The sequence below is a fragment of the Triticum urartu genome, chromosome 1A (assembly GCF_056163025.1).
Source record: "Triticum urartu cultivar PI428250 chromosome 1A, HENAU_Tu73, whole genome shotgun sequence".
Taxonomy (NCBI): domain Eukaryota; kingdom Viridiplantae; phylum Streptophyta; class Magnoliopsida; order Poales; family Poaceae; genus Triticum; species Triticum urartu.
The window spans coordinates 542,079,193-542,141,809 of record NC_141873.1 but is presented as its reverse complement, the minus strand read 5'-3'; the positions used below and the strand labels follow the sequence as shown (position 1 = coordinate 542,141,809).

The following is a 62,617-nucleotide window of genomic DNA, read 5'->3' as shown; positions in this document are numbered from 1 at the left end:
ACTTATTGACTTGCCAAATAGAATATAGTTTATTTGGTAAGTCCATAAAAGATGAGACACTCTGCCTGGCAGGAAAAGGAACGTTGTTCATTTTTAATTTAAATAATCACTCATTGACTTGTCAAATACTCCCTCCATTAGTTTCAAAAAAAAAATACTCCCTCCATTTCTAAATACTCATTTTGCTTTGTAGTGAAATCTCTAAAAGGTCTTATATTTAAGAACGGAGGAAGTAGAATATAGTTTATTTGGTAAGTAAATAAAAGATGAGACAATTAAGAAGGTTTTCGAGGAATGATCATCAGGAAAAATATGGAATGTTGGACGAAACACTCCGCCTGGCAGGAAAAGGAACACTCTTCTTTTCTTTTCTTTTTTAAAATAGGACAATGCATGTGTGTTGCAATGTGATATAAATAGTCTAGTATATTAGCTTGTGATTTGCATGTTCATATTAATGTGATTGTGTAAACAAATGTTTATCAAATCCCGCCCGTGATTTACCTTATGTTTTCATGAGACGTTTGGTTAGTAAATTAAAGTGAAATTGGTTTAGAAGGTAAGTAAATCAAGGTGATTGATTATTATTTGTGAAAGATTGGACGAAAAGGTGGTGGGAAGAAATGTGAAACTGGAATTTTACATTCTTTTTAAGTAGTAGAGATAGAGATTTTAAAAATAGGACAATGTTCATGTGCTGCAACGGGATATAAATATTCTAGCACGTTAGCTTGTGATTTACACACCCATATTAATGTGATTGTGTAAATAAAGGTTTATCAAATCCTGCCTTTGATTTACCTTAGGTTTTGATGTGAAGTTTGGTAAATAAATTAAAGTGGAATTGGTTCAGAAGATAAGTAAATCAAGGTGGTTGATTATCATATGGGGAAGGTTGAATGAATAGGTGGTGGGAAGAAAGGAGAAACAGGAACTTTACGTTATTTTTAAGTAGTAGAGATAGAGATAGAGATTTAAAAGAATAGGACAATGTCCATGTGTTGCAAACGGATATAAATATTCTAGCGCGTTAGCTTGTGATATACCCACCCATATTAATGTGATTGTGTAAATAAAGGTTTATCAATCATGTCCGTGATTTACCTTATGTTTTGATTAGAATTTTGGTAAGTAAATTAAAATGAAATTGGTTCAAAAGATAAGTAAATTAAGATGATTGATTATCATATGGGGAAGCTTGAACGAAGAGGTGGTGGAAAGAAAGGAGAAACAGGAACCTTACGTTCTCTTTGTTGGAAATATTAGCACTTTTCTGATTAGACTAATCCACGAGTAAACAATAAGCATGGCATAAAACGTGTGCATCTCATAGCTATACCTAAGCATACTAGCACATATAGAACATAGAAGCGAACCATCTATGAGCAGGACATATACAACTAGTACAAGTACGAGTAAACGAGGGATGAACAGATCATACCCTCCAGTTGGCCAGGCCAACGCGGCTGCCGCAGCAGCAGCCTCGGCGGCGTTCGTGGCCTTCTTCTTAGCGGCGGCGGCGGCGGTCATGGTGTCGATGCAGAGGTAGTAGTGGAAGAAGAGGCAGCGGAGCTAGGGACGGATCGGGAGCAGTCGCGTCGAGACGCTTCCCAAAAACCTTATGCCGTTCTCCCGGGCAGGATCTCGAACGACAGGGTTCCAGAGGCACCTACTCTCCCGACCAGCTGTGCACACGGTCGTCAGGATGGGGTCGCCGGATACACAACACAGAGTGAGGAACAATAGATGACGGCTAGGTTACGCGAGAGGGAGTGAGTGAACCGAACTAGGTCACTCCACTGGCCAGAGCCTTCTTAGGCGGAGGCCCACGACCGAGTCGACGCACTCGGGTCGCACACCCGCTCGGCTCGGCTCATTCCCGCAACCCGCGTCGCGTCGAGGCGAGGCGGGCGGCGACGGAGGAGAAGGAGCGCGCGTGTACCACTCCTCTTTCCAAGCTCCCAATGGCAAGTGGTAGAGCAGCCCTTATAAAGGGGTCTCAGCTCTCCTCAACTAGCAAGGTGGGACTAAACTTCTCACCACCTGCCATCTCATACATGGGCCTCAAGATTAATCAGGGATTAGTGTCTGATATGGGCCTAAGCCCATCCATAATCCAACAATCCCCCACCAGATCTCGAGGCATATAAGTTTGTCAACTATTCCAAACAATGTTTGATATACCAGAATTTTCAGTGGAGACTGTTAAGTTGAACTTCCACCTAGAGCAACAAGATTCGACTTCTTCACAACTTAACAATGGACTATGCCTTGAATTGTCAGTTTGGCGTGCAGAAGTTTCGCCTATTGTCAGCTGATACGTGGCTGCCGAAGGCTAAACCCCACGGGTGGCGCTTATTAGTCATACTCCGTACCTTCTCATGAGCTTACTAGAGATTACCCTATCTCATAGACTGTGACCAGCAGACTAGGACCGCCTTGTGGCTCACAGCGATAAACGTGTTCTGGGTTGGTAGTGTATCCCCCACAGAAACGATTGCTCCTGAATAGGAGAAGACGTTTAGGGAGGCAATCACAATATTTTTGGGAGCAGTTTTGAGTGTGATTGGAGATAAGTTGGTTGACGTATATATTTATATGGAGTTGTCAAAAACTTGTTTAGGAGGAGGGCGCCATTGACGCTTTCCATGAGTGGCTGGCCGTGCATGGCCTTCTCCCTGACAACCACGATGACTGATCATGCTAAGGTAAGATCATGTCAGGAAACTATTTCCCGTTTTCCTTTTATTTTTTGCCTTTACTATGAAGCATCTGTGAAGCCCGTGTTTCACTTCCTGTGCTGTAACATGCGATCTAATCTAACCACTTGCTTGATTGTTGTGGTTGTAGCCTACTTGCTTGCTTGCTTGTTGGTACTGGCTCGATTTGCAGGCTTCAATGGCAGACGGAAGAGAAAGACGGTAATCAGTTTTGGACGCTTCATTCATGATGCACGGTAACCAATTCTTTCATAAGTGCGCCGGAGCGAATAATATTCAAATGAGAACACGATACTTTCTTGCTATATCCATGCATGGTAAAGGTATGTCCTATTTCTACTAAATAAGAATTTTGCATTCTGTTGTATCAAAATGTATACTTTAAAATGTCTCTTTTTTGGCGGGAAGTATACTTTAAAATGTCAGTTCTCTTCTCGGAAAAAGAGAGAGTTATCTGCTAATTACCAGATATGAATCATGTAGTTCTTACACAAAATTTACCAGAAGAAAGTTGACTTTACTTGGTTGATTTTTCTTGTCTATTGTAATCGATCCTGTATTCAGCGATTGATATACTAATATTTTATGCTCGTTCAGAGTAGTAATGCAGAGCTAGATATTTTTGGTTGACCTGCCAAAGCAATTGTATACCAGTCATAGTTATACTCATGTGACCTTTACCCCTAAACTAAATATTTTCTTCTGTGCATAATAGGGAGCTTTATTGTTCACTGAAGCTTGCTTTTGTTTGAGAGCATGATAAAAGAGCTTGCTATGGTACGGTCCGAAGAAGTGCTTGACTGACTTGGAAGTCTACATGGATAAACAATTTATTCATTTATAATTCAGCTTTACTTTTATATTGTTTTCACGAACAAAAATGTGTTGGTCTTTCATGTTCTTATTTTGTTAAACACGCTATTTTTTGGGAGGTGGTGGTGCTGAGGGGAGGGGGGAGCAATGCATATGTACGGGGCAAGTTTGGATTATTTCAAAGTGTTTCATCCTTTTCTTTGATAATTGTTCTGAGCAAGTGGCTACTGAGGTTAAAAGAATTCTGGATATAACAAAAGAAGTTTTTGAACCAAAGTATTTGGGTCTTCCTGTGCCGGAAGGAAGGATGCATAAAGGGAGATTTGAAACTCTCCAAGATAGCCTTAGGAAGAGGCTGGTAGATTGGAGTGAGCAGTACATGTCTACAGGTAACAAGGAATTTTTAATAAAATCGGTTGCCCAGGCTATTCCCACCTATGTTATGAGTGTTTTCAAATTACCTGCTCCGGTATGTGATGATTTGACACATATGATGAGACAATATTGATGGGCAATTGATAAAGGGAGGAGGAAGATGGCCTGACTCAGTTGGGATAAAATGCGTCTTCCAAAGTCCAATGGAGGCATGGGGTTCAGAGATATGCGTGCGTTTAACCAGGCCATGTTACCTAAACAGGCATGGAGGTTGATTGACAATCCAGACTGTTTATGTGCTCGCCTGCTCCGGGCAAAATATTATCCTAATGGAAATCTATTGGGCACGGTTTTTTCAGAAAATTCGTCAGCGGTTTGGAAAGGTATTGAGTATGGACTACAATTGGTGAAAAAAAAAATATTTGGAGGATAGGCGATGGGTCTCAGGTGCACACGTGGCAGGATCCTTGGATCCCAAGAGGATATGACCAAAGGCCGATTACCCCTAAGAAAACTGTCGATTTAACCGAGTTGCAGACTTCCTGCAAGATCATGGTGGATGGAATTTTAAGCGTTTACTTTTGGGACGTGGACGTGCAACAGATTCTGAAGATATGGACGTCACTGCGGAATCGTGTGGACTTTCTTGCATGGTTCCCGGAGAAATCTGGTCGTTTTACTGTGAAAAGCGCCTATAAATTGGCAACGAAGGAACATGATGAACAATTAGCGGGAGGAGCATCAAGTACAAACCCAGAGGATGAGCGTTCTCTCTAGAACATGGTGTGGCGTGCAAAGGTTCCGTTGAAGATGCGTATTACCGCATGGAAAGCAGCCTCTGGTGCACTAGCGACTGAACAAAATAAGGTATACCATCACCTCTCATCGTTTGGTGATTGTTGGGTATGCGGCCGTGACAACGAGGATACGTATCATTCGCTTATTACATGCACTCAGGCGAGAAGTGTGTGGCAGGCCATGCGTTCGTTATGGCCTCTACCTGCTGACGAGGTGCTAGTGGATAGTGGGAAAGAATGGCTTCTACATGTTCTAGCAAAGTGCAATGATCAATCACGGGACTTGGTAATTCTTCTCATCTGGAGGATATGGCAATTAAGAAATTATGTGGTGCATAGCAAGGATGTACCATCGATTGAGATTACCAAGGAGTTTCTGGATAGCTATTATAAATCTCTTGGTCTCACGAAGAAATATAGTATGGATGAGATTATACAAGGTAAAATGCTACTACAAGAGGAGACACCACGTGCATCATGTGATGCCTCCTGCCCCTCGGCCACCGCCGCCATCAGGATGGACAGCTTTGTCAGTCGATGGTTCCTTCTCCGGGCAGAATGGTAGCGCAGGAGTTGGTATGATCCTACGTCGAGAGGATGGATAGGTTATATTTTCTGCATACCAAGTTATTTTTCACTGCAATGAGGCACTTGAGGCGGAGATACATGCTTATGCAAGGTATGGCCCTTGCTGCACAACATACGGATCGTTCAGTGATGGTACAAGCAGATTCCTTAGAGGTTCTCTCAATACTCGTAGGTGATAATTGGTCTCGTTCAGCTTATGGACACTTAGTTGCTGAAATCAAGGCGACGATGATTGGTAAGGAGTTTATTCCTCAGAAAATCAGTAGAGCTCAAAATAGGGTAGCAGATTGTATGGCAAATTATAGCCATGCCGAGTCGTGTATTGCGGTGTGGATGAGCAGATGTTGTGAGGATATATTGCCACTCGATTGTAACCCTTTGATTCATAAATAAAACTCCTTAGTTGCGAAAAAAAACACAATAGACACATACTGACATACTCCCTCCATTCCTAAATATAAGTCTTTGCATAGATTTTACTATGGACCACATACGGATGTATATAGATGCATTTTAGAGTGTAGTTCATTCATTTTACTTCGTATGTGGTCCATAGTGGAATGTTTTCAAAGACTTATATTTAGGAACGAAGGGAGTACATGGCAAGTTGGGGTTATTTTCATGGTCATCACTAACACATATCCTTGATATAGGTAAGCTTGGATTCTTTCTAAAACTTCCCTATTTCGAAAATGAAAACCACCCGTAGTGCTTCTCCTTGACAGGTAAGCCCGGACTATTTCTGAAAACAGTTGTCTACTAACATATGACATGCACTCCATCTTTGGTCGCATGCCCTGATGCCCATAAGTCAAAGGTGGCAACTGTTGCATGTGTATGACACCATGATCTCCTCGGCAAGGATTTGAGAAGGGTGAGACAACACAAAAGTGGTTACACATGTTTTGCGCGTGTACACTTACATGATGGATCCAAGGAAGTGAGAGAGAGTGGAACATAGTTTTTTTACATGCAGAAAAATACAGTGGTTACTAGAATATGCATACTTCGGTTGCAATCCACGGGCACTGACCTAGAGATGGTGTGTTTCGATTGTACTACCTTGGCTGGCTGGGCTTATATCACCAGGCTCCTGAGATCTTAGCTGGGCTTTTTTTGGGGCTGGTCCGATTGGCGTCGGCGATCGCTAGGTCTAGGAAGAAAAGAGCTGAGATTGGGAATTCCCTATACGCCGCTTATTGCGGCAACTAGTCGCGGCTTCGCACAGAGCGCAGCTCACACGTTGCACTAACCACCACGACTGCCGCCTGCACTTGAACGAATAACAACGCGACACTAAAAGAGGTTTGCAAGCGAGGGATGATGTGGGCCAGCCCGCCGACCGATTTTACCATCCCGGTTTTGGGAACCTTCCAGAGGTTTCTGAAACCGGTTTCTTTTGGTTTTGGAAACTTTCTAGGATGTTCCTAAACCGGTTTTTTGTTGTTTCAATTTCTTTTCTTTCTTTTTTGTTTCTTTTTTATCTTTTCTCTCATTTTCCTGTTTCTTTTTCTTTCCTTTTTAATTTCGTTTTTATTTCAAACAATATTCATGTTTCTTGAAAATTCTTCACATATTTATAAAAAAGTTTGCATTTACAAAATTTGTGAGTTTAAAAAATTCTATTTTTCAAAAAATGGTTGGGTTTCCAACAAAAATTCACGTTTTCAAATTTCTTCCCTACTTTCAAAAATTGTTCGCGTTTTAAAAAACCTTTCCTTTTTTCGTGTTTCTGTTTCTTTACTTCATTTTTTCTTTTTCTTTGCAATTCCTTGTTATTCCCTTTCTTGTTCTTGAGAATTTCAAAAAAAATTCACAAATTCAAAAAATGTCCAGAAGTTCAAAAATGTTCCTGTTATTATTGTTTGTTCACAAATTCAAAAAAAAATTCTCCATTTTTATAAAAATGTTCACAGATTTTAGAAAAATGTTCACCTTTCATATATTGTTCATAATACCAAAAAAATGTTTGTGTTTTGAAATTTTCTTCTAGAGTTTGAAAAAATATTCCTCATTAAAAATTCATTCACAATTTAAGAAAAATGTCCGTGTCTTCCAATTTTGTTCTGTAGTTTCAAAAAATGTTTCCATCTCCAAATTTGTTCGCAATTTTCGAAAATGTGTCTGTTTCTAATTTTGTTTGGGAGTTCCAAAAAATGTTCGCTAATTTATACAAATGTTTACATTCTCCAATTTGTTCCGGAGTTTCCATTTTTTTTGAAAATAGTCACGTATCCAAAATTTGTTTTGAAATTTGAAAAAAATTCATCTTCTTTTTTCTTTTTCTCTTCTTATTTTCTCGTGTTCCCTTTTCGTTTTTAAGGATATTCACAGTTTTAGAAAGTGTTCGTGATTTCATAAAAACTGTCCATGTTTTTCAAAAAATGTTCAAATTTTAGAAAATGTTTTCAGTTTTTTAAATTTTGTTCTGAGTTTGAAAAATGTTCTTTTTTCAAAAAATGTTCACGGATTCCAAAGATATTTGCGTTTCCAAATTTTTGTTCAGAGTTTCAAAAAATGTTCCCTTTAACGAAAATTTGTTCGCATATTAAAAAATGTTGATGATTTTCAAAAAAGCGTCAGTTTATCAAAACTTTGTTCACATATGTAAAAAAATGTTTGAGCTTTTTAGTTTTTCTTCTCAAATTTGAAAAGTGTTCGCATTAAAAAAACACTTTTCTCAAAATAATGTTCGCGTTAGAAACTTGACAAAATGTTCGGATCTGCGTTACCTTTAGCTTCGCGTGCCATAGTAAAACAAGAAAGCTTGTCTAGCCTATTGGCTAGGCTCGTGCGTAAGTAACAGGAGGTACCTGGTTCGATCCCTCCCTCGATTCTTAGTCCTTCTTGGATTTTTCGCTGTGTTCCGCTAATGGGTCGGCGCAGCTGGAGTCGCCCATGTGTGTTCGCTCGGCAATTCGCCGCAATGAGCGGCGCATAGGAGCTCCCCTGAGATTGATCAATGCTTTAATCGCTAGCTATGCGCATAAAAGAGAAACCTTTCCCATTTTAAATCTCAACCGTTAATGTTTATGGTTAATGTAAAATTACCGGATATGAAGGGGCAACAAAAGCGAAATCTTTCGTCATTTAATATTAGGTAGTAGAAATGGGTTAAGTAAGTGTTGTTAGTCCAATAAAATAATTACCATGGACAATTTGGGCATCCATAAGGAGTTGATATTATTTTTACCAACACCCAAGGATTTTATTACATATTGTACGCATTTTTGTTTCATTGTGAAGTTTTGCCAAATTAATTGTGATGACATGGCACCATTAACAGGGTATCACTGTAGCATAATACTAGGGGTGTTACAAATCTCCTCCACTACAAGAAATCTCGTCCCGGCACTTAAGAGGTATAGTAAGGGGGAAATAATTGGCTACAAAATTCTAACGAATCTTCTTGGTCTTAGTTGCTCTTCTCGAAGATGTCAATCCATTGTGTTGATGTCTTCATTTCGCTGCATCAGGGCATCATGATGTAGTCGTCACCCTTTCTTCAAAATCTCCATCGTATTTACAAATAGGATAAGAGGGGAAAACTTTATAGAGATGGATCTCTGGAAGGATTGGCATCCGGTAATTATTTCAGGGAATGAAGGTAAGGTATTTCTTGAATTGGAACTTAGGAACTATATCGAGAGCAACGTAATAAGGTGAAAGAATTTCCAAACGGATAGGCAATAATTTAATGCCCAATCTAGGGTGTGAATGGGGTTCAGAGCAATGAGAATAAGTACTGTGTCTGATACCAGAATAGACCATCTCTAGGAAGGTCCTCATGAATTACATACGAAGCCAAGTGTGAGGAATAACTTTGGAAAGAGGGATGTACAGGAGAGTCAGGTTTAGATCCCGTGGAACTGTGGTTAGTGTGGATTAAGAGTAGGAAGAGCGGTGACATCTTGCACGGTCACGATAGCATGGCATGTTAGAGGATAGCTTGTCAGCTATATTGGCAACAATGTCGGTACCAAGAGCGGGGGACGAAGAGAATCATTTTCCTGCTCGTTAAGATGAGGCGGACCAATAGGCAAAGTTCTCGTCCACCTGTGTTACCGAAATGTCATCAACAATAGTATCAGGGTCTTCCTGACAGAGTTGAGGTTTTTACATAAGCGGGGAAATATTACTGCTTAGATCATATAGATCATAAGAAAGGTTAAACAAATCAACGGAAATGAAAATGTGATTAATAGATTAATCAAACCAAGGGAAAGAAAAATGTGTTTAAACACAAGTATTATGAGTATATCCTTCACAAGAACAAGCAGAGCATAATATACATAACAAAGCAGCAAATAGATAACCATTTAGGTAAAGGGGCGAGGAAATTCATGATGTTACCCATACAATGGTGTTTGGATAATTGATCAAGAAACATTTAGCTTTCGCTTCCAATGTTCTGGTTGGTATTCGAAATCCCACAGTCATGCTTCGAGGTAGCAATGATATGGCTTTTAAAGTAAGGGTTGGGTCTGAAGATCATAAGAATACACCAGGAACAATTTCAAGCATAGCAAAGAATCCAAGGTATAACCAGGACATGACCAAGTTTGTGCCAGCAGGAGGTCAAGGATGTTGTTGACGATAACACAAATCATTGAGGGGGCAAGGATGGATTTCTCATCATGAATTCAATTGACCTCTCAGGAGAAGTCAAAATGTTGACGGTGATCACGACACATTTTTTCAACAGGTTTCAAGAGGGTGCAATCGAACAGCGTCAACATCAAGCAAAAGGAACGGTGAAGCAAAAGGTTATCAAAACCATAGATAAGATGCAATCTCAGAATCGGAGTTGCTTTTCAAGACAACAAAATGATGTTGAAAACTCGACCTAAGCCTTGCTCACAGTCTGAAGAATTCGTGCACCAAAGGAGGATGAGGTAGCATGGTCAAGGGTGGCATGATAAGGATGTAACCGATAGTCTAGGAATGACAAGATTGAGTTTAAATTTCCCAGCAACAAATTACTAGGGGTATTGAATTGCAGTGCGGATTCGATTCACTACTCGGTGTTCTCGGTTGACGACAACCTAGAACCCGTGGAGTGACTATGGCAGGGAAAAGGTATCACTTCATCAAAAATTCATAAGATGTAGTAAAATGGCATGATATCCTCGAGATACCAAGGGGGTAATACTCGAAGGTAGAACATAATAGAAGTTGAACTGGGTTGTTGTCTTGCGACAGCAGATACTTTAACCTTGTCAAAAAATAGATGAGGCACGGGAATGGAGTTACCAATATGAGGTCGGCATGGTCAAAACCACAACTTCATGGAATCAAGTTAAAGATACTGCTACTTCTTGAGCTTGTGTTGGTTTTTCTTGAAGAGGAAAGTGTAGTGCGGCAAAGTAGAGATAAGTATTTCCCTCAGTTTGAGAACCAAGGTAACAATCCAGTACGAGAAACACACAAGTCACCAGTTGCACCTACACAAACAAACAAATACTTGCAACCAACGCGATAAAGGGTTGTCAACCCCTTCACGATTACTTGCAAGGTTGAGATTTGATAGAGATAGGTATAAAAGATAAATAAAAGTGCAAAATAAAGTAAAGATAAATAAATTACGGCAAGGTATTTTTGGATTTTTGGTTTTGTAGGTCTGAAAATATTATGATAAAAATAGACCCGGGGCCCATAGTTTTCACTAGAGGCTTCTATCTTGAAAGAAAGCATACGGTGGGTAAACAAATTACTATTGAGCAATTGATAAAAAACCATGAAGTCATGGCGATATCTAAGGCAATGATCATGAATATATGCATCACGTCCGTGACAAGTAGACCGACTCCTGCCTGCATCTACTACTATTACTCCACACATCGACAGCTATCCAGCATGCATCTAGTGTATTAAGTTAACAAGAACGGAGTAACGTGTTAAGCAAGATGACATGATGTAGATGGATAGATCCAATCAATATGATATAAACCTCATCTTTTTATCCTTAATGACAACAATACAAATACGTGCCTCGCTACCCCTTCTGTCACTGGGTGAGGACATCGCAAGATTGAACCCAAAACAAAGCACCTCTCTCATTACAAGATAGATCAATCTAGTTGGCCAAACCAAATCAATAGGCCGGAGAGAAATACAAAGATATCTTAATCATGCATAAAAGAGTTTAGAGGCAGAGGCAGGTGACGAACGTTGCTCAGAGTTCATTTTGCCAGGTTGGTATGTGTGACTTATACTATATTTTTTATGATATAAATGTGACACGTATTACCATGATAAGAATAACATGGAGTCTTTCTCGTAATGGAGCCAGTTTTTTGTTGGTCCGCGCCTTTCCTCTGATCCAACATAAATATACTCATACCACACGATCTAAACTTATGACTGCCAAGTGTTTGGGTTTATTCCTCGCAAAAAAGTGGTCGTGTTTATGTGCCAGCCACGCTCCCAGTCAACTCCTCCATTCATGCATTGGCTCTTAACTTCACTTGAGCGACAGCAAAACAAACTGTTGCACCTAGACGGAACTCATGTCCTGCCATAAATTCTAAACGTTGATGCATCTTTTATTGAGGATCTGCATAGACGATCATGTGGGGCAATAGTTAGAGACCACAAAGGTAATTTCATTGTTGCTTCTACTTCTCGCATTGAGCATGTCGCATATGTCGTCTCTGCAGAAGTGGCGGCATTACTTGAAGGTTTAAAGTTACTTCAAAGTATGGGGTGCAATAATGTCTTGGTAAGGATGGATAATTCTGTTGTGGTCGATGCTATACATCTGAATGAGAGACATTCTATGATGGCGGCTTCAGTTTTAGATTATTGCAGAGAGTTATTACGAGAGTTCGGGAAGGTTACTATTGAGCACAATAATAGAGAATCAAATGTAATTGCTCATGAGCTAGCTGAGTGGGGGCGTACAAACACCCCTTCTTTATGGGTGGATGCACCTCCGGTTACTATTGCTAAATTTTAGCAGATGATGTAATTATTATTTAAGGTTAATAAAGCTAGCCATGAAGGTCTTACCGTAAAAAAAAACTCCTGTAGCGTGCGTTTTGAAAATTAATTTGTATGGCTTTTGCTATTTTCTAAACAGGCATTATCTTCACGAACAATACAAAAATGGTCCAACAAATCAAAAATAGTTCACAAATTCACAAAAAACTTCAAAATTTTGGCAATTGTTCAACAACTTTACAAAAACTTCGCAGATTTGAAAATGTTTGTGAATTTTAGAAGTTATTCCAAAATTTAAATAATGTTCATGAATTTCTAAAAAACCTGAATTTAAAATTTTGAAATTTACTTAATGAACGAGAATTGAAAAACGTTCACTAAGTTTGAAAACTTTTCGGTAAACAAGAATTGAGAAATGTTCACTGAAAATTATTCACGAATATGATTTTTTTTCATGAATTTGAAAAGATGTTGGCTTATAGCGATCACACCCCTCCTGAATCGGTCACAGCGCCAGCCACGCTCACGATCAACTCTTGTAGCACACGTTTTGAAAATTAATTTGTATATGACTTTTGCGTTTTTCTCACCAATCATTTTCTTCACGAATAATAAAAAGAAAGGTTCCGCAAATCAAAAATAGTTCAGAAATTCACCGGAATCTTCAAAAACTAGCAATTGCCCAACAATTTTAGAGAAAACAAAATAACAGATTTTAAAGATGTTTGTAGATTTTAAAATTTGTTCCAAAATTTAAAAATGGTTCATGAATTTATTTATTTTTGAAAATTCTTTAGTGAAAGAGAGTTATAAAATATTCAATGAAAAATATTCGTGAAATTGAAAATTGTTCGGTGAACGAGAATTGAGAAATGTTCGGTGAAAACATTCATGAATATGAAAATTGTTAATGAACTTGAAAAGATGTTGGCAATTTCAAAAAAATTGTATGAATTTGAAAATCGTTCATGTCTTAAAATACATTCGTGAATCTGAAAATTTGTTTGGTGAATAAGATTTTAAAAAATGTTCAGGATATTGGAAAATTGATCATGACTTTAAAAATATGCCGTGAACTGAGAAAATATGCATCCGTTGAAAAAAACTTAGGTATTTGGAAAAAAATATTCATGAATTTTTTTGTATATTTTGAAAATGAAAAGAAATTAAAAAAATAGAAACTGAAGAAAAATATGGAAAACTATGCAAAAAGAAAAACCTCTGGAACCTTACCAAAACCGGACCAAAGTAAACCGGTTCCTGGTTCTAGACATGAATGGTTGCAGTCTGCCGAAAAAGAGAACTTGTGTAATGAAAATACGATTGTTGTTCTTATTGGGCCGCAGCCGATGTCGGACCGCCTGTAGGCGAGCGGAAGGCGATACATACTACTCCATTTCGATTCCCTAAAAAAAACGAGTCCATTTCGCTGAATTTTGTACTTGTGCCGCTGGGCTGAGACAGTCAACTTTATGTGCTGAGGTCAAATAAATTTTTTATTACTTCCTACCTAACAGTGTTTGCTGAAGTTACGAATTACGATCGGCCTTTTCAACTGAGCTTCGTCCGGCAGTGCCTAATCGGCGCTTCAGGCGCCATTACTAAACCTGCCGCTTGCGTGGACTGGCCAAACAAGCGCACGGATGACTCGCTCACGCATGCAATCGATTTCGTTCATTCGCCGTTTTTTTTCCGCTCCATTAACTGTTTGTCGATCAACTTTTGACCAATTTAACCAGTTTGACCATTGACTTAAAACAACATGGATCTAAAAAAGTTGATAAATTTGAAAATACTTTATGTAATTCAAAATTTCGTAATTTGAGAAAAGTTAACGAGTACGAAAAATGTCTGCAGATTTTAAAACGTTTCAATAAAACGAGGGATTGGCGCCTGGTCCCCTCGACGACGATGCGCCAGGTCGTGGGCTCGTGGACCGTTGCAAAACGGGGTACCGAGCTGTTGTTTTCGCAGTTGGTTTGCTCGGTCGCCCCGGTTTCGGCCACCAAATGCAAGTCAGCCCTCTCCGGCCAGCCTCAGCGCTGGTTTTTTACTCTTTCCCAGCTACCGGTTGACCTGTAGGCTGTAGCCCCCTGATCACGTCACAACGTTTTCCAGATACCACACGGGCCCAATTTTGAAACCAGCGGACTCGCGCGCAGAGCCGCAGGGAGACACCCCTGTTTCAGCCGCCTTCTTCTTTCCCCCCTTGCACTCCAAGCCACCCTTAATTACTCGCCGACTAGGAAGAGAGAAGGGGGAAGGAAAGAGAGGGAGAGGGAGAGGGAAAGAGGGGCCGCGCCCCCCTCCCCTAGTCCAATTCGGACTCCTCATGGGAGGGGGCGCGCCATCTCCTGGGCTGCTGCCCTCTCTCTCCCCTCAGGCCCACTAAGGCCCAATACTTCCCCGGGGGTTTCGATAACCCTTCCGGCACTCCGGTTTTCTCCAAAATCATCCGAAACACTTCCGGTGTCCGAATATAGCCGTCCAATATATCGATCTTTATGTCTCGACCATTTCGAGACTCCTCGTCATGTCCGTGATCATATCCGGGACTCCGAACAACCTTCGGTACATCAAAATATATAAACTCATAATGAAACTGCCATCGTAACGTTAAGTGTGCGGACCCTACGGGTTCGAGAACAATGTAGACATGATCGAGACACGTCTCCGGTCAATAACCAATAGCGGAACCTGGATGCTCATATTGGCTAATACATATTCTACGAAGATCTTTATCGGTCAGACCGCACAACAACATACGTTGTTCCCTTTGTCATCGGTATGTTACTTGCCCGAGATTCGATCATCGGTATCTCAATACCTAGTTCAATCTCGTTATCGGCAAGTCTCTTTACTCGTTCCGTAATACATCATCTCGCAACTAACTCATTAGTTGCATTGCTTGCAAGGCTTAAGTGATGTGCATTACCGAGAGGGCCCAGAGATACCTCTCCGACAATCGGAATGACAAATCCTAATCTCGAAATACGCCAACCCAACATGTACCTTTGGAGACACCTGTAGAGCACCTTTATAATCACCCAGTTATGTTGTGACGTTTGGTAGCACACAAAGTGTTCCTCCGGCAAACGGGAGTTGCATAATCTCATAGTCACAGGAACATGTATAAGTCATGAAGAAAGCAATAGCAACATACTAAACGATCGGGTGCTAAGCTAATGGAATGGGTCATGTCAATCACATCATTCTCCTAATGATGTGATCTCGTTAATCAAATGACAACACAAGTATTATGTTTCCGGTTAATACAATTCTAGCATGAATAATAAACATTTATCATGATATAAGGAAATAAATAATAACTTTATTATTGCCTCTAGGGCATATTTCCTTCACCGCCTTCCTTTCCTCCTTGATGTCCGAGCGCCTCACGCATTCCTCCTCCTCCTTTGCTAAGATCTCCTCGAACCTCTCCGTCAGCTTGTCCGCCACACCTTCTCGCTTCGCCCTCTCCTCCTCCCACTTTTTGCCCCTAAATTTCTTCTAACCTTCTTTGGCGGTTCTTGGGTTGGGTCGGTAGGGTCACCGGTCTTGGCAATGAAAAGGTTCCACTTCGGTTGCCCATTCATCTTCAACCAACAATGCATGACGGTGAAGGACTTCTTCAACTTCTTGCACACCACACAAGCACGAGTAAGCTTTAAAGTGAAACAATTCATATCCGTCTAGTCAGCAACAAAATAATACATGTCCGGATAGTGATCAACAAAATTAAACCATATCCGGCTAGTGATCAACTTACTTGCTCAGTGATTTGTGCACCACTAGGCCACCACGCGATCAGATGCTTCAAGTGCCCGCAATACTTGCAGACGGCCTCTTGGATGGTGTACCATCGATGGTTGACGGACTTCCACTCACAGTTGCGGATCAAAGCGTCGGAGTAGGGCGCGAAATGCTTGTGCTCATGGAACCATATGTGAATGTTCCTCCAAAAGGTAGTGCCCTTTTCTCCGTGCCAAGGACAGGATCGAGGCTAGTGGCAACCATGCATCGGACAACAACTCGTCCTCCCACATGTTGAAGTTTTCTCTTCTACCCTTCTTCTTTGGATCGCTGGCTATATCATCCGGATCATCGTCGAAGCATCCTCCTCCCCCTCCTATCCCCTTCGAATGATGCTCTTCGGGGGCCCAATGCTGCTGTTGTTGTGTGCCATCGCCGGTCTGGCTGTAGGAGTGCTGCATGGCCGTCTGGGTGTAGGATTGCTGCTGCTGGTACTGGTAGTAGGGATGGCAATGGGTAGGGTATGGGCGGGTACGACCTTTTTCTGCCCGAACCCATACCCATATCTTTTTTCTATACCCACCCATTTCAATATCCATGGGCATAAATTGGTACCCATGCCCATACCCATCGGGTATATTATACCCAATGGGTATCCGTTGGGTACAATATATAACATTGGCATGATAAAGGTAAGACAACAAAAGGGCCTAAAACTAAAGTTAGGTACTCGACCATCCCAATTTGGTTTGCACTTACATCAAAATTTCAAAATTATGATTGACAGACAAATATCTTAATCTCCATTGCAAACTAACTTTGAAAAAAATCAAGTTTGGAAACTTGCAATGCTAATTACTGTAGGTTTACCCAGGTATTATTGGGTTTAATTTATTTATTATTTTTTCTGGGTATCCAATGGGTTATCCATGGGTATAATTTCATACCCATATCCTACCCATGCATTTTGCGGGTATGGATACCCATTACCCACGGGTATGAAGTGGTGGAAACTATCACCCATGCCCACTGTTTTCGGGTAGGGTACCTGCGGGTACCCATACCCATGGGCAAAACTGCCATCCCTAGCTGGTAGTTGTCAGTCTGGGTGGGATCTGAGTCTTCCATCTGCATGTCCTCATAGCCTCCTCCTCCTCCCTCGCCTCCATCATGGATGATATCCAGCATCTTCCTGTCCGCATTGTACGCTGGCTCCCCCGCTCTCGGCATTGCAGCAAATAGCGTGCGGGCAGCCATCTGCTCTCCGCCCTTCGTCCTCGCCCAGACGAGCGACGACGAAGAATACTCAGAGAGGACTGGTGCCGCATTAACATCGACAATGTAAGGAACCGTACAGGTGTGGGTTGCGAGCTTCTTGGCGGCGTAGTAGTACAGAGCCTTGTAAGGCTCCAGCCACGGCGTCGTCTGTACCATAGGCACGCCCGTCTGGTGGCGTCCACCATAGCCTCGCCGACCGCCTCGTCCACCACGCCCTCCATGCCCATCGCCACCACCAGGCCCACCGGCGGCCAACCGCTTCTTTAGCTTCTCCTTTGTGGCATTCGCTTTGACGCGGCGATTTTGCGGCATCTCCGAGCTGATCTTCCGAGCGAGCATGATACTCGAATCCTAAGGCACCTCCGCCGGCTCCATCTCCGACAGGTTCTTTGATGGTTCCATGCATCGGCGGTGGGGGGAAGGAGAGGGCGGGAGAAAAGAGCGGCAGGGAGTGAAAGAAGAGATTGGGGGATTTTGGCGCAGAAACAGTGTGGGATGCCACAAAAGCGCGGGTTCAACCTTCCTTTTGGGTGGGCCAGGGGGCTGAGAGCGATGTTTCGCATGTCCGGACTCCCGCAAACCTCGCCCACATTTGTCCCCAGTTTGCGGGAGAAATCGTGTTCGGACCTCCCAACGGACCGATATAGGACTTCGTTGGATGGCTTCCTCGGTCCGAATAGCGCCATCCGGACGGTTGCAGGAGATTTGCAGGTTGGTGTTGGAGATGCCCTAATAGCGATCACACCCGTCCCGTATCGCGCACAACACGATCGCTTGCGTCGGATACAACGACAGATATAGGCCGACCCATCATAATAGGGCCAGTCGCGCTCGCGATGAACTTCTGTAGCGCGTGTTTTGAAAATTTTGTATGGCTTTTGCATTTTTCACATCAGGCATTTTCTTCACGCACAAGGATAAATAAAAAATAGTCCCGCAAATAAAAAAACAGTTCATAAATTCACAAAAAGTCTTCAAAAATTTGGCAATTTTTCAACAAGTTTCCAAAAGCTTCACAGATTTAAAAAATGTTGTGAATTTTAAAAACTATTCCAATTTTTTAAGTGTGAATTTGTAAAAAAATTGAAAATTATTTAGTGAACGGGAATCGAAAAATGTTTGCGAATTCGAAAATTGTTCAGTGAGCAAGAGAAATGTTCGGTGAAAATATTCACGAATGAATATGAAAGTTATTCATGAATTTGAAAATATGTTGGTGAATTCGAAAATTGTGCATGAATTTGAAAATCATTCACGTGTTTCCATAAACATTCATGAATTTGAAAATTTGTTCAGTGAACAAGATTTTAAAAATACTTAGGATTTTGGAAATCTGTTCATGAATTAAAAAATGTCTTGAATTCAAAAATATTCATGCATTCACAAAAATTACGTATTTGAAAAAATATTTGTGAATTGAAAAAATGTTTGTGTATTTTGAAAACCAAAAAATAAAAAATATAGAAGAAAAAAAACCAGAAAACCAACTCAAGAAAACCCTCTAGAACCTTACAAAAAACGAACGGAAGGTTCCGACTGGTTCCCGAAACCAAGGCAAATCGGTTCCTGGTTCTAGACATGAACGGTTGCAGTTTGCCTAAAAAAAGATCTTGTGTAATGAAAAAACGATTGTTATTCTTATTGGGCCGCAGCTGATGTCGGACCGCCTGTAGGCGAGCGCAAGGCGATACATATCATTTCGCTGAATTTTGTACTTGTGCACTGGGTTGAGATTCAAGATGGCAATGGCCCCGAAACCCGCGTCCCTGCGGGTTTTTACCCTATTAGGGGACGGGATGAGCGACTTTCTATCCCTGCGGGCCTGCTTGTGGGTACATTATTAAACCCGACATGTTTCGCGGGTTTAAACCCGTTTGAGTATTACCCGAACCCAAAATCCGATAAAACCTGTCAAAATACATTATTCAGTACGCACCGATCCATATTGACTTAAGTGGCCCAAAGCCACAATGCCCGAGGAGCCGAGCCCCACAGTATCGAGGCCCTGGAGTACAAACCAACCCCTCACTCGGTCGCTGCAGTGTTGCTCGCTCTTTAGTACTCTCTCTCTCCCGCACAACACGACACCTAAACCTAAACCTAGGTCATCCAGCCGTCGCCTGCTGCTGTAATATGCTCCTATTTTTTTTTTTGAAATGTTGTTGTTTTCATTGACTGCTCGTGGGGACGGGTTCCCCGTGGTTTTGAAAACCCGATGGGTTTAGGGTACGGGCAAAAATTTAACCCCGCGCACATTGATGGGGACGGGGACAGGTTTGCGATTTTTTCGTGGGGATGGGTTTGGGCAAGCAAAACCCGATGGGTTTCGTCCCCGTTGCCAGCTTGAGTTGAGATAGTCAATTTTATGGCAGAGGTCAAAGAATTTTTTTTATTACTCCCACCTTACAGTGTTTGTTGAAGTTACGATCGGCCTTTATAATTGAGCGTCGTCCGGCAGTGCCTAATCGGCGCTTCACGCGCCATTACTAAACCTGGTGCTGCAGCCGCTTGCGTGGACTGGCCCAACAAGCCCACGAATCACTCGCTCGCGCATGCAACCAATTTACCCAAAAAAAAGTTTCCCCGCTTTGTATTCCAAAACAAACCATCATTATACACATCACAATGCTGTGGCGAGTAGCACATCAAGCCTAAAAGGAAAAGAAGAAAAAACAAATGCCAACAGCGGCAGCTCGACAAAGCGCGGAAGACCCGCGACCGCTACGCCCTCAGGAAGAACCACCACAGCCCGAAGCTCCGATCTACTGCGTACTAAGCAGCACCTTCAAAAAGGAATGCGACGCCGACGACGCTGTTGGCCGGACGAATCCTAGGGTTTCCCCCAGTACGCGGAGAGAGGTGGGGGATGGTAACTACCGACACCCTCCAAGAAGGGATAGTGGCACCCGCCGGTGTCACCGCATCGGAGCCGGACGGACCGGCAAGGATTTCTCCCGCACATCAAACCCCACCGCCCAACCGGAGCCGACCAGCCAAACCACCGCCCAACACCATGCGCCATCATGGTTGCGCCGCCACCCACGCCGTCTCACTGCGAGCACCAACACGAGGCCAGGAAGACAGGAGAGAAGAGCCAAGCGATGGGAGCAGCAACACCAAGGTTGACGGGAGGGAACCACCTGCACCGCCGTCGTGCGAGAGGCCCGCGCCTTCGGCACCGTCGCGGTAGCCGTCCGAACACGGTAGTGTGGCATACCAGGCCACCCCTGGCCCGACCAGGCCCGAAACGGGCCTGCTAAACCCCGCCAGGCACGCTGTAGCAGGCTGGCATCGGCGCCGCCAGCACCCCGCCGTTCGTCGCTGCTCCCCTGCCTCCCGGGAGTCACGCTGCAGACCTGCCCCGATGCCGGCCCGCCCAGGCCCAGATGGGGCCCGAACGGCCCAGATCTGGGTCGAGCACCGTCGCCAGGTCGCGCCGCTGCGCCACCCAGCCGCCCAGCCACCCGCCCACGCCGCATCGGGGAGCCTCGCCGCCAGCCAGACCGCCGCCGCCTAGGTGCGCCCTCGGTGCAGCTCCGCCCCACGCCATAAAGCCACCGGGAGGAAAAGGTCAGGGGGCCGCGGGCGCCAGCGACGGCTGCGGGGAGGAAGGGGGGGCTGGAGGAGGAAGAGGTCGCCGCGACCACGTCGCCCCGTCACGGTCGCGAGAGGAGAGGAGAGACAAACAGAGTTTTTGTTCGCATGCAACCAATTTCGTTCGCTCGCTTGCTCACGCAACCGGTTTTTGTTCGCTCCATTAACTATTGGTGGTCAACTGTTAACCAATTTGACCAATCGACTTTTGAAAAAAATCATGAATCTAGAAAAAGTTCATGAATTTGAAAATAGTTTATGAAATTGAAAAGGTTCATAATTTGAGAAAGGTTAATGAGTACGAAAATGTCTACGGATTTAAAAATGTTAGTGAACTTGATTTTTTTTGCAAATTTGAAAAAAGTTTGTGAATGAATTTAAAAAGTTACACTAATCTGAAAAGTGTTCACAAATTTGAATCAAGTTCAAGAATTTCGAAAAGAAGGTTCACGAATTTGAAAAAAAAAGTTATTTTGAAAAAGTTGCAAATTTAAAAAAAAAGGCAATTTAACAAATGTTCAGCAAAACGAGGGACGCCTGGTCCCGTTGACGATGCGCCAGGCCGTGGACCGTTGCAAAACGAGGACGCTGCTGTTTTGGCAGTTGATTTTCTCGGTCGCCCTGGCTTTGATCACCAATGCAAAGTCAGCCCTCTCCGGCCACAGCGCTGGTTTTTTACTCCCTCTCGCTTACCGTCGACCTGTAGCCCCTTGATCACTTCACAATGTTTTCCAGATACCACATTGGCCCAATTTTGAAACCAGCGGACACGCGCGCAGAGCCTTCATTTCGGCCGCCTTCTCCAAGAAAAAACAATCCATCTTCTATCCCCGCTTGCACTGCAAGCTGGCCTTAATTACTCGCCGATGACTCTAGCACCAGCAGTATATATACAGGTCTCAGCCTCACCTTCGTTCCTCACCAAAATCTAGCAACGAACTACAAAGCAGAAACAGCGACAAAGATCCATCTTTCTCTTCTTCTAGCGTCAAGGATGGCTACCGCCGGGAAGGTGATCAAGTGCAAAGGTTTGTTTCTGCGATAGCATGCAGTTAGTTTCATCGGATTTTGGTTGATGTTTCGAGGATGGAGATCTCAGTTGCATGGTTGATTGCTTGCAGCGGCGGTGGCATGGGAGGCCGGGAAGCCGCTGTCGATCGAGGAGGTGGAGGTGGCGCCGCCGCAGGCCATGGAGGTGCGCGTCAAGATCCTCTACACCGCCCTCTGCCACACTGACGTCTACTTCTGGGAAGCCAAGGTATCCCACTTGGGTTTGTGTTTTCCTATTGGGTATATTGTGATGTATCAGTGGGCAGTGGCTAATTAAATTTTGTGATGTTCTGCTTGGATTTGTGCAGGGCCAAACTCCAGTTTTCCCTAGGATCTTGGGCCATGAAGCTGGAGGGTATATTTTTTTTCTTGAAAAGAAGAAATACCCAGGCCTCTGCATCAATCGATGCATACAACCATATTATTAAACAAAAATGTAACAAGGTCATAAGGTCCAAAGATGCTCATAAACTGAGCAGTAGTCGAAAGTAAATAAATCTGGAAAGCGCCACACCTGGCGATATAAGACTGAAAAGTGTCACATCCGGTGATATAAAAATAAGCTACGATGCCTACACATCTAGCCTATTATTAGCTCGCCACCCAAATCGGCTGAAGATAGCCTACCGTCTCACAATGGTTGCACCCAATAACCAAAGGCTCCCTGAAATCCACATGAGTTAGTAAAGACCATATACGGATCTAAGCTGTAGCTCCGTAGATAATCTGCAAATAATTAGTGAATTGTGTCCCATTAAAAATCATATAATTTCTAGTGTTTCATATAGCCCAAAATAATGCACATAATCCTATCCGAATATGTTTAGCTAAGTGTACGTCCACTCCATTAAGCCACGTCCCAAATAACGTGTTTATGCTTCTCGGAGGTTGAACATTAAAGGCTATATGAATTGATCACCATAATAATTGTGAGGACATTCGAGAAAGAGGTGTTTAATCATTTTTTTATCACAAAAACAACACCTAGAGTTACCAACCCAATTCCTTTTTGCCAAGTTATCTTTGGTTAGAATAATCTCTTTATGGACAAACCACATAAATATTTTAATACGAAGCGGAACTTTAATCCTCCAAATATGCAATGACCTCGACAATGGCCCGGAGTCATATCAATTAGGTCAGAATACATGGATTTCACTGAGAAGATTCCATTCATAGTTAACTTCCAGCGAATTGTATTCGCCTGATCAGATAGGTGAACCTGCATCAACCTACGAATCAGGTGCAACCAAGCATTCCAACGTTCCCATACTAGGGATCTCCTAAATTGGATATTAAGATGTATCGAATTTAATACTGCGGCAACATAATCCCTCTTACGTTGCACAATATCGAGTTTATGTTTTAAATTGCTTATATATTTTACGATATTTGATGTTTTTGAGTGATTATTTTTGCATTAGATTCAAAATTTTGCCTAGTTTCTGTTTGTGCCATTAGTTTTCAAATTTGAATGATTTAAATATGTATTTGTTCAAATTTGCTTCAAACCCTAGATTATGAATAATTTGAGTTTAAAAATAGTTTTAATTTAATTCTTTTTGCTCCTAGTCACATGTCAGATTGTTGTCACAGTAAGATTTATTTGGTTATTTTTAGAATAATTTAAATTAGGATTTTTAATTAAAACAGTACTACTTTGCTTATATAGTTGTTTTTATATATTAAAAAGTAATTATTTTTGCCACTTTAATAGAACGTGACTCTGGCTTGGTTAACCTTAGTTGTGACTCTGGTTGGGACGGTGCTAGCAGATATAGTCGACGGTAGGTTTGGATGGACACCATGTTGTAGTATGCTTCTGTTGGACACCATCAAACTCTACCGCCCCCCCACGCGTATCGTCATTTCAGTTTTGAAAAAAAAAAGAAATGATAAAAACTTCAAAAAAATCATTCGAGATGTAGTTATGTTACTACATCTACTAGTTAGGAAAATTAAAAAGCATAAACTTCGACATGTTTTGCAAAAAAGTGTTATGAAAAAGTAAAACGGCTATAACTTTTGCATACAATGTCAAAATGTTCAGCACGAAAATCCTTTTCCGATTTCGACCGCCATAGCCAGTTTTGCAAATTTTTAGAATTCTCAAATTCTGAAAGGAAAAAAAGTTATCCTTAAATTTAAGTTTTTTTGAATTTTTTATCAAGCTATGGTCAAACCGTGGTCAAACTATGGTCGAACTACTTATTCAAGAAATATTAGTGTTACTAATGAATTATTGTTTTTTAGAATAATAGTTTCAAACTCAAACGGTGCTTCATGCTCAAGTTCAACTCCTAAGGACTAATAGGATTGACAGCTTACTATTGTCAGGAAAACAGCAAGTGCAGACTTGGAAACTAGGGAGAATAAAACTCGAAAGTTAAGCGTACTTAGACTGGGGTAATGTGAGGATGGATGACCAACTGGGAAGTTAGACGATTTGGAATGAGTGGAACATACTTGAATGGTGATGAGGGTGATTAGAGATTAAATTTTCAAATAATTCAGAAATTTGAAAATCAAAAAAATTCAGAAAAACAAATTTTGAAAAAAAAATCCTTTAATCCCGGTTGGTGTTACCAACCGTAAGGTGGAGCTTCATAAATCGGCCACGTGGAGCTCCTTTAGTCCCGGTTCATAAGCAAACCGGGACTAAAGGGTTTGGGCTTTAGTCCCGGTTCCGGAACCGGGACTAAAGGCCGGTTTTCTACTAGTGCCTAGCCATGTATCCTCCCAAAATCAAGTAGTATTACCATTACCAGCTAGGAAATTCACTCGTTAGAAAAAAGTTGCTTTCGTCCTCATTAATCCCTCCTAGAATGGTGAGTCCGTTGGCCTAGCGGTGACTTGGGCCAAAGTCTTAGAGTGTAAGTATTTATTCCGTAAGATTTGTATCCAATACCGATGGGCTCAGTAGATATTATGTATAGCCACTTGCTAAGAAGACATCTATTTTTAACCAGCTGGAGGGTATATATGCATCCTCTCTGTCTCTGTCTTGTTCTGTTTCAGTTTCGTAGGTTGGAGGAAGAATCTTAAATCATAAATCATACGTAGTTTATTCTCTCTGGCTTCTAATTAAGTAATTATAGTCATCCTGAACACTGATCTTCATAGTTTATCTTTTCTGGCATCTCTTTTCACCAAGTAGCTTCTTTGTCGCAGCATCGTCGAGAGCGTCGGAGAAGGCGTGATTGAGCTTGTGCCGGGTGACCATGTCCTCCCGGTGTTCACCGGCGAGTGTAAGGACTGTGCCCACTGCAAGTCAGAGGAGAGCAACCTTTGTGATCTCCTCAGGCCCGTGGATCGTGGCGTGATGATCGACGATGGGCAGTCTCGCTTCACCATCAACGGGAAGCCGATTTTCCACTTTGCCGGGACCTCCACCTTCAGCGAGTACATCGTCATCCATGTCGGTTGCCTCGCGAAGATCAACCCCGAGGCGCCCCTCGACAAAGTTTGTGTTCTCAGCTGTGGCATCTCTACTGGTAAGACTGATATAATAGCTCGTCATGCCATTTTTCCAAATCAAGCACAATGGTTTAGGATGCCTCGATTAGTTGCTGAGTTCATTTTCTCTTCAGGACTTGGCGCCACGCTCAATGTCGCAAAACCAAAAAAGGGTTCCACGGTGGTGATTTTCGGTCTTGGAGCTGTAGGACTTGCTGTGAGTAACGTTCCAGGATGTTAATCTTCCACGACATATTTTTACAGGCTGGAGAGAATTATGCGCTATAGCCATTAATAATGACTGTATGCTTTTCACATGAGCAGGCCATGGAAGGGGCCAGGATGGCTGGTGCATCAAGGATCATTGGTGTGGATTTGAACCCTGCAAAATACGAACACGGTACAATAGTCTGAAAACAAGGATGTCTTGGCTAATGTTTTTGGATTGATAGAACACTGAACCTAACAACATGATGTACTACATTATTTTTTAGCTAAGGAATTTGGATGCACAGACTTTGTGAACCCAAAGGACCACACTAAGCCCGTGCAAGAGGTCTGTTCATGTCCCTCGGTAAATATTTTTCCCTTGGTTCAATCTTCAGATATGATAAGACTCACTGTGCAATGATGCTCTCCAGGTGCTTGTCGAGATGACCAATGGCGGAGTCGACCGCGCGGTTGAGTGCACTGGCGACATCGACGCCATGATCGCCGCCTTCGAATGTGTCCATGATGTAGCGTAGCTCGCACTATACCTACTATAAATAAATTAGAGGTAAATACACCAATGATGCTTGAACTTGCCATGGATATGCAGTTTAGTGTCTGAACTTGTAAAATACATTGAACTGATTCCATAACTTGGCATGGACGTGCATATACGGTTCAAATGACGTTTGTATACGTCCGCGATGCTGATGAGGCGTGCCAACATGGCATGGCACCCGTTGTCAATGACTGGACAATGGAGACAAGGGTGTGTGGCCTGTTTTTTTTCTTTTGCAAAAACCCCTCCAAAATTATTTTTCGTACAATAAGGCCCTTACAGAAAAACTGACAAATTTTTTGCTTCATGATGATTCATAACCTTGCGCTACAATTATTTTTCATACTATAATTATAAAATAATAAAAACTAGCGCCGTGGTGGTTAGAAAGGGCGACCTACTAGTCAAGTGCATGCTGGGCTAGCCAATAGACCACTTCACATTTGCTGCTTCATGATGATTCATAACCTTTATAAACTAGGCGGAACAACATAAATAAAGGGATTTTTTGCGAAGTATAAATAAAAGAAATTTAATGAACCAGCAAAAATAGTACCAACTATATGACTCGAACATCCGACCAAAGCTTATAGACCCGGTACAGATGCCATTCCAACCAATGAGTTCTCATGTATCAAAAGTACAAGTAATATATATGACTGTCTAACAAACATAATTTCAAAAGAATGCAAAAATCTTCATGTCATTAAAAAATCACATGTTATTTTAAGACATGCTCATTCAATTGAAAATATTTATGAATGATAAACATGTTTATATGATTCAAGTATTATTCATATGAGGATCCGCAATCTAAGGGCGCACTAGGCTTGTATTTTTTTTTTAGAAAACACACAGTTTTTACTTAAAGCATTTAACACATTTATATACTACGTGAATATTTTATTCAGAATGTGGAAACTTTAAAATTATATGAGAATTTATTTACATGTATGAACATTTGTAAAACCAATATAATATTTTATTAAAAGGCAAACATTTTTTCAAATTATAAGATATAATCTTAATTCATAATTTTATTATGTGTATTTTTGTTAAATTATTGCATTGGTATTTTATGAAATTATATGAAATTTTTAATGTAATTTGTTTTAAATATGTCTATTGTTTGTAACAAATGATTATACTTTACGTATTTTTTACAAAATTTTGAAATAAGAAAACTGAGCCACGCCATGGTCTAATTTAGTGAGAGGGGCTTGTTATGTTATAAACCTAAATTTATCATTTTTACCATTCGATGTCGTCAGTTGGAGTGGTATGTGCGTCGGCTCTATAGCCCCTGGTTGTAGGTTCAAATAAACAGGGCTATATTGCTGGAATAAAATTTTTAATTTATGTTGTTCAGCTTTATATATGTATACTGTATGAATCCTTTTATGACGCTAAATTTGAGCCGGCCTACTGGCTAGCCACACTCACCTGCGCGTGTCAGGTTGCTGTCTTGAACCCCGTACGCATTTTTAATTATTAATATATTTTTTATAATTTATCTTTGCAAGGAAAAAGTATTCTAGAGGGTTCTCTGAAAAAAACCAGGCCACACACCCTGTCCCTGACAGTGAGTCCCATGCCATGATGGCGCGATCGTCAGCGTCGCGGACATATAGAAACGAATTTGAACCGTATATGCACGTCTATGCCAAGTTAGGGAACCAGTTTAATATATTTTGCAAGTTCAGGCATTAAAGTGCACATTCCTGGCAAGTTCAAGCACCAATGATGTATTTACCTCAATAAATTATGTACTCCAAATCACAGGTTCTGCTTTAGAAGAGTTTAGACTGAATGTTGCAATCTGGTGGATGCAGGGGTGGGGCGTGGCTGTGCTGGTGGGCGTGCCGCACAAGGAGGCGGTGTTCAAGACCCACCCAGTGAACTTCCTCAACGAGAAGACCTTGAAAGGCACCTTGTTCGGCAACTACAAGCCACGCACCGACCTCCCCAAAGTCGTGGAGATGTACATGAGGAAGGAGCTGGACCTGGAGAAGTTCATCACACATAGTGTGCCCTTCTCGGAAATCAACACGGCGTTCGACCTCATGCTCAAGGGGGAGGGCCTGCGCTGCATCATGAGGATGGACCAGTAGATCGCCGCCTCTCATCATTCATCAATGTGTCTCGCTGATTTGGTGCTTGAGAAGCAAACGACAAAATAGAAGTTTGAAATCCCCCCTTGGATAATAATGTACTTGTCCCGATATGTGTTCATCTCTATGGTCTCAGAGAGACGAATGGGTCTTTGTTTTGTGTTTTGTCTGAGTGTGCCGTCTACAGCTTAAAGTTAGCATGTACTCCATCCGTTTCTAAATACTAGGTATTTGCCCGTGGGTTGCTACGGTGTATAAATATTCTAATACAGCCATAATTCCGTATTATATGATTGTGTAAATAAATATTACCAAATTCTTTCATGATTTTTTTGCAATCACTTATTGACTTGCCAAATAGAATATAGTTTATTTGGTAAGTCCATAAAAGATGAGACACTCTGCCTGGCAGGAAAAGGAACGTTGTTCATTTTTAATTTAAATAATCACTCATTGACTTGTCAAATACTCCCTCCATTAGTTTCAAAAAAAAAATACTCCCTCCATTTCTAAATACTCATTTTGCTTTGTAGTGAAATCTCTAAAAGGTCTTATATTTAAGAACGGAGGAAGTAGAATATAGTTTATTTGGTAAGTAAATAAAAGATGAGACAATTAAGAAGGTTTTCGAGGAATGATCATCAGGAAAAATATGGAATGTTGGACGAAACACTCCGCCTGGCAGGAAAAGGAACACTCTTCTTTTCTTTTCTTTTTTAAAATAGGACAATGCATGTGTGTTGCAATGTGATATAAATAGTCTAGTATATTAGCTTGTGATTTGCATGTTCATATTAATGTGATTGTGTAAACAAATGTTTATCAAATCCCGCCCGTGATTTACCTTATGTTTTCATGAGACGTTTGGTTAGTAAATTAAAGTGAAATTGGTTTAGAAGGTAAGTAAATCAAGGTGATTGATTATTATTTGTGAAAGATTGGACGAAAAGGTGGTGGGAAGAAATGTGAAACTGGAATTTTACATTCTTTTTAAGTAGTAGAGATAGAGATTTTAAAAATAGGACAATGTTCATGTGCTGCAACGGGATATAAATACTCTAGCACGTTAGCTTGTGATTTACACACCCATATTAATGTGATTGTGTAAATAAAGGTTTATCAAATCCTGCCTTTGATTTACCTTAGGTTTTGATGTGAAGTTTGGTAAATAAATTAAAGTGGAATTGGTTCAGAAGATAAGTAAATCAAGGTGGTTGATTATCATATGGGGAAGGTTGAATGAATAGGTGGTGGGAAGAAAGGAGAAACAGGAACTTTACGTTATTTTTAAGTAGTAGAGATAGAGATAGAGATTTAAAAGAATAGGACAATGTCCATGTGTTGCAAACGGATATAAATATTCTAGCGCGTTAGCTTGTGATATACCCACCCATATTAATGTGATTGTGTAAATAAAGGTTTATCAATCATGTCCGTGATTTACCTTATGTTTTGATTAGAATTTTGGTAAGTAAATTAAAATGAAATTGGTTCAAAAGATAAGTAAATTAAGATGATTGATTATCATATGGGGAAGCTTGAACGAAGAGGTGGTGGAAAGAAAGGAGAAACAGGAACCTTACGTTCTCTTTGTTGGAAATATTAGCACTTTTCTGATTAGACTAATCCACGAGTAAACAGTAAGCATGGCATAAAACGTGTGCATCTCATAGCTATACCTAAGCATACTAGCACATATAGAACATAGAAGCGAACCATCTATGAGCAGGACATATACAACTAGTACAAGTACGAGTAAACGAGGGATGAACAGATCATACCCTCCAGTTGGCCAGGCCAACGCGGCTGCCGCAGCAGCAGCCTCGGCGGCGTTCGTGGCCTTCTTCTTAGCGGCGGCGGCGGCGGTCATGGTGTCGATGCAGAGGTAGTAGTGGAAGAAGAGGCAGCGGAGCTAGGGACGGATCGGGAGCAGTCGCGTCGAGACGCTTCCCAAAAACCTTATGCCGTTCTCCCGGGCAGGATCTCGAACGACAGGGTTCCAGAGGCACCTACTCTCCCGACCAGCTGTGCACACGGTCGTCAGGATGGGGTCGCCGGATACACAACACAGAGTGAGGAACAATAGATGACGGCTAGGTTACGCGAGAGGGAGTGAGTGAACCGAACTAGGTCACTCCACTGGCCAGAGCCTTCTTAGGCGGAGGCCCACGACCGAGTCGACGCACTCGGGTCGCACACCCGCTCGGCTCGGCTCATTCCCGCAACCCGCGTCGCGTCGAGGCGAGGCGGGCGGCGACGGAGGAGAAGGAGCGCGCGTGTACCACTCCTCTTTCCAAGCTCCCAATGGCAAGTGGTAGAGCAGCCCTTATAAAGGGGTCTCAGCTCTCCTCAACTAGCAAGGTGGGACTAAACTTCTCACCACCTGCCATCTCATACATGGGCCTCAAGATTAATCAGGGATTAGTGTCTGATATGGGCCTAAGCCCATCCATAATCCAACAATCCCCCACCAGATCTCGAGGCATATAAGTTTGTCAACTATTCCAAACAATGTTTGATATACCAGAATTTTCAGTGGAGACTGTTAAGTTGAACTTCCACCTAGAGCAACAAGATTCGACTTCTTCACAACTTAACAATGGACTATGCCTTGAATTGTCAGTTTGGCGTGCAGAAGTTTCGCCTATTGTCAGCTGATACGTGGCTGCCGAAGGCTAAACCCCACGGGTGGCGCTTATTAGTCATACTCCGTACCTTCTCATGAGCTTACTAGAGATTACCCTATCTCATAGACTGTGACCAGCAGACTAGGACCGCCTTGTGGCTCACAGCGATAAACGTGTTCTGGGTTGGTAGTGTATCCCCCACAGAAACGATTGCTCCTGAATAGGAGAAGACGTTTAGGGAGGCAATCACAATATTTTTGGGAGCAGTTTTGAGTGTGATTGGAGATAAGTTGGTTGACGTATATATTTATATGGAGTTGTCAAAAACTTGTTTAGGAGGAGGGCGCCATTGACGCTTTCCATGAGTGGCTGGCCGTGCATGGCCTTCTCCCTGACAACCACGATGACTGATCATGCTAAGGTAAGATCATGTCAGGAAACTATTTCCCGTTTTCCTTTTATTTTTTGCCTTTACTATGAAGCATCTGTGAAGCCCGTGTTTCACTTCCTGTGCTGTAACATGCGATCTAATCTAACCACTTGCTTGATTGTTGTGGTTGTAGCCTACTTGCTTGCTTGCTTGTTGGTACTGGCTCGATTTGCAGGCTTCAATGGCAGACGGAAGAGAAAGACGGTAATCAGTTTTGGACGCTTCATTCATGATGCACGGTAACCAATTCTTTCATAAGTGCGCCGGAGCGAATAATATTCAAATGAGAACACGATACTTTCTTGCTATATCCATGCATGGTAAAGGTATGTCCTATTTCTACTAAATAAGAATTTTGCATTCTGTTGTATCAAAATGTATACTTTAAAATGTCTCTTTTTTGGCGGGAAGTATACTTTAAAATGTCAGTTCTCTTCTCGGAAAAAGAGAGAGTTATCTGCTAATTACCAGATATGAATCATGTAGTTCTTACACAAAATTTACCAGAAGAAAGTTGACTTTACTTGGTTGATTTTTCTTGTCTATTGTAATCGATCCTGTATTCAGCGATTGATATACTAATATTTTATGCTCGTTCAGAGTAGTAATGCAGAGCTAGATATTTTTGGTTGACCTGCCAAAGCAATTGTATACCAGTCATAGTTATACTCATGTGACCTTTACCCCTAAACTAAATATTTTCTTCTGTGCATAATAGGGAGCTTTATTGTTCACTGAAGCTTGCTTTTGTTTGAGAGCATGATAAAAGAGCTTGCTATGGTACGGTCCGAAGAAGTGCTTGACTGACTTGGAAGTCTACATGGATAAACAATTTATTCATTTATAATTCAGCTTTACTTTTATATTGTTTTCACGAACAAAAATGTGTTGGTCTTTCATGTTCTTATTTTGTTAAACACGCTATTTTTTGGGAGGTGGTGGTGCTGAGGGGAGGGGGGAGCAATGCATATGTACGGGGCAAGTTTGGATTATTTCAAAGTGTTTCATCCTTTTCTTTGATAATTGTTCTGAGCAAGTGGCTACTGAGGTTAAAAGAATTCTGGATATAACAAAAGAAGTTTTTGAACCAAAGTATTTGGGTCTTCCTGTGCCGGAAGGAAGGATGCATAAAGGGAGATTTGAAACTCTCCAAGATAGCCTTAGGAAGAGGCTGGTAGATTGGAGTGAGCAGTACATGTCTACAGGTAACAAGGAATTTTTAATAAAATCGGTTGCCCAGGCTATTCCCACCTATGTTATGAGTGTTTTCAAATTACCTGCTCCGGTATGTGATGATTTGACACATATGATGAGACAATATTGATGGGCAATTGATAAAGGGAGGAGGAAGATGGCCTGACTCAGTTGGGATAAAATGCGTCTTCCAAAGTCCAATGGAGGCATGGGGTTCAGAGATATGCGTGCGTTTAACCAGGCCATGTTACCTAAACAGGCATGGAGGTTGATTGACAATCCAGACTGTTTATGTGCTCGCCTGCTCCGGGCAAAATATTATCCTAATGGAAATCTATTGGGCACGGTTTTTTCAGAAAATTCGTCAGCGGTTTGGAAAGGTATTGAGTATGGACTACAATTGGTGAAAAAAAAGAAATATTTGGAGGATAGGCGATGGGTCTCAGGTGCACACGTGGCAGGATCCTTGGATCCCAAGAGGATATGACCAAAGGCCGATTACCCCTAAGAAAACTGTCGATTTAACCGAGTTGCAGACTTCCTGCAAGATCATGGTGGATGGAATTTTAAGCGTTTACTTTTGGGACGTGGACGTGCAACAGATTCTGAAGATATGGACGTCACTGCGGAATCGTGTGGACTTTCTTGCATGGTTCCCGGAGAAATCTGGTCGTTTTACTGTGAAAAGCGCCTATAAATTGGCAACGAAGGAACATGATGAACAATTAGCGGGAGGAGCATCAAGTACAAACCCAGAGGATGAGCGTTCTCTCTAGAACATGGTGTGGCGTGCAAAGGTTCCGTTGAAGATGCGTATTACCGCATGGAAAGCAGCCTCTGGTGCACTAGCGACTGAACAAAATAAGGTATACCATCACCTCTCATCGTTTGGTGATTGTTGGGTGTGCGGCCGTGACAACGAGGATACGTATCATTCGCTTATTACATGCACTCAGGCGAGAAGTGTGTGGCAGGCCATGCGTTCGTTATGGCCTCTACCTGCTGACGAGGTGCTAGTGGATAGTGGGAAAGAATGGCTTCTACATGTTCTAGCAAAGTGCAATGATCAATCACGGGACTTGGTAATTCTTCTCATCTGGAGGATATGGCAATTAAGAAATTATGTGGTGCATAGCAAGGATGTACCATCGATTGAGATTACCAAGGAGTTTCTGGATAGCTATTATAAATCTCTTGGTCTCACGAAGAAATATAGTATGGATGAGATTATACAAGGTAAAATGCTACTACAAGAGGAGACACCACGTGCATCATGTGATGCCTCCTGCCCCTTGGCCACCGCCGCCATCAGGATGGACAGCTTTGTCAGTCGATGGTTCCTTCTCCGGGCAGAATGGTAGCGCAGGAGTTGGTATGATCCTACGTCGAGAGGATGGATAGGTTATATTTTCTGCATACCAAGTTATTTTTCACTGCAATGAGGCACTTGAGGCGGAGATACATGCTTATGCAAGGTATGGCCCTTGCTGCACAACATACGGATCGTTCAGTGATGGTACAAGCAGATTCCTTAGAGGTTCTCTCAATACTCGTAGGTGATAATTGGTCTCGTTCAGCTTATGGACACTTAGTTGCTGAAATCAAGGCGACGATGATTGGTAAGGAGTTTATTCCTCAGAAAATCAGTAGAGCTCAAAATAGGGTAGCAGATTGTATGGCAAATTATAGCCATGCCGAGTCGTGTATTGCGGTGTGGATGAGCAGATGTTGTGAGGATATATTGCCACTCGATTGTAACCCTTTGATTCATAAATAAAACTCCTTAGTTGCGAAAAAAAACACAATAGACACATACTGACATACTCCCTCCATTCCTAAATATAAGTCTTTGCATAGATTTTACTATGGACCACATACGGATGTATATAGATGCATTTTAGAGTGTAGTTTATTCATTTTACTTCGTATGTGGTCCATAGTGGAATGTTTTCAAAGACTTATATTTAGGAACGAAGGGAGTACATGGCAAGTTGGGGTTATTTTCATGGTCATCACTAACACATATCCTTGATATAGGTAAGCTTGGATTCTTTCTAAAACTTCCCTATTTCGAAAATGAAAACCACCCGTAGTGCTTCTCCTTGACAGGTAAGCCCGGACTATTTCTAAAAACAGTTGTCTACTAACATATGACATGCACTCCATCTTTGGTCGCATGCCCTGATGCCCATAAGTCAAAGGTGGCAACTGTTGCATGTGTATGACACCATGATCTCCTCGGCAAGGATTTGAGAAGGGTGAGACAACACAAAAGTGGTTACACATGTTTTGCGCGTGTACACTTACATGATGGATCCAAGGAAGTGAGAGAGAGTGGAACATAGTTTTTTTACATGCAGAAAAATACAGTGGTTACTAGAATATGCATACTTCGGTTGCAATCCACGGGCACTGACCTAGAGATGGTGTGTTTCGATTGTACTACCTTGGCTGGCTGGGCTTATATCACCAGGCTCCTGAGATCTTAGCTGGGCTTTTTTTGGGGCTGGTCCGATTGGCGTCGGCGATCGCTAGGTCTAGGAAGAAAAGAGCTGAGATTGGGAATTCCCTATACGCCGCTTATTGCGGCAACTAGTCGCGGCTTCGCACAGAGCGCAGCTCACACGTTGCACTAACCACCACGACTGCCGCCTGCACTTGACCGAATAACAACGCGACACTAAAAGAGGTTTGCAAGCGAGGGATGATGTGGGCCAGCCCGCCGACCGATTTTACCATCCCGGTTTTGGGAACCTTCCAGAGGTTTCTGAAACCGGTTTCTTTTGGTTTTGGAAACTTTCTAGGATGTTCCTAAACCGGTTTTTTGTTGTTTCAATTTCTTTTCTTTCTTTTTTGTTTCTTTTTTATCTTTTCTCTCATTTTCCTGTTTCTTTTTCTTTCCTTTTTAATTTCGTTTTTATTTCAAACAATATTCATGTTTCTTGAAAATTCTTCACATATTTATAAAAAAGTTTGCATTTACAAAATTTGTGAGTTTAAAAAATTCTATTTTTCAAAAAATGGTTGGGTTTCCAACAAAAATTCACGTTTTCAAATTTCTTCCCTACTTTCAAAAATTGTTCGCGTTTTAAAAAACCTTTCCTTTTTTCGTGTTTCTGTTTCTTTACTTCATTTTTTCTTTTTCTTTGCAATTCCTTGTTATTCCCTTTCTTGTTCTTGAGAATTTCAAAAAAAATTCACAAATTCAAAAAATGTCCAGAAGTTCAAAAATGTTCCTGTTATTATTGTTTGTTCACAAATTCAAAAAACAATTCTCCATTTTTATAAAAATGTTCACAGATTTTAGAAAAATGTTCACCTTTCATATATTGTTCATAATACCAAAAAAATGTTTGTGTTTTGAAATTTTCTTCTAGAGTTTGAAAAAATATTCCTCATTAAAAATTCATTCACAATTTAAGAAAAATGTCCGTGTCTTCCAATTTTGTTCTGTAGTTTCAAAAAATGTTTCCATCTCCAAATTTGTTCGCAATTTTCGAAAATGTGTCTGTTTCTAATTTTGTTTGGGACTTCCAAAAAATGTTCGCTAATTTATACAAATGTTTACATTCTCCAATTTGTTCAGGAGTTTCCATTTTTTTTTGAAAATAGTCACGTATCCAAAATTTGTTTTGAAATTTGAAAAAAATTCATCTTCTTTTTTCTTTTTCTCTTCTTATTTTCTCATGTTCCCTTTTCGTTTTTAAGGATATTCACAGTTTTAGAAAGTGTTCGTGATTTCATAAAAACTGTCCATGTTTTTCAAAAAATGTTCAAATTTTAGAAAATGTTTTCAGTTTTTTAAATTTTGTTCTGAGTTTGAAAAATGTTCTTTTTTCAAAAAATGTTCACGGATTCCAAAGATATTTGCGTTTCCAAATTTTTGTTCAGAGTTTCAAAAAATGTTCCCTTTAACGAAAATTTGTTCGCATATTAAAAAATGTTGATGATTTTCAAAAAAGCGTCAGTTTATCAAAACTTTGTTCACATATGTAAAAAAATGTTTGAGCTTTTTAGTTTTTCTTCTCAAATTTGAAAAGTGTTCGCATTAAAAAAACACTTTTCTCAAAATAATGTTCGCGTTAGAAACTTGACAAAATGTTCGGATCTGCGTTACCTTTAGCTTCGCGTGCCATAGTAAAACAAGAAAGCTTGTCTAGCCTATTGGCTAGGCTCGTGCGTAAGTAACAGGAGGTACCTGGTTCGATCCCTTCCTCGATTCTTAGTCCTTCTTGGATTTTTCGCTGTGTTCCGCTAATGGGTCGGCGCAGCTGGAGTCGCCCATGTGTGTTCGCTCGGCAATTCGCCGCAATGAGCGGCGCATAGGAGCTCCCCTGAGATTGATCAATGCTTTAATCGCTAGCTATGCGCATAAAAGAGAAACCTTTCCCATTTTAAATCTCAACCGTTAATGTTTATGGTTAATGTAAAATTACCGGATATGAAGGGGCAACAAAAGCGAAATCTTTCGTCATTTAATATTAGGTAGTAGAAATGGGTTAAGTAAGTGTTGTTAGTCCAATAAAATAATTACCATGGACAATTTGGGCATCCATAAGGAGTTGATATTATTTTTACCAACACCCAAGGATTTTATTACATATTGTACGCATTTTTGTTTCATTGTGAAGTTTTGCCAAATTAATTGTGATGACATGGCACCATTAACAGGGTATCACTGTAGCATAATACTAGGGGTGTTACAAATCTCCTCCACTACAAGAAATCTCGTCCCGGCACTTAAGAGGTATAGTAAGGGGGAAATAATTGGCTACAAAATTCTAACGAATCTTCTTGGTCTTAGTTGCTCTTCTCGAAGATGTCAATCCATTGTGTTGATGTCTTCATTTCGCTGCATCAGGGCATCATGATGTAGTCGTCACCCTTTCTTCAAAATCTCCATCGTATTTACAAATAGGATAAGAGGGGAAAACTTTATAGAGATGGATCTCTGGAAGGATTGGCATCCGGTAATTATTTCAGGGAATGAAGGTAAGGTATTTCTTGAATTGGAACTTAGGAACTATATCGAGAGCAACGTAATAAGGTGAAAGAATTTCCAAACGGATAGGCAATAATTTAATGCCCAATCTAGGGTGTGAATGGGGTTCAGAGCAATGAGAATAAGTACTGTGTCTGATACCAGAATAGACCATCTCTAGGAAGGTCCTCATGAATTACATACGAAGCCAAGTGCGAGGAATAACTTTGGAAAGAGGGATGTACAGGAGAGTCAGGTTTAGATCCCGTGGAACTGTGGTTAGTGTGGATTAAGAGTAGGAAGAGCGGTGACATCTTGCACGGTCACGATAGCATGGCATGTTAGAGGATAGCTTGTCAGCTATATTGGCAACAATGTCGGTACCAAGAGCGGGGGACGAAGAGAATCATTTTCCTGCTCGTTAAGATGAGGCGGACCAATAGGCAAAGTTCTCGTCCACCTGTGTTACCGAAATGTCATCAACAATAGTATCAGGGTCTTCCTGACAGAGTTGAGGTTTTTACATAAGCGGGGAAATATTACTGCTTAGATCATATAGATCATAAGAAAGGTTAAACAAATCAACGGAAATGAAAATGTGATTAATAGATTAATCAAACCAAGGGAAAGAAAAATGTGTTTAAACACAAGTATTATGAGTATATCCTTCACAAGAACAAGCAGAGCATAATATACATAACAAAGCAGCAAATAGATAACCATTTAGGTAAAGGGGCGAGGAAATTCATGATGTTACCCGTACAATGGTGTTTGGATAATTGATCAAGAAACATTTAGCTTTCGCTTCCAATGTTCTGGTTGGTATTCGAAATCCCACAGTCATGCTTCGAGGTAGCAATGATATGGCTTTTAAAGTAAGGGTTGGGTCTAAAGATCATAAGAATACACCAGGAACAATTTCAAGCATAGCAAAGAATCCAAGGTATAACCAGGACATGACCAAGTTTGTGCCAGCAGGAGGTCAAGGATGTTGTTGACGATAACACAAATCATTGAGGGGGCAAGGATGGATTTCTCATCATGAATTCAATTGACCTCTCAGGAGAAGTCAAAATGTTGACGGTGATCACGACACATTTTTTCAACAGGTTTCAAGAGGGTGCAATCGAACAGCGTCGACATCAAGCAAAAGGAACGGTGAAGCAAAAGGTTATCAAAACCATAGATAAGATGCAATCTCAGAATCGGAGTTGCTTTTCAAGACAACAAAATGATGTTGAAAACTCGACCTAAGCCTTGCTCACAGTCTGAAGAATTCGTGCACCAAAGGAGGATGAGGTAGCATGGTCAAGGGTGGCATGATAAGGATGTAACCGATAGTCTAGGAATGACAAGATTGAGTTTAAATTTCCCAGCAACAAATTACTAGGGGTATTGAATTGCAGTGCGGATTCGATTCACTACTCGATGTTCTCGGTTGACGACAACCTAGAACCCGTGGAGTGACTATGGCAGGGAAAAGGTATCACTTCATCAAAAATTCATAAGATGTAGTAAAATGGCATGATATCCTCGAGATACCAAGGGGGTAATACTCGAAGGTAGAACATAATAGAAGTTGAACTGGGTTGTTGTCTTGCGACAGCAGATACTTTAACCTTGTCAAAAAATAGATGAGGCACGGGAATGGAGTTACCAATATGAGGTCGGCATGGTCAAAACCACAACTTCATGGAATCAAGTTAAAGATACTGCTACTTCTTGAGCTTGTGTTGGTTTTTCTTGAAGAGGAAAGTGTAGTGCGGCAAAGTAGAGATAAGTATTTCCCTCAGTTTGAGAACCAAGGTAACAATCCAGTACGAGAAACACACAAGTCACCAGTTGCACCTACACAAACAAACAAATACTTGCAACCAACGCGATAAAGGGTTGTCAACCCCTTCACGATTACTTGCAAGGTTGAGATTTGATAGAGATAGGTATAAAAGATAAATAAAAGTGCAAAATAAAGTAAAGATAAATAAATTACGGCAAGGTATTTTTGGATTTTTGGTTTTGTAGGTCTGAAAATATTATGATAAAAATAGACCCGGGGCCCATAGTTTTCACTAGAGGCTTCTATCTTGAAAGAAAGTATACTGTGGGTAAACAAATTACTATTGAGCAATTGATAAAAAAGCATGAAGTCATGGCGATATCTAAGGCAATGATCATGAATATATGCATCACGTCCGTGAAAAGTAGACCGACTCCTGCCTGCATCTACTACTATTACTCCACACATCGACAGCTATCCAGCATGCATCTAGTGTATTAAGTTAACAAGAACGGAGTAACGTGTTAAGCAAGATGACATGATGTAGATGGATAGATCCAATCAATATGATATAAACCTCATCTTTTTATCCTTAATGACAACAATACAAATACGTGCCTCGCTACCCCTTCTGTCACTGGGTGAGGACATCGCAAGATTGAACCCAAAACAAAGCACCTCTCTCATTACAAGATAGATCAATCTAGTTGGCCAAACCAAATCAATAGGCCGGAGAGAAATACAAAAATATCTTAATCATGCATAAAAGAGTTTAGAGGCAGAGGCAGGTGACGAACGTTGCTCAGAGTTCATTTTGCCAGGTTGGTATGTGTGACTTATACTATATTTTTTATGATATAAATGTGACACGTATTACCATGATAAGAATAACATGGAGTCTTTCTCGTAATGGAGCCAGTTTTTTGTTGGTCCGCGCCTTTCCTCTGATCCAACATAAATATACTCATACCACACGATCTAAACTTATGACTGCCAAGTGTTTGGGTTTATTCCTCGCAAAAAAGTGGTCGTGTTTATGTGCCAGCCACGCTCCCAGTCAACTCCTCCATTCATGCATTGGCTCTTAACTTCACTTGAGCGGCAGCAAAACAAACTGTTGCACCTAGACGGAGCACATGTCCTGCCATAAATTCTAAACGTTGATGCATCTTTTATTGAGGATCTGCATAGACGATCATGTGGGGCAATAGTTAGAGACCACAAAGGTAATTTCATTGTTGCTTCTACTTCTCGCATTGAGCATGTCGCATATGTCGTCTCTGCAGAAGTGGCGGCATTACTTGAAGGTTTAAAGTTACTTCAAAGTATGGGGTGCAATAATGTCTTGGTAAGGATGGATAATTCTGTTGTGGTCGATGCTATACATCTGAATGAGAGACATTCTATGATGGCGGCTTCAGTTTTAGATTATTGCAGAGAGTTATTACGAGAGTTCGGGAAGGTTACTATTGAGCACAATAATAGAGAATCAAATGTAATTGCTCATGAGCTAGCTGAGTGGGGGCATACAAACACCCCTTCTTTATGGGTGGATGCACCTCCGGTTACTATTGCTAAATTTTAGCAGATGATGTAATTATTATTTAAGGTTAATAAAGCTAGCCATGAAGGTCTTACCGTAAAAAAAACTCCTGTAGCGTGCGTTTTGAAAATTAATTTGTATGGCTTTTGCTATTTTCTAAACAGGCATTATCTTCACGAACAATACAAAAATGGTCCAACAAATCAAAAATAGTTCACAAATTCACAAAAAACTTCAAAATTTTGGCAATTGTTCAACAACTTTACAAAAACTTCGCAGATTTGAAAATGTTTGTGAATTTTAGAAGTTATTCCAAAATTTAAATAATGTTCATGAATTTCTAAAAAACCTGAATTTAAAATTTTGAAATTTACTTAATGAACGAGAATTGAAAAACGTTCACTAAGTTTGAAAACTTTTCGGTAAACAAGAATTGAGAAATGTTCACTGAAAATTATTCACGAATATGATTTTTTTTTCATGAATTTGAAAAGATGTTGGCTTATAGCGATCACACCCCTCCTGAATCGGTCACAGCGCCAGCCACGCTCACGATCAACTCTTGTAGCACACGTTTTGAAAATTAATTTGTATATGACTTTTGCGTTTTTCTCACCAATCATTTTCTTCACGAATAATAAAAAGAAAGGTTCCGCAAATCAAAAATAGTTCAGAAATTCACCGGAATCTTCAAAAACTAGCAATTACCCAACAATTTTAGAGAAAACAAAATAACAGATTTTAAAGATGTTTGTAGATTTTAAAATTTGTTCCAAAATTTAAAAATTGTTCATGAATTTATTTATTTTTGAAAATTCTTTAGTGAAAGAGAGTTATAAAATATTCAATGAAAAATATTCGTGAAATTGAAAATTGTTCGGTGAACGAGAATTGAGAAATGTTCGGTGAAAACATTCATGAATATGAAAATTGTTAATGAACTTGAAAAGATGTTGGCAATTTCAAAAAAATTGTATGAATTTGAAAATCGTTCATGTCTTAAAATACATTCGTGAATCTGAAAATTTGTTTGGTGAATAAGATTTTAAAAAATGTTCAGGATATTGGAAAATTGATCATGACTTTAAAAATATGCCGTGAACTGAGAAAATATGCATCCGTTGAAAAAAACTTAGGTATTTGGAAAAAAATATTCATGAATTTTTTTGTATATTTTGAAAATGAAAAGAAATTAAAAAAATAGAAACTGAAGAAAAATATGGAAAACTATGCAAAAAGAAAAACCTCTGGAACCTTACCAAAACCGGACCAAAGTAAACCGGTTCCTGGTTCTAGACATGAACGGTTGCAGTCTGCCGAAAAAGAGAACTTGTGTAATGAAAATACGATTGTTGTTCTTATTGGGCCGCAGCCGATGTCGGACCGCCTGTAGGCGAGCGGAAGGCGATACATACTACTCCATTTCGATTCCCTAAAAAAAACGAGTCCATTTCGCTGAATTTTGTACTTGTGCCGCTGGGCTGAGACAGTCAACTTTATGTGCTGAGGTCAAATAAATTTTTTATTACTTCCTACCTAACAGTGTTTGCTGAAGTTACGAATTACGATCGGCCTTTTCAACTGAGCTTCGTCCGGCAGTGCCTAATCGGCGCTTCAGGCGCCATTACTAAACCTGCCGCTTGCGTGGACTGGCCAAACAAGCGCACGGATGACTCGCTCACGCATGCAATCGATTTCGTTCATTCGCCGTTTTTTTTCCGCTCCATTAACTGTTTGTCGATCAACTTTTGACCAATTTAACCAGTTTGACCATTGACTTAAAACAACATGGATCTAAAAAAGTTGATAAATTTGAAAATAGTTTATGTAATTCAAAATTTCGTAATTTGAGAAAAGTTAACGAGTACGAAAAATGTCTGCAGATTTTAAAACGTTTCAATAAAACGAGGGATTGGCGCCTGGTCCCCTCGACGACGATGCGCCAGGTCGTGGGCTCGTGGACCGTTGCAAAACGGGGTACCGAGCTGTTGTTTTCGCAGTTGGTTTGCTCGGTCGCCCCGGTTTCGGCCACCAAATGCAAGTCAGCCCTCTCCGGCCGGCCTCAGCGCTGGTTTTTTACTCTTTCCCAGCTACCGGTTGACCTGTAGGCTGTAGCCCCCTGATCACGTCACAACGTTTTCCAGATACCACACGGGCCCAATTTTGAAACCAGCGGACTCATGCGCAGAGCCGCAGCGAGACACCCCTGTTTCAGCCGCCTTCTTTCCCCCCTTGCACTCCAAGCCACCCTTAATTACTCGCCGATGACTCCACCGCCTGCGGTATATATACAGGTCCCAGCCCCGCCTTCGTCCCTCACCACAATCTAGCAACGAACTGCAAAAGCAGAACCAGCGACAGAGATCCATCCTTCTCTTCTTCTAGCGACAAGGATGGCGACCGCCGGGAAGGTGATCAAGTGCAAAGGTGTGTTCCTCAGATGGTAGTCAGTTTCATCTGATTTTGGTTGATGTTTTGAGGACGGGTGGAGATCTGAATTGTGCGGTTCGTTGGTTGCAGCGGCGGTGGCATGGGAGGCCGGGAAGCCGCTGTCGATCGAGGAGGTGGAGGTGGCGCCGCCGCACGCCATGGAGGTGCGCGTCAAGATCCTCTACACCGCCCTCTGCCACACCGACGTCTACTTCTGGGAAGCCAAGGTATCCACTCAAATAATTCTATATGTATCTCAAAAGCGTTTGTGTTTTCCTATTGGGTAAATTGCAGTGATGCATCAGTGGCTAATGAAATTTGTAATGATGTTCTGCTTGGATTTGTGCAGGGTCAAACTCCTGTTTTCCCTAGGATCTTAGGCCATGAAGCTGGAGGGTAAATATGCATCCTCTCTGTCTCTGTCTCTGTCTTATTCTGTTTCAGCTGTTGCTTGGAGGAGGAATCTTGAATCCTAAATCATAGTTTATTCTCTCTGGCTTCTAATTCTAGTCATCCTGAGTACTGATCTCTGTCAACGGTATTAGATTCATATACCCTACATAAAGCAAGTGTCCATATTTTATTGCCAATGGGATAAAACATACTATGAACTATGAAGAATTATGGGAAAACGTCATCCATGACACAAGCTCACATCACAAACTGCTCTGTACAATCATACAGTTTTGGACTACACAAACTGCTCAGTACAATCATACAGTTTTGGACTAGTTAATCTCCTCAGCATGTTTGCTCTTCATAGTTTATCTTTTCTGGCATCTCTTTACACCAAATAGCTTCTTTGTCGCAGCATCGTCGAGAGTGTCGGAGAAGGTGTGACTGAGCTTGTGCCGGGTGACCATGTCCTCCCGGTGTTCACCGGCGAGTGCAAGGACTGTGCCCACTGCAAGTCAGAGGAGAGCAACCTTTGTGATCTCCTCAGGATCAACGTCGATCGTGGCGTGATGATCGGCGATGGGCAGTCTCGCTTCACCATCAATGGGAAGCCGATTTTCCACTTCGTCGGGACCTCCACCTTCAGCGAGTACACCGTCATCCATGTCGGTTGCCTCGCAAAGATCAACCCCGAGGCGCCCCTTGACAAAGTTTGTGTTCTCAGCTGTGGCATCTCAACTGGTAAGACTGATATAATAGCTCGTCACATGCCATTGTTTCCAAATGAAGCACAATGGTTTAGGATGCCTTGATTAGTTGCTGAGTTGTCATTTTTCTTCAGGACTTGGTGCTACGCTCAATGTCGCAAAACCAAAAAAGGGTTCCACGGTGGCAATTTTCGGTCTTGGAGCTGTAGGACTTGCTGTGAGTAACATTCCAAGATGTTAATCTTCCACGACATATTTTTTACAGGCTGAAGAGAATTATGCGCTATAGCCATGAATAATGACTGTATGCTTTTCACATGAGCAGGCCATGGAAGGGGCCAGGATGGCTGGGGCATCAAGGATCATTGGTGTGGATTTGAACCCTGCAAAATACGAACAAGGTACAATAATCTTAAAACAAGGGTGTCTTGGCAAATGTTTTCGGATTGATAGAACACTGAACCTAACAACATGTACTACATTATTTTTCAGCTAAGAAATTTGGATGCACGGACTTTGTGAACCCAAAGGACCACACTAAGCCCGTGCAAGAGGTCTGTTGTCCATGTCCCTCAGTAAACATTTTCCCCTTTATTCAATCTTCATGACATGAACAATGATGCTCTCCAGGTGCTTGTCGAGATGACCAATGGCGGAGTCGACCGTGCGGTTGAGTGCACTGGCCACATCGATGCAATGATCGCCGCCTTCGAATGTGTCCACGATGTACGTAGCTCGCACTATACCTACTATAAATAACATATCTGTACTCCAACGATAATTAATCACACCCTCTGCTTTAGAAGAGTTTAGACTGAATGTTGCAATCTGGTGGATGCAGGGGTGGGGCGTGGCCGTGCTGGTTGGCGTGCCGCACAAGGAGGCGGTGTTCAAGACCTACCCAATGAACTTCCTCAACGAGAGGACCCTGAAAGGCACCTTCTTCGGCAACTACAAGCCACGCACCGACCTCCCGGAAGTCGTCGAGATGTACATGAGGAAGGAGCTGGAGCTGGAGAAGTTCATCACGCATAGCGTGCCCTTCTCGCAGATCAACACGGCGTTCGACCTCATGCTCAAGGGGGAGGGCCTGCGCTGCATCATGAGGATGGACCAGTAGATCACCGCCTCCCATCATTCATCAATGTGTCTCGCTGTTTTCAGATTTGGCGCTTGAGAAGCAAAAGGCAAAAAAACAAAAAGTTAGAAATCTCCCCTTGGATAATAATGTACTAGTCGCGAGATGTGTTCATCTCTATGGTCTCAGATAGAACGAATGGGTCTTTGTTTTGAGTGTGTCGTCGGCAGCTTTCAGTTAGCATGTAAATTACTATCATTGTGCACAATGGTAATTAATATCTTGCAGCATCTGTCTTAATGTTGGGAGCGTCTATGACACGGGTGCCTGGAACTTGTTGTTCCAGTCACCCTTTTTTTGTGCAGAACGATTTGCTTTCGACGGCAACACCTAGATCAAGTAGAGAAAACGTGACTGGTTCTTTTTTGCTGTTTAGACCGATTTTCACTTACCTGGCAAAGCAACAGCCCAAACGGAGAGAAGGCCAGCCAGGCTCACCTATCTATCAGAAACTGTCCACATAGAGGATGGAAAATAAGCTATTGGTAAACGGTTAACAGTTCTTTGCTTTGTCCTTGTCTTGCGTAGAGAAGATTATCCTAGCATGTTTGTTTGGTGCTGGTAAAAAAGGCTGGGTTTCAATATGGACTACATATGGACTGAAATGAGTGAACAAACACAGTAAAATATGTCTATATACATTCGAATTAGAAGAAAGAAAAAAAAACATCTTACATTAGCGTACAGAGGGAGTAGTACTGTACTGACTTTGTTGGAGACAGAATTAACGAGATATATTGGAGCATATTACATGACTACATGAAACTGCCTCGTTTATAGTTTCTTTGTTTCTTGAGAAGATTTATGTGTAGTTTTCTTGTTCTTGAATAAAGGTGGTTTCAGAGGGGGTTTTTCAGATGTTTCAGGTATCTGTCAAACAATAACTTGACAGGCTCAATTCCAAATGCCCTTTCGCAGTTGACTTCATTGACTGTTCTTTAAGCTGAGCAAGTTTTGTAACATTTTGATCCTTTCCCCCCAATTACTTTGAGTCATGCAAATACTATTTTGTTCATATACAGGGATTTGTCAGCCAACCAGCTCAATGGATCAAATTCCCTCCGGACTTTTCAAAAGTGTTCAAGATGGCTCCCTGAATCTAAGGTAAGTTTGCGGGAAATGCCTGTTGGTTCCTGGGGACATCTGTCCCTGGAATCTCACCATTCATTACCCTCCCGATCCCCCCATCTGCTATCAGTATTCTGACTTTCCCTCCTATATTCTGTCACACCTACAATTTATCAATTCGTACTGTCCTGTACTTCTGACTCGGGCCCGCATGGCATTAAACCAGTGTCTCATCTACCAACTGCCAAATCCTCTTACACTCTGTACCTGTATCCGTCACTTTTGGCTTCAACTCGCTGTACCTCCAGATTTTGCACTTCGCGCCCGCGACAAGAATTGAAGATTAACACTTCAGCACTCACTCCGGTGCTTTATGGAGATGACAGAACCTAAAATCCTTGTTTCCAGTACTGGACAGTCAACTGTTCCTACACTAAACATTACTACTGAACTTATCATCTTAAATTTACTTATCTTATTTCCAGTAATCTTCAGATAACTTCTCTCTGCGCGGCCAACATATTGTTTAATAAAATGCTTCCTATTCAGTAAAGGATTATGTAATACTTTCATTGTTCTCCAATCATGGTGACATGCTTTATGTACGTTCATTTTTTCTAATGTTGATCAAATCAAGTTGTTGTTCATAGCGATGAACTACTTACCTTGGTTTATTTTATTCCGGATTAATAAATCATGTAGAACGTGGGTTTACAATTTTCATTACAAATACCCTTTGTTTCTCGGATTTATATATACCTGATAGGGAAAAAAAGTAATTACGAAAAAATTCAAAAGTTTCTAAAACTTTTTTGAAATAAACTATATCTTCTTTTCTACCCGTATAAAAAGTTTTGAGAAGGAAAAACTGACATCAACTTCAGGGCAAAACAACAATATTTCAAAGACAAAAGTTTGAATAGTAATTTTATATAGTGTTGATATTATTTTTTTCCCAGCAAAAAATACCATGAAAGTTCTTCCTTGCCCAAACTTTTTATACGAGTATAACAGAAGGTCAAGTTTATTTCAAAAACATTTTTTTTACTTTTTGATAATTACTATTTGTTATATAGGGTGTATATGCGCCTGATATGAAAAAATAGTAATCACAAAAGTCAAAAAAAATCTGAATTTTTTTAAAATAAACATGACCTTCTTTTGTAGTTGTACAAAAAGTTTGACGAAGGAAAAAACTCCCATTGATTCCTGGGTGAAGAAAATAAAAATTCGAGGAAAAATGTGTGAATAGTAACTTCTATATAGTGTTGATTTTGCTTTTTCGCCCACAAGTCAACGGGAGTTTTTCTTTCCCCAAACTTTTTATGCAGCTACTGTACAAAAGAAAGTCAAATGTATTTAAAAAAAAATCAATTTTTTTACTCCTTTGGTAATCATGATTTTGTTTTTTCGCCCACAAGTATACTTTTTGTTTCTCCAAACTTTCTATACAACTTCTGAAAAAATCAAATTTATTTTTGAAAAAGTTTCAGAATTTTTGACTCAAAGCGTGGAACCAAGGCTTCTTCCTAGTACTAGGCAGTACACTCCCAATAAATGAGGCTGCCAACTTCCAGCTTTATTAACGAAAACATTGGAGGCAAGCTTTACAGTTCGTTTTATCTTAGCAGCGTCCAGAATTCCGGAGAGACACGACTCTGACAGTAGCCACCCAAGAACAGGAAGGGGCGTGTGTCAGTAGAGCAGCATTTATCCTTCGACAGAATGGAGTATAACGCGTTTTATCACTCCAGGCGACTGTCTGTATTTCTTATTCACTACTTTACGTCCAGATCACAAAGCCCCTGTGCACGCTATGGATAACGGGGACATATGTCACCATAGACCAAACGTCCGCCTCCGTAAATTTGCCCCATTCTATAGAGCTCATGTGTGTTGATAAATTTCATTAAGCTTGTTGATAAATTCCAACGGCCATTCATGCCAGCCTGCTAAAACTAGGAGCAACATGTTGGCCATTCACATTGCAGTTCCTGTGGCTGTGATTCTCGTGATACTATTGGTGGTACTACTACTCTTTTTGTTTTGTAAGACGAAAAAAGCCAGGTGAGGCTTTGGAATGAGCACGACAATTCTCTGACCTTTTCCCACACGAGTGAACACAGCTAACATTAGACATGTCATCCCTTTTCTATGAAGGACCAGTGAGCAACCCCGTGAAGCCGCAAAATGAGATGACGACAAGCTATGCAATGGTAAACGATGTCTGCGGGGATGGTTCGTTACGACTCGAGAGCCGCCAGTTCACATACAGGGAGCTTCAGATGATAACAAACAACTTCCAGCGAGTGCTTGGTCGGGGAGGCGATATATTATTACCTGAGCACTTTGAACTGAAAAAAAAAAAGAGTTGATATTCATGTTCCAGTGTCAACCTACTTGCAGGAAGCAACCGCAATGGAGCATGTTTGACTTGGCCACAGAGACTCCGAATCGCACTTGAATCTGCACAGGGTACATATGTGAATGCAGATTATATTAAGTTTGCCATTGAATGTTTAGTGTTCTCAATAACCTGAGCACTGGCTGGTCTGGTGATGTGCAGGGCTAGAGTACCTACACAAGGGGTGCTACCTGCCCCTCATCCACAGAGACGTGAAGGCAACCAACATCCTATTGAACGCAAAGATGGAGGTTAGGATCGCTGACTTTGGCTTGTCCAAGGCCTTCAGCAATGACAATGAAACCCACGTGTCCATGAACACACTCATTGGCACACCCGGATATGTTGATCCAGAGTACCAGGCGACGATGCAGCCAACAGCAAAGAGTGACGTGTATAGCTTTGGTGTCGTACTGCTAGAGCTAGTCACAGGAAAGCCAGCCAGCCTACAGGAGGCGGTGCCCGTCAACATAACCCAGTGGGTGCACCAGCGACTAACGCGGGGCAATATTGAGGGTGTGGTGGACGAACGCATGCGTGGTGGATATGATGTCAACGGGGTGTGGAAGGTTGCAGATATCGCACTCAAGTGCACTGCACAAGCCTCGGTGCAGCGTCCCACCATGACCGACGTGGTGGCACAATTGCAGGAATGTGTCGAGCTAGAGAATGGGCGTGTTGGAGGCAACACAAACAACGGCTTCCACGGCGGTAGCAGCGGTGATGTCCCGAACTTGAGCTATCATGCCTACACCACCGATCGGTCCACCAGTGTGAGCCAGAACAGCACTACAATTGAGATGGAGCATAATGTTATCAGGGAGCCAACAATGCCTACTGGTCCTGCTGCACGTTGATACTTCTATGTCTCATTGCTAGTCAGTTCTAAAGGCGGCCATCAATTCTATTGTTTTTTCTCCTTGAAGTGGTATGTCTGTGATTTTGAAATATTTTGAGTTTTCGGAAGTGAGTCCAGATGTAAAATTGTTCATTAGACATCTGAAGTGTGTTGTTTATAAAGTTTAAAATTTTTGAAGGAAGACCTCGGGGTGGATGCTTATTGTTTGCTCTCCTTTTGCTTAGTACTACAACTTGCTTCTGCTCAGTTTTGGAGGGAAAGAGGGAACACATCTTCTCAGGTTACAGCCTAGTGGTTCAAGTTATTCTGTTGAAATTCTTCAGTTCCTAGAAGATTTCAGTTTAAATGTACAAGATTCAGATTTGTTATTTTGCGAACTAAGCAGACCACGTTATTTCCTATCTTCCACTCTTCACAACAGAGCAGCGGCAGAAATGGTATGGAGCAGCAGCAAGAAGTAGTACTGAGCAGCGGCAGAAATAGTATGGAGCAGCAGCAAGAAGTAGTACTGAGCAGCTGAAGTAATCTACTGAGTATGCCTAGTGGTTCAAATTAATCTGTTGAAATTCTTCAGCTCCTATCACAGTCAGCATGAACACCCAACCCATTGAATGTTCAGAAAACTGAAGTGATATACTACTCTTTGCTCATGCTGTTAATCATAACAGGAAGACTGCAACGAGCTATTCCCAACAAAGCTGCAATCTCATGTCCCCGAGGCCCGAAGCTTATGCGAAGGCGGAATGGTTCATCATGAGATAAAAGTCGCCCTGTTCCAAATTGATCAATCATAGCATCGAATCAACATACTTGTCACTCGATTGCCTCGGCGCTGAGCTGCAGCGTGGGCAGAAAAGCCATGGCCTCGCCGTCGATGGCGAGAGTCTCCTCATCGTCCATGAAGCACTTGGTGGCGAACTTGACGCTGCCCAACAGATATTGCTATTAATTGCCAGGAAGCGCAATGCTAGAAGATACAAAAATGGCGCTAGGTGGTAGTATACATGTGCCTTCCGCCGGTGGCCTTGATGTGGAGCGCCTGCACCTGCGCGACCACCTCGTCTCCGACGTGCACCGGCGCCGCGAACTTGAGGGACTGGCTCGCGTACACGGCTCCAGGCTGCACGAGGAAGCAGCCGTCAGATCAGGGTGGGATGCCCGCCAGCCGTTCGGCGGAATGGCAAAGAGGGGGAGGAAAGGAGCGCACGAAGTGGGAGGCGATGAGGGCGGGGAAGAGGGAGGCGACGAGCATGCCGTGCACCACGCGGCCGCGCTGGAACCCGCCCGTCCCGCGCGCGAAGGCATCATCAAGGTGGACGGGGTTGCGGTCGCCGCTCACCCCCGCGTACGCCGCCACGTCGTCCTCCGTGAACCGCCGCCGGCGCGGGCGCAGCGCGTCGCCCACCTTCAGCGCCGCCGCTATGGTTGCCGTTGTCGACGCCGCGCGGACGTGAGTGGCCGCGCGGGTGAGGCTGACGAGACGCATCCTGGTAGCTTTTCCTCCCGGCGCCGGGATGTGGGGATGAAGCGAGAGAGGGCCGCTGCAAAGGAAAACGATGGCCTGTGTGTATGCATCGCGGCCCACCAGGCCATCTGCCGATGTACTGGACCCGGCCCAAGAAATCGAAACCGCCAGTGCGTATACTACTCTCTAGGACTGCTTACGCGTATTACACCGTATGCCACGGTGATTTCGTTACTGGCTGGAGTGACATTTGGTATGATCAGGATACAGAAGGCAGAAGAAAATTGGATTCAGACTAGTTGCAGTGTTCATGTATATGTATGGCAGACTCTGTCAAACACTTCAGCAAACAGATCCATCGAATTTGCTGTTGCTTCAGAAACCGACATGAACTCTCAAAAATATTGCAGTTTCGACATGTTCTGCTGCAATTCGATTCAGTCGTTCACAGATGGCAAGATGCAGATACGACATCACATTACATTTACCCATTCATGAGAAAAGATAGCCACCTGCGTCCATAATTTAAACGAGATGGTAGCGGGATAACCAAACCAATCTGAACGGGTAAGGATCCATAGAGATAGAGAGGACTACAAGCAAGAACAGGGTGCACAGTGCTAAAGATGTTCAAACACAACCACACAAAGTGCCTGAGCTTAAGACTTTGGTAACAAACATCATCTGAACACAAGCTGCTGTGGAGGTAGCACTACAGTACTGACTCCTCAGTCTTCATCTCTCTCAGGAGGGAGGCCACAGGGAAGCAGCATTTTCTGCAAGACCAGAAACATGGTCTATATTAGAATACTCGTCGATACAGCTGCTTGATAAATAAGTGGACAAACATGCAAATGGAGACAATATAGTATGGCCAAATACAACACATGGAGGGCGACTACCTCAGATACTGGTAAATACATTAAGAACTTCAAACTTGCTAAATCAGATGGCAACAAAATGAATTTGATGAAACACAGAAACAGATCAATAGCATAACAAACATAGCATAGGGATTCAAATAGAAAACCTGGGCAGAGCAGGTTGAATTTTTTTTCTTCAATTTTGAGTATAAATGTTGATTTATACATTTTACCACAAGCCTGCAACACGATAGATATAGCAGTGTTTTTCTCTATGCATGCGCAATTGCAACCTGAGAAATTCTATTCACAATTTTTATTGCAGAGCAAATACCGCATCATAGATAGAAACTGTCACACTGGGATACTAGAGTACTACACTGATCAATACCACAATAAAATGGGAAAGATAAATGCTGACATTAGATAACTAGCTTGGCTCTCCTTATCCATATTGCATAGCACAGAATGTGCACATGGCTTTGAAATTGAAGCCTATTTAACAGTAGATGGTAAAAATGTGAATTAACAAAATATGGCCAGCTAGCCTTCAATTAAGGTTTGCATCAGTTTGAAAGCCGGAAATAATCAATTTAAGTCCAGTGTGTTTTGCTTCCGCCATTCAATATATGGAAAAGCCATCTGACATTTGAATGTGAACCATTTAGATGATGTGGAACCTCTTCAAGCTACATTTTTAACCCTTTGATGACAAATATGTCAATAATTTTGTGTATACTGGGGTAAAACTTATAAACTTAAACTCTGGGCATTCTGAAACCGTATTTCTAGACATGAAGTATCTCTCATATCACTTCAAGAAAGGGTTGTGAAACCTGTGTTCGCTCAGTTGGTGTATATTTATAAACATGAAGTACCACAAACTGTCACACATCACTACACTATTCTTTGGTAGCATGGAAACGAAATAACTTCAAGCCAGATTCTGACCATGATGTATTATGGCCCAGTAGAGAAACCTGCCCAGCTACAATTTGCAGCAACAATATGGTATTTAATGAGCTTGCATTGTGATACACTATAACAGCACTTTCATGGTGCATGGTCACCATTTAAAAAGGGCCAGTTATGATGCAAAGAGAGGTTCCATTAACAAAAGCAAGACTAGCATGAGCATCCCACAGGTGAAAGCCTAATGCAATCAAGTAACATAAGTCAATAGCGATACTAATTGTAATATATGCCAACCTTTATACACTCGTTCAGTTGTACACAATGTGCAGCTAAAACTCAGCAGGCAAGTTAATATATATTGCTTTCACACATACCTGCATAAATTCGTAACGCTCCCTTCCAATAGATTCATTCTCAGCAATGGAAAAATATGCCAACATCGGATAGTGTCCAACATAAGATGCATAGCTGTCTCTTTGGATATTTACAGCCCATTCACTGTAATACAAGGAAACGTAATGGTTAATATCTTACCAGCCCATGCCCAACCAAGAATACCAGTTAGCTAGTACAGCATTTTTAAAACAAGAAATGAGATACTTACAATCTGGTCAGGTCAGCATGCCCTGTTCCGACATACTTGGCTTGAAGATGCTCAAGTTGAGAATTGATGTTGAACCTGTCACTAGCCTTTAAAATAGTGATTCGTATTAGAACTGACAAGCGATTCAGTTAAAATATAAAAGGCTGTTACTAAAGCGACAATGCATTGGAAGACTATGACCTAGTTGAAGACTTTAAGCTGAAGCGAGCTAAAAGAAGGCAAGAAATCAATAGATGACCGGGTTGTATTTACTAGAATTACTCGAAATAAGCAAATTAAGAAAACAGACATCATGAAAGTGCAATTCAAAACATACAACAGCATCTGAGCTCTAAGGCTGACATTGTGGCACACACCATGTTAAAGCAACTACTCTACTCGAAGCTAACCACCAATACAATACGAAAAGGTAAATGTAACAACAATTCGACAGGTATTGAGCATATATTGCACGGGTTTTTAGCTAATACTACTAAAAATCAATTCAGTTAGCAGACAAGAATAAATATTAAATAGACCACATATAATGCCAATCGAATATTTTGGGGAGAATAAGCAGCATAAGAGAGATTGGGTCAGGGGCTACTGACCTGCATGGTGGCCGACGAGTATGACCCTGACCCTGGATGGGAGAGCCGGGAACCCCTGAATCAGATCTGCGGGCGGCGCGAGTGGGGATCGAGAGCGGTGGTGCTCGAGGAGGAGGGGGCAGGGAGGCGGCGGAGCTCCAGGAAGGTCGCCGGGGCGTACGACGTCGGGGGCGAGGGAAGGCGGCGGCGGTTGCTCGTGGAGACGAGGTGGCGGTCGATTCCGCCGACGAAATCCCAAAACCCTAGCCAGGCTCTGCTCGTCTTATCGGGGCCGCACTGGAGAAGGAGAAGTGAGCCGGTGGGACCCAGTTGTTCACAAGACACGTAGGTATGTCGTCAACTAAACATCCAAGAACAGCTAAAGAATACATAAAAAAACAGCTCAAGAAGGCCTACCTGATTTTTCAATACATTTTCATTATTGAATTTTATACAAAATGAAATAAAATGGTCATGATAGAGACCAATGTTGTCGCACAGGAAGATGGCCATCGTGTAATTCTGAGAGGCGTGCAAGTTCATATGCAAACCATACGGAGGGTTTGATGCATATCGCATGGGAAAAGATTGTGAGGAGACTGTGAATTGAAAATTAAATTGGTGTTTTATTGGAATGGATCGGACTTTTCAACATATTCTGATCTCAGTTCATTGTGGTTAAAGAGGGTACATATCACTAGAAAATGTGATAAGATAGTAGATCATCCAAGCAAGTAGAATGGTGCTTGGGAGCACTCACTTCATTTTCAAAACCAGACGCAACAGCATTTCCCTTTAGTATATTTAATAATTTAATATTCATTATATAAAGGTTGTGCCAAAGCATGACAAAGGTTCTATCGAAGCATACTAATCTAAGTAAACCATCTGGAATTAGTTTTCTTCTGTTGTTTGCACAAAATAGATAAGCGAGGTGCGAATTCACTACTTTACGTGTGTAAATTTCAATGATAAAATGCATCCGTTATGTCAGGTATGCACGATCAAATCAAAGCTTCCATGCCATCCAGCCTACTTGGTCTCAACACACGAATCTGCGCTATAGTAGATTCGACTGTGTGGACATGGATCATGTCGCGAAGCAAAAATGTCAGTGCCATGGATTCGTCATAGTTTTTGAAGATCCCATGTACCCAACATGTATTCAACTTGTTTTTATATTTCAAAAACATCTTCGAAAACCTACATTGAAGTTGATGTATCTATCGAGTATCCTATTCTAGAACAACGCTGCCTCATAATATGGAGAAAATTCCTTATTTGACATTGTATTAAAATCTGGTTTCTTATTTGACACTGAAAAAGATTTTCTTCCCTATTTGACACTAGTCCTAAATTTTATTCCCTATACGACACTTCCGTTCATTTTGAGCCTAAAAGACACCTGAAAAGACGATGTTGCCCCCCATGCAGTATGTGTGTGCGCGCGTGTGTGCTGTTGCGTGTGTGGGTGCACGCGCACATGTGTGCTACTGTTGCATGTGTGTGTGCATGTGTGCCGCTGCGTGTGTGTTTGCTACTGTGTGTGTACGTGCGTGTGTGTGCTGTTGCGTGCCTATGTGCTGCCTGCGTGTGTGCTGCTGCTGCATGTGTGTTGCTGCGTGTGTGTGCGCGTGCATGTGTGTTGTGTGCGTGTGTGTGCACGTGCGCGTGCGTGTTGTTGCGTGTGTGTGCGCGTGCGTGTGTGTGTTGGTGCATGTGTATGTGTTGCTGCGTGTGTGCTCCTGCCCTCGCACTGGTGCTGCGTGTGTGCGCTATTGCCCCCCACACACATACCACATGAGGGGCAAAAGAGTCTTTCCAGGTGTCATTTAGGCTCAAAATGAACGAAAATGTCATATATGGAATAAAATTTAGAACTTGTGTCAAATAGGGAAAAAAATTCCAGTGTCAAATAAGGAAGCAAATTTTAAGATAGTGTCAAATAAGGAATTTTCTCCATAATATGAGGGTGCACACACAATAGGTCTGACGACATAAATATGGTTCGCGCCCCAAAACACGGACGCTTGTGCTCAAGATTCCATGCAATTTTTAAGCTCTCATATGTAACCCAACATATATATTGATCTTCCTTACTATATCTTAAAAACATTACCAGAGACCTATATTGAAATTGATGTATCTTCGAGTAGTCTACTGTAGAACAGTTTGGTTTTATCACAGAGCGTGCACATACAATGGATCTAACGATGTAGACAGGGGTTGCACCGCAAAGCATGGGCTTCGACACTGTTGATTGTCCAATATTTTAGTGAAAATAAAAGTCAAATATATCGAGTAGTATAAAAATAAAAAAAATATGTGCATGTATAGTAGATCTAATGATGTAGGGAAGGGTCGCATCGGCAAATGAAATAAAAAGTCAAATTGTATGTCGACAGGGGTTGCACCGCAAAGCATGGGCTTCGACACGGTTGATTGTCCAATATTTTAGTGAAAATAAAAGTCAAATATATCGAGTAGTATAAAAATAAAAAATATGTGCATGTACAGTAGATCTAACGATGTAGAGAAGGGTCGCATCGGCAAATGAAATAAAAAGTCAAATTGTATTGAGTATATCCTAAAATTTAAAAAATCGTATATATACTTGGAATAAAAAATCCATATATAGTCAGAATAAAAAAAAGCACTTTTTTATATTTCAAAAACATCTTTGAAAACCTACATTGAAGTTGATGTATCTATCGAGTATCCTATTCTAAAACAACGCTGCCTTATAATATGAGGGTGCACACACAATAGGTCTGACGACGTAGACATGGTTCGCGCCCCTAAAACACGGACGCTTGTGCTCAAGATTCCATGCAATTTTTAAGCTCTCACATGTAACCCAACATATATTCATCTTCCTTACTATATCTCAAAAATATTACCAGAGACCTATATTGAAATTGATGTATCTTCGAGTAGTCTACTGTAGAACAGTTTGGTCTTATCACAAAGCGTGCACATACAATGGATCTAACGGTGTAGACAGGGGTTGCACCGTAAAGCATGGGTTTCGACACTGTTGATTGTCCAATATTTTAGTGAAAATAAAAGTCAAATATATCGAGTAGTATAAAAATAAAAAAATATGTGCATGTATAGTAGATCTAATGATGTGGGGAAGGGTCGCATCGGCAAATGAAATAAAAAAGTCAAATTGTATGTAGACAGGGGTTGCACCGCAAAGCATGGGCTTCGACACTGTTGATTGTCCAATATTTTAGTGAAAATAAAAGTCAAATGTATTGAGTAGTATAAAAATAAAAAATATATGCATGTACAGTAGATCTAACTATGCAGAGAAGGGTCGCATCGGCAAATGAAATAAAAAGTCAAATTATATTGAGTATATCCTAAAATTTAAAAAATTGTATATATACTTAGAATAAAAAATTCATATATAGTCAGAATAAAAAAAGCACTTTTTATATTTCAAAAACATCTTCGAAAACCTACATTGAAGTTGATGTATCTATCGAGTATCCTATTCTATAACAACGCTGCCTCATAATATGAGGGTGCACACACAATAGGTCTGATGACGTAGACATGGTTCGCGCCCCCAAAACACGGACGCTTGTGCTCAAGATTCCATACAATTTTTAAGCTCTCACATGTAACCCAACATATATTCATCTTCCTTACTATATCTCAAAAACATTACCAGAGACTTATATTGAAATTGATGTATGTTCGAGTAGTCTACTGTAGAACAGTTTGGTCTTATCACAGAGCGTGCACATACAATGGATCTAACGATGTAGACAGGGGTTGCACCGCAAAGCATGGGCTTCGACATTGTTGATTGTCCAATATTTTAGTGAAAATAAAAGTCAAATATATCGAGTAGTATATAAAAAAAATATGTGCATGTATAGTAGATCTAACGATGTAGGTAAGGGTCGCATCGGCAAATGAAATAAAAACTCAAATTGTATGTAGACAGGGGTTGCACCGCAAAGCATGGGCTTCGACACTGTTGATTGTCCAATATTTTAGTGAAAATAAAAGTCAAATATATCGAGTAGTATAAAAATAATAAATATGTGCATGTACAGTAGATCTAACGATGTAGAGAAGGGTCGCATCGGCAAATGAAATAAAAAGTCAAATTGTATTGAGTATATCCTAAAATTTAAAAAATCGTATATATACTTGGAATAAAAAATTCATACATAGTCAGAATAAAAAAAGCACGTTTTTTTATATTTCAAAAACATCTTCGAAAACCTACATTGAAGTTGATGTATCTATCGAGTATCCTATTCTAGAACAACGCTGCCTCATAATATGACGGTGCACACACAATAGGTCTGACGACGTAGACATGGTTCGCGCCCCCAAAATACGGACGCTTGTGTTCAAGATTCCATGCAATTTTTAAGCTCTCATATGTAACCCAACATATATTCATCTCCTTACTATATCTCAAAAACATTACCAGAGACCTATATTGAAATTGATGTATCTTCGAGTAGTCTACTGTAGAACAGTTTGGTCTTATCACAGAGCGTGCACATACAATGGATCTAACGATGTAGACAGGGGTTGCACCACAAAGCATGGGCTTCGACACTGTTGATTGTCTAATATTTTAGTAAAAATAAAAGTCAAATATATCGAGTAGTATAAAAATAAAAAAATATGTGCATGTATAGTAGATCTAACGATGTAGGGAAGGGTCGCATCGGCAAATGAAATAAAAAGTCAAATTGTATGTCGACAGGGGTTGCACCGCAAAGCATGGGCTTCGACACGGTTGATTGTCCAATATTTTAGTGAAAATAAAAGTCAAATATATCGAGTAGTATAAAAATAAAAAATATGTGCATGTACAGTAGATCTAACGATGTAGAGAAGGGTCGCATCGGCAAATGAAATAAAAAGTCAAATTGTATTGAGTATATCCTAAAATTTAAAAAATCGTATATATACTTGGAATAAAAAATCCATATATAGTCAGAATAAAAAAAAGCACTTTTTTATATTTCAAAAACATCTTTGAAAACCTACATTGAAGTTGATGTATCTATCGAGTATCCTATTCTAGAACAACGCTGCCTCATAATATGAGGGTGCACACACAATAGGTCTGACGATGTAGACATGGTTCGCGCCCCTAAAACACGGACGCTTGTGCTCAAGATTCCATGCAATTTTTAAGCTCTCACATGTAACCCAACATATATTCATCTTCCTTACTATATCTCAAAAATATTACCAGAGACCTATATTGAAATTGATGTATCTTCGAGTAGTCTACTGTAGAACAGTTTGGTCTTATCACAAAGCGTGCACATACAATGGATCTAACGGTGTAGACAGGGGTTGCACCGTAAAGCATGGGCTTCGACACTGTTGATTGTCCAATATTTTAGTGAAAATAAAAGTCAAATATATCGAGTAGTATAAAAATAAAAAAATATGTGCATGTATAGTAGATCTAATGATGTAGGGAAGGGTCGCATCGGCAAATGAAATAAAAAAGTCAAATTGTATGTAGACAGGGGTTGCACCGCAAAGCATGGGCTTCGACACTGTTGATTGTCCAATATTTTAGTGAAAATAAAAGTCAAATGTATTGAGTAGTATAAAAATAAAAAATATATGCATGTACAGTAGATCTAACTATGCAGAGAAGGGTCGCATCGGCAAATGAAATAAAAAGTCAAATTATATTGAGTATATCCTAAATTTAAAAAATTGTATATATACTTAGAATAAAAAAATCATATATAGTCAGAATAAAAAAAGCACTTTTTTATATTTCAAAAACATCTTCGAAAACCCACATTGAAGTTGATGTATCTATCGAGTATCCTATTCTATAACAACGCTGCCTCATAATATGAGGGTGCACACACAATAGGTGTGACGACGTAGACATGGTTCGCGCCCCCAAAACACGGACGCTTGTGCTCAAGATTCCATACAATTTTTAAGCTCTCACATGTAACCCAACATATATTCATCTTCCTTACTATATCTCAAAAACATTATCAGAGACCTATATTGAAATTGATGTATCTTCGAGTAGTCTACTGTAGAACAGTTTGGTCTTATCACAGAGCGTGCACATACAATGGATCTAACGATGTAGACAGGGGTTGCACCGTAAATCATGGGCTTCAACACTGTTGATTGTCCAATATTTTAGTGAAAATAAAAGTCAAATATATCGAGTAGTATATAAAAAAATATGTGCATGTATAGTAGATCTAACGATGTAGGGAAGGGTCGCATCGGCAAATGAAATAAAAAGTCAAATTGTATGGGGCGCGAACCATGTCTACGTTGATGCGACCCTTCCCTACATTGTTAGATCTACTATACATGCACATATTTTTTTATACTACTCGATATATTTGACTTTTATTTTCACTAAAATATTGGACAATCAACAGTGTCGAAGCCCATGATTTGCGGTGCAATCACTGTCTACATCGTTAGATTCATTGCATATACAGTAGATCTAACGATGTAGAGAAGGGTCGCATCGGCAAATGAAATAAAAAGTCAAATTGTATTGAGTATATCCTAAAATTTAAAAAATCGTATATATACTTGAAATAAAAAATTCATATATAGTCAGAATAAAAAAAGCTATGCACACCATAAAATTCTTCGAGTAGTCTACTGTAGAACAGTTTGGTCTTATCACAGAGCGTGCACATACAATGGATCTAACGATGTAGACAGGGGTTGCACCGTAAATCATGGGCTTCGACACTGTTGATTGTCCATCGTTAGATCTACTATACTGTAGAACAGTTTGGTCTTATCACAGAGCGTGCACATACAATGGATCTAACGATGTAGACAGGGGTTGCACCGTAAATCATGGGGTTCGACACTGTTGATTGTCCAATATTTTAGTGAAAATAAAAGTCAAATATATCGAGTAGTATATAAAAAAATATGTGCATGTATAGTAGATCTAACGATGTAGGGAAGGGTCGCATCGGCAAATGAAATAAAAAGTCAAATTGTATGGGGCGCGAACCATGTCTACGTTGATGCGACCCTTCCCTACATCGTTAGATCTACTATACATGCACATATTTTTTTATACTACTCGATATATTTGACTTTTATTTTCACTGAAATATTGGACAATCAACAGTGTCGAAGCCCATGATTTGCGGTGCAATCACTGTCTACATCGTTAGATTCATTGCATATACAGTAGATCTAACGATGTAGAGAAGGGTCGCATCGGCAAATGAAATAAAAAGTCAAATTGTATTGAGTATATCCTAAAATTTAAAAAATCGTATATATACTTGAAATAAAAAATTCATATATAGTCAGATTAAAAAAAGCTATGCACACCGTGTCGGTGTTTACATACATGTCATGTGCTCATCCTCAAAGTAATCAAATCACCCTTGAGAGAACCATGCCATGGTGAAATCACAATTATCTATTGTTCATTGTTTTTGATATAGCTTACCACTCACGCCAAGTGGTGAAGACCTTGTCCCGAAACCAGTTTATAAATCGGTTTGGATCCCTTTCCGTAAGCGATGTGGTACTATACTGATACGGTGTAGCCGACTCCTCCTCGTGTTGCCTCGATAGGGGCCGAACTGAAGGCCTGGTACAGGGAAAAGAACCGATGGGCCAGACCGTCGGCCCAGGCCAGTAGTATTTTGTCTTCCTGGAGTGTAGTAGATGAGCGGCGGGAGGAGGGGCCGGGAGCACCGGAGGAGAGGGAGGGCGGCGGCCGGCGGACCCGCGCTGTGCGTCTGCCTCCTCACCCTTTCTGCTCGTCGGCACTCCGCACTCGGCGTGTGTACTGGTCGGGGCACCTGCCGGCTCTCGCGTGGACGGCATGGCCGCAAGGTGTTCGGCGTAATGCTCCCGGCTTCCCATGCTGGCTCACTGGACACGAGCGAGAGAACTTTTCCGACGAGATGATCCGGAAAACTGGACGCCCATTGGGCTTTGGTGAGACCGATGACACACCTGTTTATCTGCCACGAGTGCATTGAGAACTTTACTGTTGACTATATGGTGTCTCCCGCTGATCTGCAGGCATTATGAAGGTACACAGTGAGACATGGAGTAGCCATCTCTTCTCATCCAGAAAGGAATCACTGCGAGTGGTGGGCGATGTGGCGATGAAGGTGTATTTTCTTGCCAGGATGCTTTCTAATCTTCTGTCCACTTGTTTCAGGGATCAGGTGAGACCGTGAGAGCACTATGTCCCCTGTCGTCATTGTCGTCACAGTTACATGGCTTTAAAAAAATTTATTGGTTATCATTTCTGTTCTAATTGTTAGTGTGTACATTATTCATGTCATGTTCAGTTATCTTGTGACTTAGTCTTTGCCTGTACATAGCGCATTATTCACAATCATGCACACAATCGACTCTTGTAACT

General features: G+C 41.3%; 5 protein-coding genes across 11 annotated transcripts; 3 read left to right on the top strand and 2 right to left on the bottom strand.

The window, feature by feature from the left end:
- Nucleotides 1-21,848: 21,848 nt before the first annotated feature.
- LOC125538035 (alcohol dehydrogenase 3-like) lies at nt 21,849-28,246 on the top strand. Of its 2 annotated transcripts, none has more exons than XM_048701348.2 (9): nt 21,849-21,888; nt 21,982-22,118; nt 22,219-22,265; nt 25,082-25,404; nt 25,501-25,583; nt 25,691-25,766; nt 25,861-25,922; nt 26,008-26,103; nt 27,968-28,246. In XM_048701348.2, exons 1-9 carry the CDS (start codon nt 21,855-21,857, stop codon nt 28,244-28,246), a joined length of 1,137 nt encoding a protein of 378 aa, XP_048557305.2. In that variant the 5' UTR covers nt 21,849-21,854. The 2 variants fall into 2 exon arrangements, with proteins under 2 accessions (XP_048557305.2, XP_087386146.1); XM_087530020.1 differs by having other exon boundaries at nt 21,855-21,888; nt 25,861-25,913.
- A 14,885-nt stretch (nt 28,247-43,131) lies between these two features.
- Nucleotides 43,132-45,712, top strand: LOC125531215 (alcohol dehydrogenase 3). Its single transcript, XM_048695621.2, has 9 exons — nt 43,132-43,225; nt 43,319-43,455; nt 43,578-43,624; nt 44,040-44,365; nt 44,466-44,548; nt 44,657-44,732; nt 44,824-44,885; nt 44,962-45,057; nt 45,173-45,712. The coding sequence occupies exons 1-9, from the start codon at nt 43,192-43,194 to the stop codon at nt 45,449-45,451; spliced, it is 1,140 nt and encodes a 379-aa protein (XP_048551578.1). The 5' UTR covers nt 43,132-43,191; the 3' UTR covers nt 45,452-45,712.
- LOC147992405 (3-hydroxyacyl-[acyl-carrier-protein] dehydratase, mitochondrial-like) lies at nt 44,577-51,332 on the bottom strand. 6 transcript variants are annotated; one of them, XR_015609244.1, is made up of 5 exons: nt 51,008-51,332; nt 50,805-50,920; nt 50,611-50,725; nt 48,938-49,003; nt 45,320-45,503 (listed from the first exon to the last, which is right to left on the bottom strand). XR_015609244.1 is itself a non-coding variant. In XM_087530055.1 (4 exons), exons 1-3 carry the CDS (start codon nt 51,284-51,286, stop codon nt 50,614-50,616), a joined length of 507 nt encoding a protein of 168 aa, XP_087386181.1. In that variant the 5' UTR covers nt 51,287-51,332; the 3' UTR covers nt 44,577-44,714; nt 50,611-50,613. The 6 variants fall into 6 exon arrangements, 5 of the variants coding, with proteins under 5 accessions (XP_087386181.1, XP_087386186.1, XP_087386178.1 ...); XM_087530055.1 differs by lacking the exons at nt 45,320-45,503; nt 48,938-49,003 and adding an exon at nt 44,577-44,714; XM_087530060.1 differs by lacking the exon at nt 48,938-49,003.
- On the top strand, nt 49,187-49,906 carry LOC125531214 (putative LRR receptor-like serine/threonine-protein kinase At1g51880). Its single transcript, XM_048695620.2, has one exon. The coding sequence runs from the start codon at nt 49,187-49,189 to the stop codon at nt 49,796-49,798; it is 612 nt and encodes a 203-aa protein (XP_048551577.2). The 3' UTR covers nt 49,799-49,906.
- A 399-nt stretch (nt 51,333-51,731) lies between the features above and the next one.
- LOC125531216 (uncharacterized protein At4g14342) lies at nt 51,732-54,555 on the bottom strand. The gene is made up of 4 exons (XM_048695622.2): nt 54,238-54,555; nt 53,648-53,733; nt 53,418-53,541; nt 51,732-52,041 (listed from the first exon to the last, which is right to left on the bottom strand). The coding sequence occupies exons 1-4, from the start codon at nt 54,241-54,243 to the stop codon at nt 51,994-51,996; spliced, it is 264 nt and encodes an 87-aa protein (XP_048551579.1). The 5' UTR covers nt 54,244-54,555; the 3' UTR covers nt 51,732-51,993.
- Between the last annotated feature and the right edge of the window lie 8,062 nt (nt 54,556-62,617).

Coding starts and splice junctions, on each gene's coding strand:
- LOC125538035 (XM_048701348.2), top strand. CDS start 21,855: ATGGCTACCGCCGGGAAGGTGATCAAGTGCAAAG. Junction 25,767..25,860: donor CCCTGCAAAATACGAACACG/GTACAATAGTCT, acceptor ATTATTTTTTAG/CTAAGGAATTTGGATGCACA. Junction 26,104..27,967: donor CCTTCGAATGTGTCCATGAT/GTAGCGTAGCTC, acceptor TGGTGGATGCAG/GGGTGGGGCGTGGCTGTGCT.
- LOC125531215 (XM_048695621.2), top strand. CDS start 43,192: ATGGCGACCGCCGGGAAGGTGATCAAGTGCAAAG. Junction 44,733..44,823: donor CCCTGCAAAATACGAACAAG/GTACAATAATCT, acceptor ATTATTTTTCAG/CTAAGAAATTTGGATGCACG. Junction 45,058..45,172: donor CCTTCGAATGTGTCCACGAT/GTACGTAGCTCG, acceptor TGGTGGATGCAG/GGGTGGGGCGTGGCCGTGCT.
- LOC125531214 (XM_048695620.2), top strand. CDS start 49,187: ATGGAGGTTAGGATCGCTGACTTTGGCTTGTCCAAGGCCTTCAGCAAT.
- LOC147992405 (XM_087530055.1), bottom strand. CDS start 51,286: ATGCGTCTCGTCAGCCTCACCCGCGCGGCCACTCACGTCCGCGCGGCG. Junction 50,921..51,007: donor CCCTCATCGCCTCCCACTTC/GTGCGCTCCTTT, acceptor TTCCTCGTGCAG/CCTGGAGCCGTGTACGCGAG. Junction 50,726..50,804: donor GCCACCGGCGGAAGGCACAT/GTATACTACCAC, acceptor TCTGTTGGGCAG/CGTCAAGTTCGCCACCAAGT.
- LOC125531216 (XM_048695622.2), bottom strand. Junction 53,542..53,647: donor CATGCTGACCTGACCAGATT/GTAAGTATCTCA, acceptor CTTGTATTACAG/TGAATGGGCTGTAAATATCC. Junction 52,042..53,417: donor AGCGTTACGAATTTATGCAG/GTATGTGTGAAA, acceptor CTGGTCTTGCAG/AAAATGCTGCTTCCCTGTGG.